Source organism: Parasteatoda tepidariorum, chromosome 12 (genome assembly GCF_982258835.1).
Source record: "Parasteatoda tepidariorum strain Cologne lab strain chromosome 12, Ptep-v5.0, whole genome shotgun sequence".
Taxonomy (NCBI): Eukaryota; Metazoa; Arthropoda; class Arachnida; order Araneae; family Theridiidae; genus Parasteatoda; species Parasteatoda tepidariorum.
The window spans coordinates 13,545,287-13,607,782 of NC_141766.1; the positions used below are offsets into that span (position 1 = coordinate 13,545,287).

General features: G+C 27.8%; 2 protein-coding genes across 2 annotated transcripts in view; one reads left to right on the top strand and one right to left on the bottom strand.

The window, feature by feature from the left end:
- The first annotated feature begins 277 nt into the window (after positions 1 to 277).
- On the top strand, positions 278 to 37,670 carry LOC107449513 (putative protein phosphatase 2C 6). The gene is made up of 12 exons (XM_087156158.1): positions 278 to 611; positions 7,098 to 7,167; positions 11,525 to 11,701; positions 13,380 to 13,535; positions 15,634 to 15,684; positions 16,094 to 16,140; positions 21,364 to 21,419; positions 21,761 to 21,812; positions 28,757 to 28,988; positions 30,072 to 30,198; positions 35,087 to 35,171; positions 36,009 to 37,670. The coding sequence occupies exons 1-12, from the start codon at positions 459 to 461 to the stop codon at positions 36,189 to 36,191; spliced, it is 1,389 nt and encodes a 462-aa protein (XP_087012284.1). The 5' UTR covers positions 278 to 458; the 3' UTR covers positions 36,192 to 37,670.
- An 18,322-nt stretch (positions 37,671 to 55,992) lies between these two features.
- The window catches only part of babo (TGF-beta receptor type-1 babo), a 25,909-nt gene continuing 19,405 nt past the window's right edge, over positions 55,993 to 62,496 (bottom strand). Inside the window, exons 6-9 of the mRNA XM_071188165.2 lie at positions 61,000 to 61,167; positions 60,149 to 60,430; positions 57,398 to 57,528; positions 55,993 to 56,170 (exon numbers count right to left, since the gene is read on the bottom strand). Of these exons, the coding sequence (XP_071044266.1) occupies positions 56,045 to 56,170; positions 57,398 to 57,528; positions 60,149 to 60,430; positions 61,000 to 61,167 (707 nt within the window). The 3' untranslated portion in view covers positions 55,993 to 56,044. The remainder of the gene's footprint in view (positions 56,171 to 57,397; positions 57,529 to 60,148; positions 60,431 to 60,999; positions 61,168 to 62,496) is intronic.

The window sequence follows — 62,496 nt, forward strand, 5'->3', positions numbered from 1 at the left end:
TTTATACCTCATTTATACCTCGATTTTTTCATAAGGGCTAGAAGTATAATTATGTTGGATGGTGCGCTTTTTCAAGCTTAGGTCTAGAAATCAATCGGAAGAAGTAACTTGGAAGCCTTACGATGAATTTTAACCTCTAGCACTATCTGTACTTAACTTTACATGGTCAAACATCCATACAACTGAGAAGAAGGGGAGTGGGAAGGGTCGAGACATGGAACCGGTTTTCTCCCCAGATGGCGATCGCGAAGAGCTAGATCCTATTTAGATTAGTTTGTGTGAAGTGGCGCTGTTGTCAATGTCGGCAAAATAACGGCGGGGATATTTTACCGGTTATCGGTGCAATAACCATAGCCTTTTTTTTTCATTACAAATCTTCGCGCGTGTGCAGGAGATTTGGTTTTGACAACTTGCCTGTCAAAGTTTTTTCTTCCGATTATTAATTATATTAGTTGTTTATGTATGCGATATTTGCTAAATTTATTAACATGGGCGCACATCTTTCACCTTACGGTTTAAAACCTGTTCTTGAATGCTCTGGTGAAGAAGGTGCCGGCAAAGGTTTGCGATATGGGGCCACTGCTATGCAAGGTTGGCGCAAAAATCAAGAGGTATAAATTTAAATTTAGTTTATCTTTTAAACGATTTTAATTTTTCAAGTCAAAGAGCAAAATAATATTCATGGTCGTTAGTATGACATTGGATTTCGAGGAGTTGAATTGTCAGTGTAATTTTTAAAACTATTCCATGATCAAAGTTTCTTGAGCATGCATATTTTTTTAATAAAAATTTTATACTTTTAATGTGAACAGCTTTTCTTAAAATAAAGTTTGATTCCATCCAATCAAAATGCAGCACACGAACGGATTTTCAGAACAGATTTTTTTCGTTGAACTGAACGTTTGTTACAATCCTTATTCTAAGGTGACAAATTGGTATATATATTATTATTGAACCTTATTTGTCACTTTATTTTTTAGCAATTGTTTTAAATTGAAAAATTATGCAAATAACTGTGTTTAAATAAAAATATATTATATACCCAATATTTTCTTCAGTTTCAAATAATGATTCATACATTCTTTTTCTTCATGATTTTTTATTTATTGTGGTTTTATACTTATTTCTGCAAGGTAATTTTTAAAAAAAAATTGATTTGAAAATTAACAAAGTTTTAATTTTTCAAGTTCAAATGATTAATTGGTAACATACAATATAAATTGTTTATTTACTCCAAAACAAATTAGAAATTTAATGAAAAGGAGATGCGGTGCACATTTTCAAACCTATACGTTTGCTGTAAGAAATAACCCTGGTAGTAGCTTTCGCTGAATTGAATTACGTTACAGAGAAAAAATCTTCAACGTTCTGAATAAATGAAGTCAGTTTTCAACTCAAAACTCTAGGTGAATTGTAAAATCAGAAAACATTTTTTAAAATAAATTATTCTTGGATTAGTTTTTATTTTTTATGTATAAGTAGATACACTAGCTGCATATTTAATAAACAGTGGCGTTAATAACACCTCAGCAACTCCTATGTTGCGAGAGAGTGCACAAGGACTTCCATAGTTAATCCAAGTGACTTTTTGATCTGAGGTTATTATCAGATTTCCATGTATTTTTTAAAATCCTGATCTTTTTAATACAGTGTAACGACTCACAGTTTAGAACTGTGCGAAAGGTAATCACTTTTGACTTGCTTTATTTGTATCAATATTATCATACTATTTTCTAAGTACTCTTGTTGTCTAAGTGCATTTATCTTAGTTTAACTCCTAACCATAGGCCCAATTTTTCAGGGGGCACAAGGTTTTTGAGGATATATATTTCTATAAGCACAATGAAATTTACACATAATATCTATACACAACATGAAATAATGTATAATAATCTCCCACTATTACGAATATTTTTTGCATAAAATAGTTTTGAACATATTCTAATGAAACATGTAAAAAAAACTTACATTTAGGGTGACCTGGGGTAATTCCTGATCAAAAAATGCAAACATCTATTTTGTAAAAAAACTATTCAAGATAAAATTTTAATATTTATTGGAAGTTTGGGGCTATATGAGATGAGTCCTATGCCACCTTCTTTTGTTTGAAAATCTAATTAGAATTTAAAAGATTTTAAGTTTTTAGCAGGGTTGAGTTTTTGACGTCAAAAAGTGGTTTTTGACATGACAAGGGTATAATACTGGTTTAAACCGTCAAAAATGTCAAAAACTAAAGTTTGCCAAAAAAATATATAAACTTCAAAACTACCAACAGTTGCCATGCATTATATTGAAATTTAATTATACTATAGGTAATCAGCAGGTTTTAAAATATTTTTTAATTAAAATTAAGGTAAAATAACAGATTTAAAATCTCAGAAATTTATATTCAAATGCATGTGCAGAAAAATTTTGCACAAAATTTTTTTAAATATTTATACAGTGCCCGCCGTTTATTAAAATCACTTTCGTTTTATGTTCTTTTGATTTTATTAAGTGGCTGATTTTATTAAGAGGCGATTCAACATTTGAAAAAAAAAATAAAAAATCTAATTTTTTGCATTCTAAATGCACACACTTTAAAAGCTGAAATAATGACAACGTTAATGTTTCATTTTAACTAATTTAATTATTTTAATAAAGTAAAACCCTACATAAGATTAAATTGCAAATAGTAACCGATCAATGGTTGCTTGAGTTGCAGTACTTAAAATTAACTTTTCAACATCATTTGAGAGTTTATAGTTTTCGATATTTCCTCCTCTTTGTTCTAAGCTTGCCGCAATACATTAAGTGTTTTTCTGACTTCCATTGAAGATGGCACTGATGAGTTTATTTCATCTTCTGAGTTTGATTCCTCCATTTCTTGATTGAAAATAACTTTGAAATTTTTGATATCGGTAACAATTTCAGAATCAGATTTTTCTCCTGATGATTGCAGGTTATCGTCAATAGCTACGGAACATGCGCACAGTTTTTGGAAATCTATTCATATTCTCTGTTAAGATAGATAACAAAAGAAACTTCTCTCCCTTCTATGGTTCATTCAATAAAAATTAAGATAAGAATTCGACCCCCTGTTGAATGAGATAGGTTTCTCCAAACTTCATTCAAGTCAAGGAATTGACATTGATTTCTATGAACTCGCCGCTTACCACCCACACTTTTCCTTAACTCTTACACTATGAATATCGCAGGAAAATGATAACCACACCAGTTTCACAGTAACTTGTGAGTAACTGTTGCTTCTTCTAAAAAAGTCTTTAAACTAAACTAACTTTAAACTAAAATAAAATTTTATAAATAAGAACAAAAAAAGCTGAAATATTGCACTTTTGATTTATTATGTAGTCAAAATTTTGATTTTAAAAAGCGGCGGCATTGATTTTATTAAAGGATGCTTTTAACATGTATTAATATTGTAACGATTCGGTTCTTGCCGATTTTACTTTATAAAGCGGCTGATTTTATTATCCAGTGATTTTATTAGCGGCGGGCACTGTATTTTGAAAAAAAAAATTTTTTTTTTGATACTTAAGAAAATTAAAAGTTTATTACTATGCATTTTTGACATATAAGGAACATATAACTAATATTTATAAGGAACTTACAAGTTATGTTGTATAAATACAAACTTGATACAAGTGTATGAAAAATTTTTTTAATGTTATACCGAATATCTTTATTATCCAGTATGTTAATTTGAATTTAACAGTAGTTATATTTGTTAATAATGATAAATATAATTCATATTGTTTATTATATATATTTATAATTATTACACTTATCATTTTAAAACAATTTTTATCTCTTAATTTTTTTTTCTCCACTTGTATTAAGAATACAAATAATGCATATCTTGAAAGCAAGAAGTAATTATTCAACAGCTGAATATTTAGATATTCAACAAAGCTATATCATATTCAGCAAAATGAAATTCACAAGTATTTGGATAAACTAAATTTTCAGCATAGTAAATGAATAGGCTGAATATACTGTAAACCGACACTAATTACTCTGTGTATTTAACAGAAAGCACTTAAATTTGTATTGTCTTATGTTAAAAAGATTAAGAAGATTTAAAAGAATATTAAAAAGATTTTTCTTTAAAAGATGTCTAATGTACAAAACTGCTAATGTTTATCTTTAAAAATGTCTAATTTTTAGTATAATCTATACTATACACTAAATTTGGTTATAAATAAATTTCTTAATAATATCACTGCAGATTTTCAATAACACATGAAAATGAATACATAATATTACAAAAGATGTGAGCTTTCAAAAGTACAAGATTTTGGTTACTATTCAAAATATGAGTGTTTCTTCAAAATTTTAAATTTATTTTTTCTAGAACATATTTAGAAACACTATCCTTTATAAAAAATATATAAATTTTATGTATTAATTAAATTTCACATATGAATATAGGTTTTTGACATTTTTGACGTGACGGTTTAAACCATGGTTTAAACCAGTGTTTCCCAAAGTGTGGTACGCGTACCCCCGGGGGGACGGGAACAGTTTAGAGGGGGTACGCGTTCTTATGCGAAATATCTTGGAAGAAACAAAAATTTAAAAAAATTTTATTCAAAAACAAAGCTAGCCATGAAGATTTACGATTACGTATTTTTCTATTGGCTATTTTTTTGCAGAGTTGTGGTGTCAACAGCCAGTTGTAATTTTTAACTTTTGTGCAATTTTTTTATTGTTAAAAAATACATTCATTTTTTTATCAGTGGTACACAGCGTTACGAAAAATTTAAAAGGGGTACACTAAAGTCATAAGTTTGGGAAACACTGGTTTAAACTGTCAAAAACTGTCACATGTCAAAAACCTGCCAACCCTGGTTTTTAGTGATCAGGAATTACCCCTGGTCTTGATCATTTCTGGGGTAATTACTGATCACTTCTGGGGTAATTACTGATCACCAGCTTTTATTGTAAAGGGGCTGTTTAAAAATAATTATATAATGGTAATTAACAAATAAGACATCAAGATCAAACAAATAAACAAAAAAGATATGTTTAAGCAGCTAATAAAACAATTTATTTAAAAGCAAGAAAGATAAACACTTTAAATTTTCCAAAAATCTTTGCATCGTGCCATACATTGTAGGCAATCAGCCAACTCATTCTCATGTTCTGCAGAAATATAAGAGAGTTCCCACATGGGTTACTTTTGCTGGATTTTTTAACTTCATTAAGTGAAAGTGTAAAGTTAAGTAAGGTATGTCAACTCAATAGCTCTGGCAGCAGCTTTCACACTGAAATTTTCCTTTTCAATCATTAAAAGAAATTCACTGATTTTGCTTTCTAGAAGCTTAGTATCCTTTTCAAGTCAATAATTTCTCACCATATTTATACTAGGCTAATTTATAAACTTAAAAATTATTCTAACAATGTACGGACATAAAATTAAGATAGAAGCATGGTAAAGCAAACCAGAGATGGTGCAAATCAGAATACAGTCTTGTATACAGTTAAAAACAAATTTTGTGATGACAGTTAAAATATATTTCATAGTTGTTCCACTTAATAAATATGAACTGTTATTTAAGAAAATACAATTAGCTACTTATTAGCTATCTTATACACTATTTTTTAAGAAGAAATGACAATGATCAGGAATTACCCCAGTGATCAATAATTACCCCATCTGTAGGGGGCAACATTTGATATTGTTTCCTATAATCAATTATAATGTTTACAGTAGATATGAAACAATTAAACAAAAGCTAATTCTACTTTTATATCAAAGAAAAAGAAAATAACTCAAAATATTTATTATTAAGAGAAGGAAGGGGATCTTTGCAGAAATGTGCACATTTTGAAACCCATCTTTGAAATGGAAAATACAGAAAGCAGTTTAAAAGATACTTATTTTGTTAGATTAAACAAAAAACTATTATTAAGTAAATGTAGTTATACTTTAGTAAAGTGTACAAGATTTCTTGTCCATGTCTCAAATTTAAAAAAAAATTTTTTTTTTAAAAATAAAACTTAGGTGATCATTATTTACCCCAGAAACAGAGTGATCGTGAATTACCCCGGGTCACCCTAAATTAAATAGTGAAAAAATGATATTTCGTTAGAAATTGATTTTATTGGTAACAATTATAAAAATATTGAAATAATCTCTGTTTACGTAATCATTTCTGTTTAAAATGAATCATAATATAAACTTTGTGCTTAAAACATGCTTTAGTTGTTTGCTGCTATAAAACAAAACTTTCTTTATATTAAAAAGTTGTGAGAGCCTCTTGCACTTCTGTTTTGGATAAGAAACTTGAAATCATGAAAGTGTTTGTTGAAAATTGTTCAGAGATTACCATGAAATAAAAGCATTTATAATTAGTCTGAGACTTATAAACTGCTTAACATGTAGCGAAAAATTTCATGCACGTCACTTTGCAGGCTGGGGAAATCTTTTAGTGAATCTGTAAATTACTTCTTTTTAAAAACTAATTCCTATTCTTCTATATTGAATTCCATGGGATATTGCACTTTAAAAATTAGCTCAAAATTTCTTGTAAGTCCTTGAATTTGGAATAAAGGTCATGAAAAATTTAGTGACTGGTAGATAGTGTAACTCAGTGAAGTGTTTTTTTTATCCCTAATTTATCTGTAATATTTATTTTTCTTACTCTATTCTGCTATTTTTACGCTTTTGATTTTCATTCTTTTCTAAATCAAGAGTTTAAATCTAAGAGTTCTATGATATTACCTCATTAAGCTGCATTTTAGAATGAACTTATTTAAATCTGTGTCTAAATTTATTTACCCTTAAATGTTTGGTGCAACAAACTGTTTCTGTTAACTCTAAATTAACTGTTAACTGTACAAAAAGTAGCCGATCAAAAAATACGTATTCTATTCATGGCTAGCTTTGTTTTTAGATAAAATTTCTTGAAATTTTCGTTTGTTGCAAGATGTTTTGCATAAGATCGCATATCCCTGCTAAACTACCAGCCCAGGGGTACGCGTACCACACTTTGGGAAACACTGATCTACATCATCAGGATAATTGTTATGTAGTCATAATTAGATATTTTGAGATAACCAATAAATTTTTAACACATAAATGTTTTTTGTAGGACGCATACAAATGTGAAGTAGATCTTGTTGATGACTTCAATTATTTTGGTGTGTTTGATGGGCATGGTGGTAAGTAATTTCTATCTTCAAATTTATTATAATAAGTTTGCTTAAGTAAACATATTTTTCTTAATTACACTTTTTAGCATTATATACATTTTACTATTAAAATATAAAATGTATTAATTCTAAAGTGATAAGTTACTTCTGTGGTCAGCCCAGGAACCCTGTGGCAGAATTTTTTTCTCTGCGACAAACCTCTAGCTCTAATGTCTTTCGGCAAAATACTTTTAATAATAACCAATATATGGGTTACTAATTTTAAGTAATAAAAACGCTGTGTTAATACAAAAACTATTTGGATAAATTAAGACTGAATTTTTTTTTAATTGAAAATGTGATATTTTTTTAAATTCTAATTATGCGCGATATTTTTACACTTTGTAGGGGGAGAAATGTACAAAATATTTCTTTTTCGCATTTTGTAAATCATCACATTAAAAAAACTAATAGAAAATGTTGAAATTCATAGCAGTAACTACCGAAAAAAAAATCTGTGAAATCACACAAATCTGAATATCTAAAAAGGGGTTATTCAAATGCGTGTTTTGTTTTGAGATTCGGTTGTTAAAATAAATATTATACTGAACACATCAGATTATAAAAATATATGGCAATTAACAGCAATAAGTGTTTAGAAAAATCGATGGAATCTTTGCCTTAAAAGGTAAATTTACCTTTTAAGGCAATGATTATTGTTGTGCATTGAGTTATTCATATTTATACTCAAATGCACTATTTGAATTTCCCATACTGTTTGAAATATATTGGTATACTTGAAAACTACATGAAAGTCAATATGAATAACTGTCCAAAAATACATTGAAACACTGAGAGGATTTACGATAATATTGACCTAAATTATGATCTGCATTAAAAAGTGATTATTTAAATGCGTGATTAAAATTTTACGTGTAGAAACAATATCAACGGAAAAATAACTAGAATTTTAAAAACTCTGTGAAAATCGGTAGCAAACTACCTAATAACTGCCGAAAAGTTAAAAAAACGAGGAAATCGTACCAAAAAGTAAATCAAAGAAGTGATTAAGTTTTGCGTTTTATAAATTTGTATTAAAAAAAACATAGGGATTTTTTAATTTGAAATTTTGTTCCAATAAATGTCACTAGATTGATTGAAACATCGCATGGATTAACGATGATATTGGTGCAAACAGAGTGTGTCAAAGAGTGATTTCTTGAATCTGCAATTCATACTTTGCATGCTGTAATAATGTAGGTATTTTTAAAAAATAACAAGAATATTAAAAATATTAATATAGAGATATCCAGGTTTAATATAAAGTAAAAATTCCTAGTAATAATTGCTGGACAAATGATCAAAACACTAAATATTTTTGCGATGGAATCAGCACAAGTTGTGGGTGATAAAATGAAGACTGAAACTTTTGATTTAAAACTTTCCATATTGTTTTAAAAATATCAGATTGATTTTATTTTAATCAATTTAAAAAAAATAGGGAATTGTGCCACATAGATTAATTAATTCTTTTGCTACAAAATCTCAATGTGTAATAAAATCCCCACTCAGTCATATTTTATTTAAATGTAAAATATGGTGTTCTTTAAAAAAATGAAAGAAAGAACATGAATTTTAGAATAAATAAAAGAGCATGATTAAAAATATTGAAAAATATTCAAATTGCATTTAAAATTCAATCAATGTATATTATTTTAATTAATTCAGCATTATAAAATAGCTGCCAACTGTTCAGAATATTTCAGATTCGTTCCTAATTTTTAAGTGAAAACCGAAAATCCAATATTTTTATAAAAAAATCTAAATTTTTGTAAAATTGCAGTATTTTTGCTTTTAAACCAATCCCTTGCTCTGATTGCCGCAAGCGCGCTTCCTGTGATCATTGTGAAGTAATATTTAGTAGCTTTTTATTGGAAAACACTATTCCAATAGTTGCTTAAACTACTACTGAGGTAGGTTATTATTTTTAAAAAAAGGTATTGTAGTATTTAAACACTACAAAAGAGCTTGCGTTAGAAATATTTGTTTATAATGCAGATTATTATTTACCTCTGTTTTATAATTTGGAGAATAATAATTATATATTAATAGGTGAAGGTGGTTTTTTTAATTTTTTTTTTTAACTATTATACCCATATACCTAATTATAAAATATTGCTAATATAAATTTCCCACAAAAGATAATGTTTATACTAGTTTTGTTTTACTAATTTGCATAAGGTATTTATATATATTTTTTATTAATTTTATTAGTTAATAGTTAAATTTTTGTCCTACTCTTGCAATTGGTGCGTATAATTTTGTCTCATATAGTATTCCTAATTTTTGATTCCTACGGTTGGCAGGCATGTTATAAGCATATTCATTAGCTTAAAGTTTGTGTTAAAAAGAAGAAAAAAAGTATTCTATTCCTTATTTTTTACCATTAAATCATTAGTAGTAAAACATACCTTTACTATTTTATATACGCATATGTATCCAGCCAATTTGATGTTTTTAGTCCGTTTCATCATTCCAGTATTTTCAAATATTTTTGAATTGAATGATATATTACCTTAAATTTTTCATGTTCTCCTTAAGCTTGTATTAATCATTTTATTACATTTATTCAAATGTTGTAAATTGAATATAGTTAATTAATGACATTAAATTATTCTAAACAGGGTTGGGTTTTTGACGTCAAAAAGTGGTTTTTGACATGACAAGGGTATAATACTGGTTTAAACCGTCAAAAACCCGTCAAAAATGTCAAAAACTGAAGTTTGCCAAGTAAATATATAAACTTCAAAACTACCAACAGTTGCCATGCATTATATTGAAATTTAATTATACTATAGGTAATCAGCAGGTTTTAAAATATTTTTTAATTAAAATTAAGGTAAAATAACAGATTTAAAATCTCAGAAATTTATATTCAAATGCATGTGCAGAAAAATTTTGCACAAAAATTGTTTAAATATTTATATTTAAAAAAAAAAATTTCTTCTTTTTGATACTTAAGAAAATTAAAAGTTTATTATTATGCATTTTTGACATATAAGGAACATATAACTAATATTTATAAGGAACTTACAAGTTATGTTGTATAAATACAAACTTGATACAAGTGTATAAAAATTTTTTTTTAATGTTATACCGAATATCTTTATTATCAAGTATGTTAATTTGAATTTAAAAGTAGTTATATTTATGAATAATGATAAATATAATTCATATTGTTTATTATATTTATTTATAATTATTACACTTATCATATTAAAACAATTTTTACCTCTTAATTTTTTCCCCCCACTTGTATTAAGAATACAAATAATGCATATCTTGAAAGCAAGAAGTAATTATTCAACAGCTGAATATTTAGATAATTAACAAAACTATATCGTATTCAGCAAAATGAAATTCACAAGTATTTGGATAAACTAAATTTTCAGTATAGTAAATGAATAGGCTGAATATACTGTAAATCGACACTAACTACTCTGTGTATTTATCAGAAAGCACTTAAATTTGTATTGTCTTATATTAAAAAGATTATTAAGAAGATTTAAAAGAATATTAAAAAGATTTTTCTTTAAAAGAAGATGTCTAATGTACAAAACTGCTAATGTTTATCTTTAAAAATGTCTAATTTTTAGTATAATCTATACTATACACTAACTTTGGTTATAAATAAATTTCTTAATAATATCACTGCAGATTTTCAATAACACATGAAAATGAATATACATAATATTACAAAAGATGTGAGTTTTCAAAAGTACAAGATTTTGGTTACTATTCAAAATATAAGTGTTTCTTCAAAATTTAAAATTTATTTTTTCTAGAACATATTTAGAAACACTATCCTTTAAAAAAAATATAAGTTTTATGTATTAATTAAATTTCACATATGAATATAGGTTTTTGACATTTTCTACATTTTTGACAGTGAGGTTTTTGACGTGACGGTTTAAACCATGGTTTAAACTGTCAAAAAGTGTCACATGTCAAAAACCTGCCAACCCTGATTCTAAAGTGTATTTTTGATGTATACGTACTGATAAAAGGGAACTCATTTTTTTTACGCATTACTAATATAGCATTTTAATATTAAATTTTTATTTGCATGTTAGGATGAAATGTAAAATAATGTATAAGGATGTTCAGAATCTGCAACTATTTTTATTTATTATGTTAGCATGTCTTGGAAGTAAAAAATGTATTTTTACTAATTGTTTATTGATAATACTAATTAATGTCGAAAAATTCTCAAGATTATGTCTTATGTAATAAAAGTACTTAGCTTAAATACTTTTATTTAGAGCATAAATTGTTTAACTTTTTATTTTAAATAAACCAAAAAAAAAATTTTCTCTCTCTTTTTTAGGATCTGAAGTGGCAAAATATTTACAAAAGAAATTACATAAAGATGTAGAAGACTTTTTAGGTCAACAAAAAGACCCTGAGCTTGCTCTTCAGTTAGCATTTTTAGCTTGTGATGCAAGTTTAAGAGATCCAATTGGTCTTCAGGAATTAAATGAAATGGTTGAAGCTGATAATAAGGGTATGTAAGGGTAGAATATCTTCATTTAGAATTTTTTTTATTTAATCTAGTGTATCTCATTGCATTGGAAATTTTTTTTCTGTTGTTGCTAATCTCAGAATCGTCTAGCAGTGCTAGACGATTCTGAATCCGAACTTCCATGAATCCGAACACCTCCAAAAAGTTCATAAAAAGACTGGAGTCTCACAGGACCTCATCTTTACCGAACCCCAAACAAATCAGAATATGTGCAGGGAAGGCCATGCCTGTTGATCACCAATGACATTCAGGATAAGTTTTTTGGTCCCGTTTGAAAGTAAGGGATCTAGTGTGGCTACTCAAGAAGCGTGAAAAGGCAGTTTCATGATATTGTTTCTTCTTAATGAATGTGCAACCTTGAACTTTGACTTCAGAATTTTTATTTTTTATTTTATCAATTTAAAATTCTAGCTGAAGTAAGCCAGTCATTGACGAATTTTTATTATTCTGAAATGAGAACACAAAAATCAGGAGTATTTCTTTCCTTTCCAATGAACAAGAAAAATATCTTTAGAATATAATTCTGCTGAAAAAAAGGAAGAAAAAACATTTGCTTTGGTATTTTTTTAAGTTATTTTATTGCTTCAGCTCTTTCTTTCCTCTGTTTTTTAAATTTAAAATCTATAAATATGAAGATGCACTGTATAACAGTTTTGGTTATACCTATCATTTCAATTAATGTTATGTTTTTGTTTTTTTAAATTTATTGCTGTGTTTTTGTATAACTTCGTTAAGTCATGAAAAATTCTTGGAATTAGTCATTGATTTGAAAATTTTACGTAAAACTAATGACTTTTAAAAAAAAAAAATGTTACATTTTAAACTTTCTGTTACTATAGTAAATTTAAGTTGTTTGGGTTATTCTTATAATACTTAATGTTAAACAATTGTATTGGTCATTTTTAGTTTCTTCCATTTTGTACAGTTTCTTTCATTGTTCTGGAAGAAATTGGTTTCTTCCGAACAAAATACCAACGCTGTTTAACACAGATATTTTTTTTGATAAGCTATTTCTATTTTGATGTAAACATTTAAAAATTGCAGATTTGTTTATTGGAAATAAAAAGAGTTCCCATTAGGAATGAAACTTAAAATTGTAAGGAAACTTTCTACTTTTTCATTCTGTTACAATCAAACTGAAAGTATTAATATAAATAATGGTAAATTTATAATTATATGTAAAGTTTTTTTTACAAAAAAGTTATATATAAAGTTTTTTTTTTCTTTTTCATCATTTGGTTTAAACCAGCCTACCCTGGGCACAAGTGTCCATTTTTTTTTTCAATAGGCATGATAAATTTGAAGTCATCCATAAAAAAAAGTTTAAATCTTTGGATCTACTCTCTGCTAATAAATAAGAATGTTTTGGTTCTATTTGTAGCTTTTTACTGGACAATTCAATTAACTACTTCTAATTAAGTAATAATGACATGAATTAAACACCTAAATAATTCTGAACAATATTATTAAATTACAAATAAAACAGAAGTTTGAAATGTATATATCATGTTTTATTACTTTGATAAAACTAATAAATTTATATCTTGATTGTTTCTGTAGAAATTCTGGAAAACTTCTAAAATAAAAGAAAGTTTAGTAAATTTTACTTATTTACCATTATTTATAGTTTGTTTCATACTAATTTTTTTTTTTTTTGTAGCTACGATTGCCAATATTGAAAAGAACAGAAAAGCAGTTTTTAATATGGCAGTAATTAACAATGATGGTGCTGGATGTAGCAAAGATGTTTTAGATTGTAGTTTAAATTTTAACAGCCTCAAAGGTGATATTGCCACCAGTAGTGATAATCAAGACGGTAAGTTTATACCTCGTAACGTAGCTGCTGCTACAATTATTCAGTTCCAATTCACTAGCATATAAGACATGTTAGCTCGATTTTATCTGGAGGTATCTTTAGACGGTTGACATTATGGGTAGCCTAGCCCCACATAAGTGACTTTCGAATGCGGTTCAAACACGCCTACCTTGATAGAAATGCTCCACTTTGATATGAACGCTCCTACTTTGTTGGATGGAGCACAAAAACTACACTTAGAAAACTATATCTCTCTCTACCGAAAGCAGATCATAACTAATTATAAACAATGAAACACCCACTTCCTCTAAGCTGTGACACAACAGGAAGTGACACTGCAAAGGGTAAAACTCTGTCCATCTATTTGTTTACACTTTGGACTTTCCAACATTTCCCATCATTAAACATATTATAGAGATTATTTAAAAGCATGATTCTAAATACAGATTGTAATAGTATTAGCATATCAGAATCGAAATCTTGAAAACTATATGGAAATCCTAAACATGTATCCATATAGACATTAAAATTTCCACTAATCCAGTGCCTCAAAAAGTGATTTCTTCCAATGTGGGATTCAAATATATCAATCTAAAACAATGTTGTATTAAAAAAATCATCAAGATTTTAAATACATTGTGAAAATCCATGGCAGTAACGAAAATGTGACCAATAAAATCGCATGGTTTTGCGTCTATAATCTAGTGCGTAAGAATGTGATAATGTAGCTATCAAAAATTGCTAAAATCTGACGCAACAGCTGACAAAAATGTGATCATAAATCCTCATGTGAGTATGGGTGAATCTTCAGTAATTAGGCGCGTAAACAAAGTGTTTTCTGAAATGCATGATTCAAACTTTGCCGACTGAAATAATATTGTATTAAAACATTAAAATTTTAAAATCCATATGAAAATGTAAGAAAACAATCAGGTATACCACACGAATTCACGGTTGAATCCAAATTAATTGAGTGAGTCGAGAAGTAATTAAATGAAATGCTTGATTCAGAATTTGTGGTTTGTTGTAATGGCATATTAAAATATTGAGATTTTAAAAACCAGGGGCAAATCTTCAACATTAGCTGCCAAAATTGGGATTAGTTATACAAGATTGATTTATACATCGTTGAATGAAACTGACGTTAATTATTGTTTAATTTGTATTAAAGTTTTGATGTTTGTTTACCTTAAATATATTATTTGGAAAAATCTATTTTCCAGACTTACTGAAGTCCCGTCAATTCCAGATATAGGACTTTCCATATATTTTTTTTTTAATCTATTTATTATGGAATGATAGTACAAATATTTATTAAAAAGTTTCTTATGTCTGTGAATTGACTTTTTTTCTATAATTAAAACTGGCAAGAGTTAAGAAATTGCTAACCCAGGTTTAGTGGTTTTTAAAATTGATGTTTTAAATTATTTCTAATCTTCATTAAAACTGTTAAAATATAGAAGTAAAAAGGTGGAGAATGGTGTATACAAACTACTGTTCTTGAAAGGTCAATATGCAGCCCCATTTTCCAACTTAAATAGTTGGGAAATAACTATGTAATAAATTTTATAATAGTTTTTTAAACTGACTTTATTACATTTTTTAAAAAAAGTCCTCAAAAATTTTAACATTAAAATTTTAAAATAGAGGTGTATAAATAGTTTTGCAGAGTTTTAATCATCTTACATTTAAATTTTTTTTAAATAAATTTTTTTTTTGAAGCATGTTCAAAACTAATGTAGATGGGAATTTATTTAAAAATTAAAGACTTAAATATCTTCCAGAATGTTAAACAAAGGTACTTTTTTTTCTTTTTTTTACTGAGAATAGTTCAACTAATTTTGTTTTCACTTTGAAATTTGTGCTTTTAAAAACTCGATTGTTTAAAGTGATAATGAAATTTGTATAACTTACAAAAAAAAAAAATTGTGACTATTTCAACTTCTAAAATAAATAATAAAAAATTTCTTCAAGTATTTTGTTGTATTAATCTGGTACTGTTGGCAGATTTCTGTCACTCCTTTTTTGCTAGTTTTGGATGAGGATATTATTTTAATTATTTTTGTTTCAACTCATTGCTTTTAAATCTTGTTTGTAGATGTTGAAACTATGAGTGTTGATGAATCAGAAGCAAATCCATCTACTGAAGGTGAGAATTAAATTATTCACTTATGATGATAAGAAAATGTTTTAATTTTGGATTAACTTTTTATTTTGGACATGGCTAGGTATTTAAGGTAATGGAAATAGTTCAAAATGCCTGTTTAAGAAAATGTAGTTAACATTTTCTTAAATGTGCATTTTGAACTATTTCCATTACCTTAAAATGCTTATTTAAAAAAATGAACGTAGCTATGTAAAGGACATAGCCATTCATACTATGAGTACTTTACATAGACATTGATATTAATGTATAATAAACAAACATAGTATTCAATTCCATTTTTTAAATTACTCATATGAGTGTTTTTTTTTTTTTAAGAATTATTTAAACAATCCAAAAATTTGATCCATCCATTTGACGTCATCCTGATGTCTAATTCTATTTTACTTTACAGATAATGCTGATTGTCAAATGGATACTTTAAAGTATTTGCTTAAAGATGTAAGTTGAATGTTTAGTTTTTATAGTAATTTTAGTTATTTTGAAATCATTTATTATTTTTTGATAGTTTTTATGCCAACAGAAATTATTATACAGTGTAACATCCCTTATCTGGACGTCCCTTTTCTGGTAGGGTTGATTTCCCGGACACTTTTTAAGAATCAAAATAAACAAACATCTTCATCTTCCCCTCTCTTAAAAAAAAAGAGGTCTTTTGACAAGTTTTTTCCCTTTTCTAGCTTCTAGTGATTTATGCATTGAACCCATAAATCACCAGAAAGAGGAAGAGAAGATCTACCAACCGTCAAGTGACCGATAGTGACGCTCCTCCTTTGGAATGCAGATTTGTTTTCAAAAGAGCACAACTGAGTCCCCTCCCCCTTCTTTCCTTTGCAGCTGGCTAGTAAAAGAGGCATTTCCTGCAAACTTTTTATTAGAGTGTTAGGGAAAGAAGAAATACTGTGAAAAAGGGTAAACGCAGCAAACGTTAACGTGGAGGGGGAGTCACTTTCTGTCACACAAGAAAAAATAAAGAGAACCCAATCAGCATGCCACGCCTTTATGCTTGATTGATAGCCAATGATCAGATAGAAAATAAGACTTTGTCACTTCCCCTAGCTCAACTTGAATGACAAATAAGGAAGAAATTAATTTTTCTCCTCCGCCTACCCACCCTTATGAATGATGGAAATTTCCCCTTCTTGCTTGAATCGTTCTAGCTCAAAATGGCAGAGAGAAAAATTAATATTTTCATAACTGTCAAATATTTTTCGTTTTCTATATTTTAAGCAATAATTATTTTTTTCTAATATTTTGTTTTTGATTGATTGGACATAATTCTAGTACTAAAACATTGCCCGAAAAATAATGTTCATTTATTTTTTGCTTCTTAGATTCTGATCGTTTTAAGCTTTGTTTACCCTGGGGGTCTATTATACGGAAAAATCTAATATCCGGACTTCCAGAAGTCCCATCAATTCCGGATAAGCGACTTTCCACTGTAGTAGAGTCCCTATAATCTGAGTTAATTGGAATTAGGGAGATTCTATATCAAGGAATTTAAATTTTACAATGGAATTTTTATTTATTATATGAATATAATGAACTGTATTAAAATGTTTTAGGCACAGGTATATATTTACTAGATTTTCAATTCAGTGATTCGATTCACTGAATAGATTTCCTTATTTGAATCATCAACTTGCAACACTGATTCAAATTAGGATTGATCAAATCTGTTGATTCTATCTAAATAGATTTAAATTTCAGTTTTGTTTCGCAGTGATGCTGTGTCATATATAGTTAAAAATTTCTTGTAGAACCTTAGAAACTCTTACGCATTTATTATTAAGGACTTAAGAGTTTTCATGCAAAGAATTCAGGTAAAATATAAATGAAAAAAATAGTAATTCATTTTTTTTTCTAGTTTCTTAAAAATTATGACATTTAAAAGTATTTATGGCATTTAACAACATATACAATATAATGATACGAAAGATATAATGGAATAGATATAATTTATTTAAATAATATATATTTACTTGAAAGAATTCATTAACAAGAAGAAAAAAAAACATTTTTTTTTCCATCTTCGTTTTGGTAATGGGAAAAAGATTGCAAGGTAAGTTCAACTCTACTTTGAATCTAAGCTGAATAATGTTTTAAAGCTTTTGATTCAAATCAGTGATCTGAATCACTTCGAATAATGATCTAAGTTGCATAATTTGAATCACTGATCTGAATCATTTCATAAGAAAATTATCCGAAACACATAATTTGAATAAGCAGTTGCAATAGAGGTGACTGAATCGCAATGATTCCAATCACTGTCGCCTTTGATGCACTGAGTGATTTAGTGATAAAAAGAAATGCACTGTTGTCATTCGTATTCCCGTGGGCTTAAAATCCAATGTCGCGGTTCGTATTCACCCATTTTTGAAATCCAATATTGACGTTCGTAATCACACAGTTGATTTTCGTATTTATACGTGATCTAAAAATTATGCAACGTGATTATTATTTACGCTATTTGAAAATTAAATTAAATTTGATTTTTTAAAATCTAATATACCGATTCATATTCATGAAATTTTAAAATCCAACTGAACTATTCGTTTTCACGTTTTTTTTAAAATCCAATATCTCGATTCTTGAAAGGAGTAAGATTTTTCTTGAAACAGTTACTACAAAGATGTGATACTCTTCATTAGTAAGTGTTTTAAAACTGTTTGCTCTAAAAGTTGTTAGCTATGAAATGTGTATGGTTTATAAATATATAGATATTTTGATATCGATATTTTGATTTATGATATTTTGTTTTATGATATTTTGTTTTTAACTTTGTGTCATAATCACCTCTGATTGGCTTATTATGCTTTGTGCTCCTACTTTTGTTTTTAACAAGTTAGCAGCTATGAGTAAGATGAATATATTTTAACAACTGTAGTCAATTTGAAAGGCGAACACAAAATGCATACGATCGATGCAGGTGAAAAAATAAATGCAAGTTTGATAAAATAAAAATATTCTGGCAGAGTTAAAATATGTTTTTATATATCTTATTGATCTAACAGTATTATATAGAATACTCCCTTCCCCCCACCCTGTGACTGCATTGTAAAAGTTCAACTTTTTTTATTTTCGTCCACTTTCATGCCTGATTTATAATTCTACGGTTGATTCCCTCTATGCATCAAAGGGCCTGCGAAAATGTAACACTGCTTGGCAGTGTGTTTCAGCAGTGCTTCAGAATGAAAAGAGTTAAATCATGAGTAATATTGCAATTAGCAAACTGTACCTCAAATTGGCAAATTAGGTTTGTCTCCAAAAAATTGGTTATATTGCCGCCTTTTTTACTTCTAAACTTACGTTATCTTGAAGAATTTAATTGCCATTTGTACTTTCCTCCATGTTAAATATGAAGTCCAATCAGATAATAATAGTTATATTTAAATTGTGTCCTATGTGGGTTAGGTTGAATAAATACAAATTGACAACACCATTATATTTAATGTTTACAACTGTCTTCTACAAGTTAATATAGAGTTATCAGACGTGCCAACCCTCAATATCAGACACTTCAAATCTGAGTTTGTTGTTATGATTTCTTCTGTCTTGTTAGTTTTTTTTTTGTGAAAATATATAATGGCAGGAAAAGAACTTAATAAGAAATATTTAACTTCTTTCAACCAAGCTTATTCGGAAGAATTTCTTGAAATTATTGTTTCTGAAAGAGGATTGAATTGTGCCTTCTGCACATTTTAATTTCTTAAAAATTTTGATCATCAATCTAAAGTATTTTTTATTAAAAATGAAATTTCTAATTTTCCATTTAAAGAAAGTTATTGATTTAGTCACCTAAACTTTTATTTATTATATTTTTTAAAAATAACATAGTTTAGCCCATTTATTTATTTATTTTTAAATAAAAGATCACTATCTTGAATCAATTTATGAATTAGCTAAATAAATTTACTTACTGTTGTTGCTATTCAGTATTATAGATATTAATATTGACAGTTGTTTAATTTTGATATATAATTTTAACATTATGTACAATTACTTAAATTATTCTTTATGTACTGAATAAAGTCTCCTTTAAGACTAAAGTGTTGTTATTTACAAATCTTTTTCTTAAAAACTTTTGTCTTATTTTGCATGTTTCACTGTTGCGTGATCATTTCTCTCTTCCTTTTGAAAGCCTGCTGTTTTTTCGTTTTCCCAGGTTGGCACGTCTGTAGTTATGTTCATAATTTAAGTTACAAAATACTTCATTAACAAGAAAAAATCTATACATTCACTATCTTCTTTATCATAATTGTAAATAAAGTTAAGTTCTAGCAATAAGCAGTTTCTATTCACGAGTAAAAAATAAAATAATAATGCAAATTATTTTTATTGAGCTTGTGACCCAAAACTTTTCGCTTTCTTTAATAAGAAGGAATGGATTAGTTTGCACAAGATTTAGAGGTAATTCGTGAACATAATTCCTTTTCAAACATTAAAATTGTGATAAGAATTCATGTGAATGAGAATATTATAAAGTTGATTGAAAAATCACACTGCATGTTTACGTTCTTTTTAATTAATTTAATGAAATTTTTAGATGTGAAGAAAGGTTCCTAAATCCATCATTAGAATAACTAATCCTGAACTGAATTTGCTTTTATAATTGATTTATAGCTTTTTGACACAATATTGTGTCCCACTTATATCTTATAGATTTTGCATTTTCTGTACTATATTGCAACTTATGTAAGTCAATATGCTTATAAAATTTAATTTATTTTTTTTTTTTTTTTTTTTTTTTGATCTGGTAAATTCTCCTCTTTTCCTTCTAGTAACACATATTGTTGGAGTCATTACACATCAGGCCTAGCTTTGATTATCAGAACTTGACTTAAATATACTTAAAATGTAAGATTACACCCTTATTTTTGTCTGAATGATATTTTAAGCCCAGTCTATAATCAAGTTTAAATTTTTCATTTATAATTTTCACAGTGTTAATTTTAATTGTTAAGGTTGCAGAGCAAAACCATTTTATTTTCACCGAGGGTATCACCTGGAGTGTTTCAAAAGTAAAATTATTATAGTATTTGCGTTTTTACAAATTGTATCCTGCTGGAAATCGAGTGGAATCTTCTGAACTTCTACATTTTTTTAATAAGTTATTCTTTGTGGAAGTGATTTTTTTTAAAAATCTAAATGTTATAACTTCTAATAACTCTCTTGATTGACTTTAAATTCAGGTAACTTTTCTAAATCAAAAAAAAAAAAAAAATTGTGAATTATAGAAATGCTGATAGAATAAAAAATAAAATCTACAGATCTAAAATCTTTTACAATTAATATGCAAAACATCAAGGAATTCTAGATGCTTTGGAATGATAACAAGTAAGAGTGCACCTTTAATGAGGAAGGAAGAAAGAGCAAGTTTATTGTGAAAATTAGTATTCGAGTAAATGAATTTAGTTAAAGCTAGTATTAATCACCTATGATTGCATGATTGACTTACTTCATTAAGGCCCTTGCAAGACTCAGATTTATGATTCTGTAACTGTTAGACAATAGTTCCCATTAAGGAAAGAGTTGTGATAAATATTTTTTCTCTTTTTATTTTTAAACATCAGGTATGATTTTCTTATTTGCAACCAAAAGTTTGTTTTTGTCTTTTTCCAGTATGTTTATTATTCTTTTAAAATTAAATATTTGTTTTATTAGGATTTAGAAACTTCTGACCCAGAAGATGATGATTTTGATGTTGAAGATGAAGAATCGTAAGTTAACATTGTTTATAAATTTAGGCTTCTTTGTTAACCCTATAAAGAACAATTAACTACAACATTGGATCTAATACAAAAATCTTATTTCATATATGCCTACATAATAGACATGTTACATAATAAAGGCATTTGTTTTATTATATTGTTATTAAGGCTAATATTTGTTACGCTACTTCACATATCTGTAATGCCATCCCAAAACATGCAATTTCCTAAAACTTGGTCCTGTATTCTAGAAATTTTGCATTTTTATAGCTCTATGATTATAGATTTATCCACATTTATAGTTTTTGAATTCAATTTTGAATATAGAAAGTATATTTTCCCTTTAACAGAAGTAGTGAAAGTGGAGATGAAGAAACATTTGAAGATATGGAGAACTTAGAGGTATTTTGTTTTATTTATGATAATTGTAGATATTTTTTTTAAATAAAATCTACAATTATCCATTATAAGTAAAGTAAATAATTTTATACTGTGTAAAATTAGCCAATTAGATAACCAGCACTGTTTCTTTTCAATAATAGGCAGACTTTGAAAATTTTTATTATTTTTTTTTAAATGAAACTGTTTCAACTTTTTAGGAAAACAGATGCAAACCTGAAAACTTGTACGGTTTCACAGAACAGTGTACTGTATTTTACTCAATCATATGGACTAGCTTTAAAATGATACTGTACAAGGATGAGATTCTTCCGCGGATTCGCAGATTTCTGCTTTTTTTTTCTTCCAATTTTCCCGTTAATTTCCACTGAAATTTTTTTTTTGCACAAGTTAAAATATTTTATGAGGAATTTAATTTTTCATGGAGCAAAATTATTGAAGTCTTTATTCCCCCTTCTGAAGTTTCTCTAAAAATTATTTCCTTGGGATAAAACTGGTTGACCTTTATACAGGGATGAGATTTTTTTTGTCTCTCGTATTTCAACCATTCTATCAAAAACTCAGATTCTCTAAAAGTTTCGTTTTTTTTTTTTTTTTTCAATAAATATCCCGCTTTTTTTTGTTGAAATTCAGTCGTTGAAGTAAAATAATTATACTTATTTACGATTTTCAAAGATAAACAGAAAATTCAAACTACGTCCTAGCTGCTAACCCTTCCGCATTTTAACTTATATTAGTTATTTTCTCCAATTTCACGCACAGAAAATAAGATTTTCCGTATTTTTTATCCGACGGCGGGATAGCTCGTATTTGTTGGAAAATGTAAACAAATAGATGGGCAGTATTTTCCTCTTGGCTGGGTCACTTCCTGTTATCTCAGCTAGAAGGAAGTGGGTTTTTCTGTTTTTAGTCAGTTATATCTCAGCTTTGGATAGAAGATGTTTCTTCTCTTATGTTATGTTTAGAGAGAGCTATGTGATGTTAAAGAGTTCTGTTTAGTTTAATTGAATGTAGTTTTTCTTACTTTATATTTAAAGACTTATATTCAATAAATATAGTTGTACAGTTTCTTAGTTGTACAGTTTCTTTAAGTGAATTCTTGAGTAGTAGTAGATGTCTTCAATATCTTATACTTAGTAAGCTGGCCCCTATTTTTCAACAGTATTTTCCTAATTCAGATGTCGCTGCTTCTTGTATTCTGGCGTGAAAACAAATAGAAAAAAAATAGAGGTGGATTTGCGGTGAAAATATTTATTTGCTCATTCAATTAATCTTGTAAATTTTTATTTATTATGTCTGAACAGAAACAATACAAACAAGCCTTTTAGAAATCCCAAGTCCAGACTCTGCAAATAACTCGATTTTTATTCACGCGATTTTAATATCAATCATCGATTTTCGTATTTACCTGATTTAAAAGTTGAACGTTGCGATTCTTATTCAGGCGATTTAAATATTGTACATTATGATTCTTATTTACGAGATTTAAAAATCCAATATCGTGTTTTGTATTTATGAATTTTTAAAATTGAGATTTTATTATCAAACATTGATTTTCGTATTTACCTGATTTTAAAAGTTGAACATTGCGATTCTTATTCAGGCGATTTAAATATTGTACATTACGATTCTTATTTACGAGATTTAAAAAACCAATATAGCGATTTGTATTTACGAGCTTTTAAAACCCTATGTAGCAATTCGTATTCACGCGAGCTTAAAATCCAATGTCGTGATTCGTTTTTGCGGTTGTAATATTGCGCGATCTAAAAACTATGCATCGGGATTTGTATTTTCGCGTTTTTTAAATTTCGATGTAGAGTTTCAAATTAACGTGATTTAAAAGCCTCATATTGGGATTTATACTCACATGTTTTACAAGTTTAAAAATCGCACATTTTTGTCAAATTTTTGTTTATATATATATATATATATATATATATATATATATATATATATATATATATATATATATATATATATATATATATATATATATATATATATTTATATATATAATTTTTTTATTTTATTTATTTATTAATTCCCTTGGATTTCCTCTCTTTTACTTTCTGACTACTCTCATCCCTGACTGTAGTGTATTTATTTACAGTTCTGAAGTTGTATTTTTAAGGAGGAAAAAAAATTGACAATATGCTTATTTAAATTGCGAATTCAAATGATTACAAACTTTTAAATCTTCACTAAAAAAGAAAAGAAAACTTGTCCCAGAGAAGTTGTAATCGGATTGCGGTTGGTTTTGGGAGCTAATCACGTGAAACGCAAACAATCTGTAACCAATTAGAGAAAATATGCACTTCGGCAAAATCAGCCAGTTAGACCTCTGATGTATGAGATCACATGACCTGCAATATCAATGGATAAGCATTGCTAACTCATTTTACCCCTAGATTACGGAGTTTCTTGATTAAAAGTGCTTTTAGGCAACATCAATGTTATTTGAGTTTGCCATTTGGTGCACTTGGATTGTGGCATGATTTTGTTTTAAAATTTGTAATGTCTCTTAAAGTTTACTATCAGATATTTTAAGATTCTTATTCTAAAAGCATTCCTTGCATATTTTAGTCCAACAAATCGCAGTACTATGCGTTTTGTACTGTTTGCAGACAAGATTTTAAAATAGCACATGGGGATAGCAGATTTTAAAATGCACAAAGAGACATAAGGATTTGGCGGATTTGGTTAATAAAAACAAAAACATTATCAAGTATAGTACGGCTTTCAGGAGAACAGCTCCAGACACCTGTCTCGCGTATTGGCGGGAACTATAGATACGAGGGTAGGTCACTTCTAATAGGGGTGTGGAGTGAAAGTGACAAGTTATGTAATGATCTTGGCTTTGGCACAAGTTGGAGAATCTTTACTCTCCTTCCCTAGTATTAGTGGCAGACCTAGAGAACTAGTCTTTCTTTCTTAGTGTTTAAAAGATTTTTTTTTCGTGATTATTTTAATCGTTAATCGTTGTTAGTTTTAAGCTTGTTTAGAGTTTTTTTTCTTCTTTTAATCGTTGTTAATTTTATCTTGTTTGCTTTTATTTTTGTCTCATTAATTTTTTTTAATATTCTTTAACTCTTTTTTTAACTTTTCAAAATTCTTAGTTTTTTAACAAAATTAAATATTTTTTAAAAAGACTAAAACATTATAACTAAGAAGTTTCTTTTTTATTTACTTATTTATTTATTTATTTTAAATCTACAATATTAAAAAAGTTAAAGTAAGAATCACTAAGTATTATAAAATTTAAAATAAGAACAAAATATTTGAAGCAAAAAGTTGCTTTTCGAGTCGCATAAGACATTATTCTTGTAGATATGTTTTGAACGAGTTTTTAACTTTTAAATTGATTAATTTAATTAATTTTTAAATTTTGATTTCTTTTTCTCAGTTAGATATTTTTTAAAGTTTTAGTCCTTAAAATTTCAAAGATAAAAAAAATGTCAGAAATAATGTTAATGAATTTTCTGTATGAAGTGTAAATGCTTTATCCGATCATTTAATAAATTGTATTAAGAAGCTGTATGAAAATAAGATTCTTTTTTATACAAACAAAAATTATAATGCAAAAAATTAAATACAAATTTGAAATTACTTTTTTTAAAAACAAACGGCAAACTAATAATTATATAATAATGTTAATTTAATTATAAGTTTTGATATCAAAATCATACATAAAATTTTAGTTTTTTATTTATCTTTGGAATAGTAATAAAATTTAATAGATTTTAAACATCATTTCCGTAGAGTCATATTTTTACAATTATGTCAAGTCTTAGACAAGAATGAAATGACATGATGTATTCAGTTTATGAAATGCTTATTCCAGTTTTATGTATTTAACAACAAATAATAAATTAATCGCATGAAAAAAGAGAAACTGCGTATAAGAAACCTAAATCAAATCAAATGCCTTTTGAATGTAGCGATTAAAGGAAGGATAAATATTTTTCTTTATCAGAGAAAAAATTTTTGACCGAAACAGAGAAATAATCTCAAAAGTTTTTTCATGAGACAAAAGAGGTTGATTACAAAAATGTTTTAACCACCATTAAAAAAAATTATTTCCAATAAATAAATAACAGGTGAATTCCAAATAAATTAACGCATATCCAGTGTAGTTGCTTAAAAATGTTGAGGAGCTGATGAACTATTTGTAAGTGGCAGGATATTATTTGCTGGATATATCTTAATTGTTCAGTCCTGTTGCAGCCATTCTTTCAGGGTAGATGTATCTTTATTCCTCAGAATTTTCTACCAAAAATCTTTTTCCTCCACCTCTTCTAGCCGCTAGTCCAGTCCTCTCCCTCTCTTCCTCACCTCTCTCCTGCCCCTCTTCACAGGTTTTCAACCCTTACACAGAAATTGGCAGACCAAAACTGCTTAATTTATTTACAGAGAGGCTATCTAAAACTGTCAGACAGTTAGGGCAGAAATAGGCTCACTGATTGTCATAAAAAGGAAAGAGAGTTGTAGCAACACTACACCAGTAAAAGTATAAATGAAAATATGGTTTCGTTTAAAGCCTATATTATTTTTTCTTCCTGAGAGAAAGCAAAAGATTGTTGAAATATTAATTTGAATAGGTTTCTTGGAAGCGGATAAAGCAGCCAATCTGGTAGACCAACGACTCCTTCATTTCTCCATTACACCCCCATTAGAAATGTTACCTCTTTCGTTACCATAGCAGCAGACAGCCCCAGACTTTTTGTTGGGAGCTGTTCCCCTCAAAGCCGCACTATATTTTGCCCCTGGAAGTGATGACAATGTAATAGGGGCCGAAGTGTATTCTACGTCGTTCATTGTAGAACACAATCTACCTATTAGTGTCGCAGATCATGCGGGCCCATTTTTAAGGAGAATATTCCCAAAAAACAATGTTGCAAAAAAAATATGGTGCAGGATGAACAAAAACTGCTGCTATTGTATCAAAAATTGTGGATGTTAAAAATGTTTCAATTGTTGAATCTCTTCAGAAACAAATGGATGCTGCAGCTACTGATGGCAGCAACAGTACAGATGCGTAACTCTACCCTATAGTTGTGTGTAACTTCGATACAAAAGCGGGCAGAATCAAAGTATCGCTGCTTGCAGTGCCGACTTTAGACTAAAGCTCTGCAGGACAGAGCATTGGAAATTTAGTGTTAAATACTTAATTTTAGTGTTGAATACTTAAATTGAAAAATATTCCTTTGGAAAATTGTTTGGCACTTAGGTGGGATATGGGTGCAAGTCTTCCGTCCTTCGAAAATGTCCGCGGACGGAAACAAGACTGACTCGAAGACGAAAATCGGAATTTTTTTTCTGTCCTTAAAAATATTTTTTAGGTCTACGTTATTGGTCTACTTTCTTATGTCCTGTTGTTATTTTATCAAAAGACAGATGAATAACTTTAGAACTTTTTACGTCTTTTAACTTTCCGTTGGTTCTTGAAGTTCATGAATAAAAAATGAGAGTGATTTAAATCTCTGTAATCAGCCTTGATAATTTAAAAATGCAAACTTAGTATCATAATAAATGCGAAGCACTTGGAATGGAAGTTTTATTAATAAGACCAAGATAATAATTTCATGTAAATAAAAAAAATATTTGAAACAGGCTAATTAGGAGCCCTAATGTTTTATAAAGTACAGGTACTTCATCATATTTAAAGGCACATTAGTATGTTCTTGAAGCAAATTGAATTAATTTCAGTTTATACATCAGGTTAATTTATCTTTGATTATTTGAAAGTCTTGTTCTAAGGATAATTATTTTGCATTTGAAGCAAAACCGATTGATCTAGTTCAATAAATTTTGGAAAAACTTCTTGGAAACCCAAGGGCAGCATCTATTCCATGTTTTACTTAGTGGCGCTATACCTAACAACACCTAGGTTTTTGACAGATAGTTAAAACTTTCATAAGCAAAGATCTAGTTACTTCAAATAATCCAGATTTTACTTTACATAATAATTTAGATTGATTGTATGTAACTTTTTGTTACTTGGCAAACTCAAAAGCGTCACTCTACTAATGTTACTTATCAGATAAGGGATTTCGTTTAAATTCTTTTGTTTACATTTATTTAGTGATTGTAAAGCAAATCACCTAAGGCAGATTTGTTGCTTTGTATATCATGAAGGAGAAATAGCATTTATTTTTATTAAGTGAATTTTAATACTTATTTTTATGTGTTAGTAGTTGACATTTACGTAATACAAATAAGATTGCGGTTAAAAGCCAAGTAACTCTCTCTTCCTTAGCTTTTGGTATTATATTGTTACTTTGCATAAGTCCTGTTGGCGTGATATTCTACTGAGATTAAAATTTTTGTTCACCATATTGCTCTCTACTAATATGAATTAAGTATTAACAACAACAAAAAAGACATTGTTAGATAGAATTTGTTGAAATATGATAGCCCGCTGTTCTCTGTCTTGAGTAATGACTCCAAGTGCTTAAAATTCCAGGAATCTGATATTTGTGCTAGTAATACAAAACTTCAGATCTGCCAGTTTAACATAGTTAATTGATTCCACGGGCTACTAGTTATATTCTTATGAACCTCAACTCTTCTACTGCTGTAGAAGTGTAATTCTGTGCTGTTTCCTGATGCTGATCGAGTTAACTCTTGTACTACTTTTGGATGTTTCTACTCTCCAATAAACCTTGTTTACTTATTTCTCCCGATTCCTAAGTTTTCAATAATGTGTTATATCACAAATATAGGTTAGTTGTTAAGCATGAAAGGATTGAGTACTAAATTTATACTGTATTTTACAATGCTTAGATTTTATTAAATTTAATAATTTATAAAGTGGACCAAATTATGATTTTCATGTTTTTCAATTTTATGCTGCTTATGGTCTTTTTTTTTCCCAAAGAGATATAAAAATATAAGTGAAAAAATACTAGGAAGGTTTATTACTTTCATTATGATAATTTTTATAGCCTGGAGTACATAGTGGTTCTACTGGTACTGTGCTTTTGATTGGAAGTAAACACTATTATTGTGCCAATGTTGGAGACTCAAGGTGTGTATTGTCCAGAGGTGGAGAAGCAATTGATTTGTCTATTGATCACAAACCCGATGATCCTGAAGAAATGAAAAGGATAAATGCTACTGGATCAGTTGTTTCTGAGGGACGTATTAATAAAAGCCTTAACCTTTCTAGAGCATTCGGTAAATTTTTTTTTTTTTTTTTAAAAAAAAGATTAAAAATTCATGCCTAGCTGCCTTTAGCAACGAATTAGTTGAATATTGAAAATTAAAAAAGTTAATTTGGATAAATTTTGTGAAAAGAACATAGCTAGAAAAAATTTGATGGAAATTTTCATATGATTTTTAGCAGCTTATTATTTCAATATTCTTTTCTGGTTAACTTAAAATACTAATGTATAAGTATTGTTTTAAGTTAACGAGAAATTTATGATTTCTGCTTTATGAAAATTATGTTTCATAAAATTTCTGAAATCTTTTCAAGCCTTCTTGTAAATTTTTATTCATTCAAGCAGAAAATATTTTTTATTCAATATGAGTAAGGGTGAAAAAAAAATTAATGTTAAAAACTTTTAATATTTAAGCATATAATTTTTTAAAGCAGTATAATAAAGAAATAACAAAGTGTTGCAGTATAAGTTTTGACTGTTGAAACGGCTGTAATTTATCACTGTTATAACGGCTTTTATTAAAAAAAAAACTTAGCTCGTAATTTGACCAATAGGTTGATTTTACATAGAGATGCACGTTTTCAGATAGTGTGCCTCAAAAACTGAAAATACAATGCTCAGGGCCAATATTAAAATAAAACTTCTATCATAGAAGTGCATGAAGGATATAATACCAACTTATTATGACTATTTTTTTTACATCAGTGTAGATAACAAAAATAAAGAAAATATCTAATGAAAATCTAAATAAATATACTTACATGATAACAAATCAAATTATTGTGAAAAGTGTATAAAAATGCATAGTAAAAAATTTGAAATTAAAATAGTCATTTACTGCAAATGTGAACTTTTCATAAAATTTTTGAATTACTTCAGGGGCCAAGTTTAAATGAATTTTACGGACTAATTCCGGCAGATGATCCTTTGGTTGTGCAACCTTTGATGTAGAAATTAGATTTAGTTTTTATGTATTTATTAATTTTTTGACTTTGAAGTTACAACACAGGCTTACCAAAAATTGAGAAAAACTAAAGAAATGAACAATATTATTTACAAAAGCGAAATTTTGTATATCATATTGCTTTCCTTCCAGGTGACTTTTATTATAAGGATGCTTCTTTAGCTCCTTTTGAGCAGTGTGTTACTGTTGAACCTTCCATAACAACTCTTGCTGTTGAAGAAAAAGATGAATTCATTATTGTTGCCTCTGATGGTATTTGGTAGGTTTTTTCTTTCGTATTTATTATTATTTGAAATGTTTTTAGTTATTGGAAAATGCATTTATTATACATTCGTGTGTTTCAACTCTCTATAGTAAAAAAATAATAATAATTTCAGCTAACATACCGTGCAATGTTGTCATTTGACCTAAATGTTTTATAAGATTTTAATCTTCTTGAAAAATATTAAGTGACAGGTGGATGCATTTAAATGTTTAAAAATAAGTGATATATTACATATTTATACTTTTCCCAAGATTTCGAGCAAATTTGAAGGCTATTGCTACGCAATAATTATAATTATATTGCTACATGAAAATTATAAAGTTTATCATTTTTTAGACATTAAAACTTACCAAATTTTTTTTTCAATGTACTTCATTGTGTAAATTGAAGCAGTTGCTATTTTCACACTTTGTTCATCATAGTCATTTACTACTTTTAATTTGTGAAGCATATAAAATAGTTAATTTTTTTATTGTTGAGTGATCTTTAGTTGCATAAAAATCACAAAAGGAGGAATTCATATTCAAGAATACTTTATTATTCAAACCAAGGGTGATTGTATTTCAGGTGTTTCCCGGAATTCCACGTTTTTCGTATCATTCTTCCGAGTCTAATAACAAGAAGAAAGACATGTCATTTTTCCTCAAAAATCGAGATTATCGTATCTTTATTCACCCATCATAAAAATTGTACTAGTTTTAAAGTTTAGTTCTATGCTGGTTAATACGTTCGCTGCTGGTCAGGTGAGGATATGATGATAATTATTGCCCCACTGTAGATGAGGGTTTTTCCCAGAAGCAGATTTACTTTTTATAACAAATATATTGAAAAGTTGTAATAAAGCATAATTATGTGCGTCATACTGATTACTGAGTAATATGCAGGCCTTTCCTGATAGAATATTTTGACCACACGCCAGCGCATGATAAGCATTAGAGGTAAAATTATTTTCTAAATGCCACATTTCGCGCTAGCGTGTGATGCGTAAAAATCAAACAACATAATGAAAATAAGTTTCAAAATGCATTATTTTTGTATGATTCTTTATTACTAACAAATATTTAATATAAATGAAATATTATAAGTTGGTTACAATGATATTATTACTGAAAATAATATTTTTTAACATTCATTTGTGGGTAATCTTCGCACAATCCAAGCAATAACCGGGAGATCCATCACAAACTTTGCAGATATAAATGGTATCTTTATGTTTCCCTTGGGAATAGCAACTTTTGAATTGCTTTCTTAGAATCTTTCCAGCTTTTGTCTCTTTCCGCATACTCAGCACATTTTCAGATTTAGACTGATCACACACAGGAGCACAAAGAACAGGTGGCTGTTTCAGTAAACTTCGTATCACGGATAAACAAAAGTCATGCAGTGGTGTATTTTCATTGGAATACTTATTATAGATAACGTTCATCATTATTTCAGGCATGTGATTCTTCCGTGGATTCGCAGATTTCCGCCTTTTTTCAGATTTTTCCATTTTTCGTGCTAATTTCCGCAAAAATTTGTTTTTTGCACAAGTTGAAATATTTTATGAGGGATTTAATTTTCCACGGAGCAAAAGTATTGAGGTCCTCATTCCTCCCTCTGAAGTTTCTCTGAAAATCATTTCCTTGGGATAAAACTGGTTGACCTTTACACAGGGATGAGATTTTTCCTCTTTTTAGCAGATTTCCACTTTTTCGCTTTTTTCTCTTGAATTTCAGCCTTTTTATCAAAAACTCCGATTCTTTAAAAGTTTCTTTTTTTTAAAAATGAATATCCCGCTTTTTTTAAAAAATTTAGTCGTTGAAATAAAATATATTTATTTACGGTTTTCGAAGATAAACAGAAAATTCAAACTACGTCCTAGCTGCTAACCCTTCTGCATTTTTACTTATTTTAGCTATTCTCTACGATTTTACTTACAGAAATAAGATTTTCCGTATTTTTATCCGTCTGCCGGATAACTCGTATTTTCGCAATTCAGATGTCACTGCTTCCTGTTTTCTGGCGTGAGAGCAAACGGGGAAAAAAATGGAGGTGGATTTGCGGTGAAAAATTTTTTTTTGCTCATTCAATTAATCTTGTAAATTTTTATTTATTATGTCTAAACAAAAACAATACAAACAAGCCTTTTAGAAATCCCAAGTCCAGACTCTGCATATATCTCTATTCTTATTCACGCGATTTTAATACCGATCATCAATTTTCGTATTTACCTGATTTAAAAGTTGCGCATTGCGAATCCTATTTACGCTATTTAAACATTCTACATTATGATTCTTATTTACAGGATTTAAAAATCCAATATCGCGTTTTGTATTTATGCATATTTAAAATTACGATTTTATTATCAAACATTGATTTTCCTATTTACCTGATTTAAAAGTTCAACATTGCGATTCTTATTCAGGCGAATTAAATATCATACATTGCGAGTCTTATTTACGAGATTTAAAAATCCCATGTTGTGATTTGTATTGACATGCTTTTAAAACCCTATGTAGCGATTTGTATTTACGCGAGCTTAAAATCCAATTCGTGATTCGTTTTTAGGGTTGTAATATCAAACATCGATTTTCGTATTCATACTTGCTTTAAAAATTAGACATTGGGATTTACATTCGAGCGATTTAAAAATTGTGCATCGTTATTCGTATTTACGTGATCTGAAAATTACGCATCATGATTTGTATTTTCGAATTTTTTAAATTCGATGTATTCGATGATCATATTCACGTGATTTAAAAACTCATATCAGGATTCATATTCTCTCAATTTAAAATCATGCATTTAATTCATATTCATATATTCATACAATTTTAAAATTATTCATCAGGATTTATAATCACATGGTTTACAAATTTGAAAATTGCACTTTTTTGTCAAATTTTTTGGATATATATATATATATATATATATTCATTCTTGGATTTCCTCTTTTTTTACTTTCTGACTACTCGCATCCCTGTTATTTGCAAAATATGCACAAATATTTTTGTGGGTCACCTAATTGTTTTTCTCCCACAAGGCCATAAATTTATTGTATTGAATTACAGGTAGAGGTTTGGTATAACTTCACCTCTTTTGTTTTTCCACCATATAATTTTATATTCATTGGAAGTGTAAGTGACATCCCTCTTATCTTGCCACTTTGCAATCATCACACCATTAGCATACTTTGCTACAGTTTGCCCTTTCTTCAGTTTTTTTTCATTTACATCTTTCGGAAATGTCTTCCTGTTCTTTCTGATTGTCCCAGTGCAATGAGCTTTTCTATCTGCAAGACATTTTGTAAGATCATAGCTGTTATAATAAATATCCATAAATACGCTAGGTCCTACATCCAGCATTCCCTCAAGTAAATTCATAACAACTTTTTGTGTCTGTCCTGTTCCACCTGAATCATCCAACATACCTGTGTATACCATAAATTTCAGAACTATGCCATGAGGGGTTGTTATGCACAATTTGATGCCATATTTGTGACGTTTATTTGGTATATACTGTCTGAATATAAGCCGTCCAGTAGCATTGATTCCTCTAAACTAATCTCACGCCCTGGATAGTATATTTCAGATACTCTCACTTTGAACAAATTCACCATATTTCTTATTTTATACAGTCGTTCCTTTGGAGGTTCTGTATTCTGCTCTGGGATTTTTGCAAAGTGCAATGCCCTCAGTAACAACAAAAACCGATTCCTGCTCATATTTTCTGAAAATGCAAGTAAACCAAACAGTGAACCTGTTTTCCAATAATCTTGTATACGGTTCATTTGTATAGTTCCCATATGTAAAATCAATCCCACGAATACCAAGAGTACCTCTTTTGTGGTGTCCTTCCAGGAATAGATTCGAGAATGTTTCTTTTTTTCACGGTGAAAAAGTACGTTATGAGCATAATCACTAGTTTCAGCGACTATTTCCTCCAAGATATCGTCGGTGAAAAAATGGCAAAAGAAATCTATAGGATTATTACCTGAAACGGTTGGAGCAAACACTCGGATTTTATGGAAGGAAATTTCTTCATTGATGTTGAATCGTTTTCCGAAATTAGCTTTTGCACCATGGCTGAATCATTCTGCTAGCTTGCAGCCTCTTGCACGATTCGCTCTTCTTCATCGTCATCATCAGAATCTGAAATACCATGGGCATTAGTGGGAGGTACAAATTCGTTGTCACTGTTATAACTAAAGTCACTCGGGTACTCATCCGATAGCTCAGCCAACTAATTTGCTATTTCTTCAATCGTTAGGACCTTTTTATTTTGAACTTTTCTTTTTTTTGGGCGTGAAGGCCCTGCAGTATCATCTATATAACTCATATCACAAGATTATTTTTTCAATAAAAAATAAAATATTAATTTCGAAACCTTAATTATATATATATATAGTTTATAATCATCACTCCATGCCAATACCAGCAGAAATACTGATCCAATGCTAAATGAACAGGAGAATGAATAATCAGTAAAAGATTTTCCCTCGCCAACACGTGACTGGCTACTGAGACATCACCACACGCTGCCGTGTGATCGGCAGTGAACGTTTTGAGTACTAAATATTGTACAGCATTGCAGAACAGACTACACTATTCATCACATGCATTTTTTCTTTACTAACATAGTAACATAGAAACCTAATTTCAAATAAATTATCAAATGTTGTTTGATTTTCTTTTAGGTTTCGAAGGCAAAATAAACTCTTATATAAAAAGTAACTTTTATTACAAATTCAATTTTAAAAAAAGTTCTCTTTACTGAACAGTATATTTTTGTTGCAAAGTTGTCAAATATTACAGAAATAAATAGAAAGTGCAAAGTATGAGTGTGACTTTCTTCGAATCTCCTGTTTCAATAATTTTATAGTGAAAATTTTGTGTTTTAGGAATTCAATGTCAAGTCAAGAAGTAGTTGATTTCATTACTATGAGACTTAAAGAAGAAGAAAATTTGAGGATAATTTCTGAAGAAGTTAGTATCTCCATTTCGGAAATGTTTATTATTTTCTTTCTTTTGTTGTGTGCAAAGAGCATGGAAATAAATCTTGACGCAGATGGTGTAGTGCATTGCTAATTGATCACCTTCCTCCAAGTCTTTAATCTCTTTAGAGTTGATAAAGCACTCTCAAGTAACTTGAAACAGTAACAGAGAGTTCAGGGTTAAAGAAGCCACTTATCTTGGAAATTCCCTAAAAAAATTTATGGAATGAGTATAAATTTCAGACTAAAAGATAGGTATTGCTTAGGTTTTAGTAACCAAATATTTTAAAAATTTGACCCGGTAGTTAAATATTTTAATAAATTTGCTGAACATATTTTGGAAAAAGTTTAATTAAAAATATTCCTATATATATTTCAAAAATTTACTAAATTTTTGTAAAGTATTGTCATTATTCAGGGTTTTCTTCACAGAAAAAAATGAAAAATTACTCCCTTTCCCAAGAACAGGGTGAAATTCTTAAAATTAAGTGAAATATCTAAAAAAAAAAAAATAGCTCAACTACTGAAAAAAAGCATCGTTAAATATTAGCAAGACTTTCTTTACTTTTTTTATTAAAAAGAAATTGGAAATTTATTATTAAAAAACTAATGAATGTGCATCTGCAAAATCATAAATCATTTAATAAAAAGTCACTACTCTTTCTGTATTTAACAACTTTTAAAAGTTTAAGTAAAAAAAAAGCTTTTAAATTAAAAAATATATATAACTATCATCTTTTTTGCACTTTTTATTTAGTGTGGTTATAAATATTTATTTCATAAATCATTGCAAAATTTATATTTTATAATTACAAGTACTTTCTTCCAGTTGTTTAGGCTCATTATATCCCCGGACACTAGTGGTGATGGAACTGGCTGTGATAATATGACATGCATTCTTATCAAATTAAATCCTTCAGAATTTAACCATAGTAATGCTTCTGAAAGTCAGCTGACTGGAAATAGTCATATCTCTAACAGTGTTCAGTTAGAACAAGTTGTTGAAAAGTGACTTCATAAGATAAAAACATATGCATCAAAAAACAATTAACCATTTAAGAAACTGTGTAATGGTAAACTATTCTGAATAATATAAGTCAATTGAAATTTAAATTAAAAATTTCATATGTTAAAATTTATGCATTTGTTCTCTGGGCCATAGGTACACCAATACAACAAATATGTTTCTGAAACTTTACTATATCACCTTGAATGGCATGTAAACGAAAGTGTTAAGAAAATATGTGATTAGAATTCTGAAATTCTCTTGAATAAAACAATATTTTTGTAACAAATATTTTTATATTCAATGACTTAATCTGTATTGTTTGGTTTAAATGAATTGATAAGTTTAGATATTTCTTCTCATTTTAAATGCATTTTTTAAATTAATAACTGATTAGTTTATGCACATTTTCTCATTATGAATGAATTTTTAAATAAGAAAACTTTGTTTATTAGTTAAATGTATATCATGTCAATGTAGGTATTAAATTTTTTTAGCCTTTTTAATTTTTTTCAAAAATTTATATTTTTATTTCTTAATCCTTCTTTTGGGGTATAAATAAGTTTGTTAATTATTGTTAAATTTTACGCAATGAGGGAATCTAAGTTCTATTAAGCCAAATCTGTGATATCTAATGTTAATATTAAAAAATATTTGGCTTGGAAGGAAATCCACAAAAAATAAAATCGATGAAATAAAGTAAACCTAATAATGTATTGTCTTGTTATAGAAAATTAATGTAATGTGTGTAATATAAAATTGATCTTTTTATTTATTTGACAGTTATATGTGATAAATATCCCAATAAAATTTTCTCTCAAATATCTTATTTTATCAGTTCTAAAATTCTATTTTAATGTTGATTGTATTAACAAAGGGAAAAAATAATTGTAACTTCCTTAAAAATTTATTGTGAAGCTATTTACATTGTTTTTTCAATTGCACAGCAGTAATATGGTTATATGATAGTCGATGAAAAGAGAAAGATTAAAAAATGTATATATTTAATATTCTGCTTTGTTAAAACCTTTAATAATAATTTTTTCTGAGTTTACATTAAATAGAAGCTAACGATTAAGAGATAGAACTCGACATCTACTCATTAAGGAATGTGGAACACAAATTTATCAACGAATTTATTCACTAAAAAAATATTAAAAATTCAAAATGAATAGAGATTTCAGAAATGAAATTAAGGAGTTAGGAAATCTGTAATGCCTACAGTGGCATGACAATGTATATTCTCATTGTTTTAATAATTTTTTCTGAAAGCTGTTAAAATCATAATACTGAGCAATTTTCCGGGAGCCACAATCTGATGTTCCACAAATAATCAATCGTTAAAAGAGGTAGTATTGTCACGATATTACCAAAATAATTTACATAAATATATTAAACATTTTGCATGAATAAGATTGATGTGTTAATGTTTATGTTATTGCTTAGTGTATAAGTAGTACTATATATACGTTAAGAGTTTTTAAACATTTTTTAAAGGAAAAAAAATGTAGACTATTATATTTTTACTTTTTCATACAATATTACTCTCTTGTTTATTTTGTATGTCTGAAATTTTTTTTGATTAGGTTTTATGGATGTTCTTATATGAATGAATTTTTGAATCAAATAATTTTGTAATTTGTAAAATGTATGTTAATTTTTTTCCTTGTAATTTATTTTTAAAACTATAAAGAGATAATACAGTGAAACTTTCTGGGAGTCAACATATGTTCTACAAAAATCTTATCATTAAAAGAGGTAACAAATTATCAGGGTTTGGATTATTATTAAAATTTACACAAAAATATTTACAAACTAAATTGCATTTCGTTTTAATACACTGAAATCAATAGGTGTAATTTAAAAGTTACTACATGTTAGTTTTTTTTAAAAAAAAAAGATTAACCTTTGTTTCATTTTTTTTTTAAATTTAAGTTTCTTAACTATGAAACAGTTAAGGTGTTTTAATTCTTTTTTTAAAATTGAAAGCAATAGCATTTATTTAAATATTCTTGCTTTCTAAATGTGATATGATAAAATGTCTGCTAGGCTGTTCATCATATCTGCTTGCTGATCAGACTGATTCTGAATTAATGTCAGAAGTAAAAAAAAATATTTCTGTTATTTATCTAAGGGGCATATTTGCTGAGTAAAAGCAAAATTTTTAAATGCATTTTGGAAAAACCAAATTTTGAATCTGCACTTTTAATCTGTTGTTTTTATAGGATTATTTAGTTTTACATGACTTTTTATTTTTTAGTTGATAAAATAAAAAATTTACGCCTTAAAAAAGTGGACATTGGAAGCCCGTAAAAGAGTTTCACTGTGTATTAAATTCAAAATATTTTTTCGCATGATCTGTTAAGTCTAGTCTGTCCATTACAATATGAACTCTTAACAGCAAACCTACCGAATGCTCATCTTGCAATGGTCTGACTGTATATATAAAAATAAATTAAGCATTTATTCTTTCAAATATGCTAGTTTATTTGCTTGAAATCTAAAAGCACTATTTTATCGATGTGTAAATCATTCATCTATAAAGCTGACTCCTGATTTTTATGCTTAAAAATAGCTATTAAATGTAAGATTAGTTTTTATAAATTATCTTTTTCCCTCATTTAAAGAAATTAAATTTTCATTTCTGAAGAAGGAAGAAAAATTTGTCAAAAACTGAGTATTAAAAATGTTCCAGAAGAAAATTTCTATTTATTTTTCCATTTATTGGTCAATAGTTTGAATTATTACACTGGAAGAATGATGCTAAAAACTTTTTTTGTGTTAATTTTTTTAAAAATATGTTGGTAATTTAAATTTTACTTTGGATTATTTCATTTTTTAAGTATTTTTTGTAAGTCTATACTTTGCATCACCTTAACTTAGCAATGTGTTGTAACCTACAATGTATGAAAGAGTCATTTATGGGGGACATATCAAAATTGGTAGTTTTTATTTGCAATTATACTGAAAAGTGAAAGATAAACTCATCAATACATATAATCATTCTGAAAGAAAATTTCTCTACTCAATTGTTTGAAAGAAATATTGCAGTTGTTTAATATTGTTGAATTAAACATCATTTAATGACTATGGAATTAAAAAATCAAATAAAATTGTACCAACCATCTAAAAATTGGTTTATTTTCTTAAAATTTTTCTACATGTGTATGAAATTCTTTTACACTTTAAAGTTTTACAACTTAGAAATGTTTAACTTGATTATGCAAAATTGGTTTCATCTATAAGCTATGTAAAAAAAGTTACTTGAATATTTTTACATTGCTAAAATAATTCCCACCGTAACTTTATTATGTCTGATTTCGCAATTAGGTTTGCTTTTGTAAAAAAATAAATTCTCATTTTAGATTATTTTTATAATTAAGGGAAATATAATTTTATAAAAGCAACGAGTAGTTAGCTGTTTTTAAATATTTATTAGAAAAATTTTTGAATTTTACTTCTTCAATTTCAAAATTTACTTTTTTACTCAAAATTTTCTTTTGTGATAATCATTATCATTAATCATTACATTGGGTACTGTAGCTTTTACAACACTGTCAAGTTAACTTGACACAATGTATAGTTTAACAAAGATTATAGACTATTAGAATTTTAAATAATTTATGTGAAATACTTAAAGCGTAATGATTGTTCTTCAAATAATAAATAAATAAATCCTGTTTTGTGTATCCTGTGTCAAAGTTTGTATCTAGAAATTTTGCTAGTATCTAAATTTCTGATCAAGTATATAATTATCTTTGTTAGAAACATGAATATGAGTTTAGTTATATTTTGGAAAAAACTATTTTATTGTTATCTTCATGAAGTTTGTTTTTTCTTCAACTTTTTCTAGTGGTGCCATACCAGGAGAAAAACTTTTCATCTCAAATTCTTTTTAAATGTCAAATGATTAAACGTTTAGATCAGTGGTGGAGAAACTTTTTTTAAGACGGGCCATTTGTAATAACTAGACAATCGTAGCGGGCCAAAGAATAATGCTTAATCGTTAAAAAATTTATGTGTTCTATAAACATATACAAGAACGCATTCAAGCATTCTCACGACGGCACTCTTAAACGGGCCGTAGTTTCCCCATCACTGGTTTAGATACTGAGAAAGGTTCCTTTGAACCTAGAATTAATAAATATACTGAAATACTGAGAATCAATTTTTTTAAATATCCAACTAAAAATAAATTATGAAAAGATAACTTGTGAAGCAATGATGTTTCCTTCCAATAATTTATTTTGCATTTTGATATTTTTTTTCTTTAATTAAACCTTCATGGCTTACTCTAGGATTGCCTGAACTTACTTTTTTTCTTTTAAATTAGTATTGGAAGTGAATTTGTGACTAAGTTTCTTCCGTGGTATGATGCCCTCTTACGTTTTTATTTCAACTTTATCAACCACATGTTTTATTCAAATATTTTATAATGTGCTCTTTTAAAATAAGTATATGAACATATGTTTATTATCAAAAAGGTGATAATCAATTTTTGTCTTTGTTTCATTTTCTCATTAGCTTTCTCTCATCTTGAGTATATTTTTTGTTGCTTTTTCAACAATTTGTGTTGTATTGTTAGTTATTCATTAAAATAACTTTTAAAAAATCAGGTTTTCTTTTAATGTTGATAAAATGCTGCAAATAGATATGGATCTGCCAATTAAGAATATTTTTGTAAATATTTTATATTGAATTAATTCCACGTTGATTGCAGAATTCTAGCGCAAAGACCGTGGCGCCGTATGTAATAGAAATTGCTGCAATACATCACATAATTATGTATTAAACAGTGTGCCAATTAATAGTGACTAATTTTAAAACTGCTTTCTTTATTTTATAAATAGTTGTGACATAGATACTTCTCAACTAAAAGAATTCTTTTACATATTTGACATAAAGACTTTTGGAGACCAACATTAAAAGAATTTATTTAATGTGTCTGAACTATAAAAATTTTTGTAGGATAGCTTATTATTATAAAAATATGAATTTGCTTAAGTTTAAGGAAAGTTTATATACAGAATACAGAACCTCTCAACTAACAGTTTATATACAGAACCTCTCAACTAACATACCAGAATATACAGTGCGCAAAAAAATAAAGGAACCACCCTGAATGGCTTTTGATCTAATTGGATCTTCCCATTCTAGGACACAATCGTTCCAGGGGGTGGCATCAAATATGCTAATTAATTAGTTTAGTGCAGATATAAGTTGCGAAATCAGACACAAAAACGTACTTTCTATGAATCGTGCCTTTTTTTTCCAGGCGGATTTGGATTTGCAATCTGATCTTGGAAATATAGTCATTAGTTTGGTCAGGTCAGTTCAAGGTTTAGACCCCTTAAAGTTAATTTTGCATATTTTGTCATATAACGAACTTTTTAAAGGTACTAAAAAATGTTTGCACACGATTATAAAATTCATATATTCGAAGATAATTCCATGCAAAAAATAAAAGGTAGTAAAATTTTTTTATTTTATTTAATACAAATTTTTTATAGTAAGATATGCAATTTTTTCATAATTTTAAAGAATGCAATTTTACATGGAAAAATACTAACTTGATAGAAATCGTTTGAATAGTTCCTAAGAAATTGAAATATCTGACTTTTTAAAATTTTGATTTCTCAAGAACTATTCAACCGATTTTGCTCAAACTTTGTATATTGCCAAGTAAATTTGCATTCTTTAAAATGATGCAAAAAATTTTATACCTTATAATTTGAAATGTTTTAGACTATTATTCAATAAAATATAATTAATATCACAGGCCTGCGATGAAAAAAATACAAGGGGTCTGATAGCTGAACTTAATGTATTTTTTGGTGCTGAAATGGAAAATAATAATGAAAAATGTCCATCTCGTCTCGTTTTTTATAAAAATTCAATTTTACTGGAATTTTTATGAACATTTACCATAAAAAAAATTTCATTTTTGAATTTCTTCCCTTTTTGATAGACCAGCATTCTACTTTGGTCAAATCTACCCCTCTATCACTACTTCCTGTCACCGTCCCTCTCTCTGTAACAATCTTTCTCTACCAATAGCGTCGCGAGTATCCTTATCTAGGTCCGCTGACCTCTCAGAAACACTAGCAAGCGTTATAGGGAGTCATTTTAAAGTTTGCTTTTTTCTGTGCGTTTCGTGAAACATGACTTTGAGTTCAAGACATTTCCCAGATGACTTTTGTTATACATGCGGCGAATATAGTGTAGTTAAAAATCGCATGAGGAGCATTACAAACTATGTAAGACAACTTTACCTCGCATATTTTGACATGAAACTCTGAGATCAGGACAAATCTTGGGCACCTCATAAAGTTTGTGTGCAGTGTCTCAATGATCTACTCTTATGGCCTCAAGGAAAGAAGACTGCTTTTCGATTTGGAATTCCTATGACGTGGAAAGAGCCCCAAAACCACTTTGATGATTGTTATTTTTGTTCCTGGGTATAACCGAAAAAATCAAAGACTAGTATCTAAACCTGGCTCTCGTCCTGAACAAAATAAAATATATCGACCACAGATGGACCATTTGCGGTGATTTGAAAGTTATCTCCATGCTTTTTGGTTAACAAGGGGGATTTATAAAGTACCCATGTTTCATTTGTGAGTGGGAAAGCCGTGACAAGACTTAACATTGCGTCAAAAAAGAATGGCCGAAAAGACAAAATCTTGACCCAGGCACCAAGAACGGTATTCGAAACAGCTTAATTGATCCGAAAAAAGTATTGTTACTTCCGCTACATGTAAAATAAGGTGCAATGAAGCAGTCTGTCAAGGCTGTTCCAAAAGATGGCAATTGTTTTAAATACCTGTGCAAAAAGTTTCCAGATTTATCCCAAGCTAAGTTGAAAGAAGGAATATTTGTTGGTCCAGATATTCGCAAACTCATGAAGGATAAAAAATTTGAGACTAACATGACAGAAACGGAAAAAGAAGCTTGGGTTGCTATCAAAGATGTCAGTAATTTCTGGGTGATTACAAGGATCCTGACTATAAGGAAATTGTAATGAAAATGCTGGACAAATTTAAAACGTTGGGTTGCTCCATGAGTGCAAAAATGCATTTCCTTCACTCACATGTGGACTTTTTCCCTGAAAATTTAGGAGCAGTTAGCAAAGAACAAGGGGAAAGGTTCCATCAAGATATCAGAGATATTTAGCGTAAATATCAAGGAAGATGGGACAAGAACATGTTCACTGACTACTGTTGGATGGTAACTCGGGATAAACCTGAGATTAAGCATGAAAGAAGATCATCAAAAATAAGTTTCAGAGGAAAACGAGTATATACTTAAATAGAAACATTTCTCTTTTGTTTTTTGCTCGTTTTGTTTTTTGTTTCAAACTTTCATATACACATACACAATATTTGTTATTCTTGGTTAATCGTCAATTTTACGTAAGTTATCAAAATAAAAAGAAATTAAAATGGTTTGTTGGTGATTTTCTTCTAGAAACTGATGTAGAAAGTTTGAACACGAAGAACTTATTGTTTTTCTCTTGACCAGAGGTGACTTCTGCTATCTGGTAACAGTATTTTTTATTCATTTTAATCTATAAAAAATCAGTTGATAGCTCAAAAATCAATTTTCTTTCACAAGATTAAATTTCACATAGAGATCAAAATGAATGAAGTTACCAGATAGTACATGCAAAATTATTTGAGAGAATTCCTTTTCAAATAGGATTTTAGTAAAAACATTAATATCGATTTTATAAAAAATCCTGATGTGATTGGGGAAAATGAAGGTCATTTTCAAAATCAGCACATCAAATAACATATAAATCAACAATAACTTCGCTTGTATTTTTCGAAAAGTTCAATTTTGCAGGCTTGTGTATTTAGTTAAAATTATGTTTTGCATGGAACTATCTCTGAATGAATGAATTTTATAACGGTGTGCAAAAATTTCTCAATTAACTTAAAAAGATCTTGTGATATGGTAATAATACGCAAAAAGTAAAATTGACATGAAGGGTCGAAACTTGGGACCTCTCTCCTGATTGAAACTACCCGCTATGTTTTAAGGGTCTGAAATGCGAATCTGTCCAAGGAAAAAAAATTAATGTTTATTCAGAGAGTTTTTTGGTGTCTGATTTCGTAACTTAAAATATTGTCTGCACTTATTAATTTGATCTGAGGTCATCTCAAAGCATTGAGTCCTAGAACATGAAGATCCGGTCCTTAGATCAAAAATTACTCAGGGTGGTGCCTTTAATTTTTGCGACTGTACATCGAAAATTAGAATGTTCCTTTCAAATAAAATAACATCAATGTTTCATGAGTGCACATTCGGATTTGAAGATTTAGTCAAAGTAATAAATTACGTATTAATGGCTAGTTAAAATATTAGTAATACTTAATTCCTATTAACACTATAACATGCGTCCTCAGGGAATTTATTTAGCTGGAATGCCATTAACTTGGAGATTGAGTAAGCAAAAATGTGTAGCATTTAGTTTAATGGAGTCTGAATTTATATCATTAATAGATTCAATTGAAGACAAAACAAATAGACATAAAATATCAGTTTATTAGAAATATGCTAGAAGAAAATTTGTTTTAAGTATGTCAGTAGCAACCACAGAAAACTTGCTTACAAAACCTTAGATTAAAGGAAAATTACAGTATTTTATCGATACAGTTTATAATGGAGCTGTATGAGACAAATAGCTTAAATTTTAAGTTGTAAACTTTAATCTTTCACAGATAAGAAAGTTATCAGAAAGATTAATCCAGTGGGAAAAAAGAAGCCAGTAAGAGATATGACGTCAATGTCTCAAGCATTATAAAAAGATGCATTTTTTCCAGATCAGAGAGTGTAGCAGGCAGTCACTCTGAATCTCTGGTATGAGAGATCTTGAAGATGTGTCATATACTGCAACGACCTTGTAAATATGTTAAAATTTATAGTAATGATTTTAGCATTTAGTTTCATTTAAAAGTTAAATAAATGTTAGTTCAAATCATGGCCTTAATTTCAATACGCAACTTTGCTATGCAGTATAAAATCTATAGTTTTGTTACTTCTAGCATGCTAATTCTTACTACTGCTCTTAGTTTACTTCATAGTTCTCTTACATTTTAAAGGAAACTTGTTAAATTTGAGATTTCTCCAGTTTAAAAATGTTTTGAGAAATATATGCTTAAAATGTCTAAAAACTGCTCGTAGTTACAGATATGTTTTATTTGGTGAGTTACACATAAATATTTTTACCACATTCTGCATCCTTAGGTGAGCCACACACTGAGAGAATGGGCAGAAAGCAAGAGGCAGTGAATTCCCATTTGTTACAGGGTGCGTAGCCAGTTTTTCAATCAAAAAACCTTTTAAGTACTTTTCAAGCACTCAAAAAATACTTTTAATCACATTCCAAAAAAAAAAAATCATAATTAGGATCTGTGCAGGAATAAAAAATATTTTTTCTATTGTTTAAAGTACTTAATTTATAAACATAAAATCAATAACATTATTTTAAAAACTTGACATAATCATGATGATATAACTAGTTTCTGATAAATATTGCAGAGAAAATTGTGAAAAAAACGAATTTTTTGTAATTTAGAATAACAATCGATAAGACAAAAAAAATCTCTTTTTAAAAGATAGAAAATTAAGCACTTTTTACAAACACCGAATAAAAAAAAGCACCTTTAAGGGCTTTTAAAAAACGCAAATCAAAATTAAGCAGTGCATATTACCTCTGCGCATCCGACCAGTATAGAGACTCACCAGCTTCCCGCTTGCCTTACAGCTATTATACAGTGATAAAATTTTCCGACCTGAGAATAAAGCCTTAGAAAAAAGATCTGTGTTCTATTTTTCCTATAGCAACGAACAATTTATATTTAACTACAAAAGAGTAAAATTAAGAAACACAAACATGAAAAAATGAGTTTATTCCCTTTTTTGTTGAAAAATAACAAATCGATTTTAACAGGTCCTGAGCTATACAAAAAGAGGAAAATAGCACAAAATAATTATATATTTTAGCAGTACAACAGAATAATGTCATGATTATTTTAATTTTTTTCAACTAAAACATTAATAAAGTTTAGAAATAAACATTTATCATTGTTGAAACATTAAACACAATTGTACTATTAGTTTAGTTAACAAATAATTGCAGTAACTTTCTATTTTTTATTACAGGGTTTGATCAGAACTTTTTAAACTGTACAGTATTATTCAACAAGAAATATCAAAAACTGAAATTTGTAATAAACATTGACAATAATTTTTCTAAATTAGAATTCGCAAAACTTATTTTTGCATAATATGTGTTAAAGAATTTTTTAACAAATATACTATTTAACAATTAGGTATTTTAGTTGTTTAGTATAAAATTGATATTATACCACTTTTGTTATATTCTGAAATTGGTGGTATGAATCAAAATAGTTTTTCATGAAATCAACATGGGTAAAATTTTTTTAGGTCTATGACATTTTAAATGTCACATAGTATCGATAAAACTTACATTTTTAAAACTTATGATGAAGATAAGGATTTAAATCAAGAAAATGGAACAAGTAATTTAAAGTTTGTTTTTGAGTTATATGAATTTAAGATATCACATCAATTAGGTATGGTATATAATCTTTTTTTTTTTCTTCAGAAAATGCAGAAGAAGTTTAAACATTTTTATGAACACCTCTGCATTTTTAAACATGTAAATCTCGCATTTTCTGAGAACTCTTAAGCTTAAAAACAAAAATTAGGTTTTTTAATTTTAGCCAATTCAATATTCAATAAATATTCTAACATAAAAAATAGCAATTTTTCTTTTGCATCAACCTAACAGAATTAACAAAACATGATTTAAGTGATACTTTCTGTAAAATTTAAAATAAGAACAAACTTATTTAACTAGCACAGCACCATTTGTACATCTATATTTAAAGATATAAATATATTGGTCAAAGACACATAATATATGCATGTGTAAGAATATAGATACACATATATAAATAAAAGAACTATAGAATTTCATGTTACACAAAAGCAAATACAATTTCAGTTTGATTTAAAATCTATACATTTGAAAATCTTCAGAATTCTCAACAACTTGATTATGAAAGGTAACATATAACTAATACATAATAAGGAAATAATTATACCAAATTAAATAAACTTAGCTGCATTAGAAATATCTCTGCTTTCAATCTATTTGAGATATACTTCCCAAAAACATCAATGGGGGGAAAAAATACCCAACAAAAAAATTTATCTTTCTGTACTAGAACATATTTTACCCTGAAATTTCTTTTAGTAGTATAAGAATTTATTATTTTTAAATTTAAAAAATTGAGTTTTTGGTAACTTAAAATAATTTGCATAATCAAGTTTTAAGTGTATCCAACTTGCTTAATTTAAAACATGAAATTTTTCTGAGATGTGGGGGGGGGAATGTGTTAAAAATCAGCCCTACTTATATAAAATTAATCACTATTTTGTCTTCTTTTTAATCTTTTTTGCTGTGTAATCTTTTTAATTCATAAAATTGTTTATATACAAATATAAAATAGCCCAATCTTTCATGCAGTAGTCTGGCGATCAATTAACTCAATTTCTACTCATTGTTCTATAAAAATTTACAAGAGTAACTGGTATTTAAAAGTAAGCAATGCATACGTTTTTAACAAAGACATGAAAGCTAAGCAGATGAAAAGTTTAAGGGTCATCTAACTACTTTATCTCCACAAATTAAAAAAAAACATTAATCCATGGCATGAATGGTCAACACATAAGTTTTTTATGCAAGGATAAATTTATAAAAAGGGGGGAATAATAATGTTGTCATCAGCAACTCAGTCAAAATTTGTACCAGCAAGAGCTGTCAGATATTGCTGTAGTTTTCATTATGAGCATATTAAAATAAAATATCATTCAGAACTAACTTATATGCACCTAAAACACACAATTCTCATAATATTTAAGAACTAATCTTAATATGGATGACTAAGTGAAAAAAAAAAGGTCATGTTTATTGGTTGTTTTAAAACTTGGCATTGAGTGTTTCAAGTTTTAATTTTATACACAACCTGGCTTATTGAACCCTTAAAAATATTTATTGACAATAAAACAAATTTATATATATATTTTTTATCAATCAAATTCTTTTTAAATTTCCACTACTGAAACTTACGCGAAAAATATGCGCTATTTACATAAAAATCCTATTATCTGCTTAAAAATAACATGTTATCACTTTTTCATATTTTTTAGCACGTTAAAATAAATGTTATTTAAAACAGTTTTTGCAAGTTTAAAAACAAACATGAAAGTCAATTCTGGCTCCTTTTAGCCTTTATTACTTAAATTATGGTCAACTAAAATATTAAATCATTTTCAAAATAAACCTGTAATTAAATTGTTTTAGCTTTATTTGTACAGTATTTTTTTATAACTTTTACACGAACTATCTTTAGTAACCCCCCACAACTGAAATTGCAAAAAATAACTTGCACTATACCTATATATTAATTTTCTATCGAAAAAAAAACTTGATCATTTTTTACTAGTTTTTCCGAAAAAAAATTTCGTGCTTTAAGGGGTAATTAAGATGTGCCAGAATAAGGAGAAGTAAAAGTGATATTTGACAATGAAAATATATTAAAAAAAATATCAGAGCATTATCTGATTCTATAATAGCTACTATGCTAGAATCTGTTAAAAATTTATTACATTATTTTTATCTACTGAATATGTAAATGAAATAACACATTCGAAAAATCTACACATTTTAACTACTAAGTATGTAAAATAACTATGAATCAGTAGAGATATTTCAACTTCAAGCATAAACAACATTATAATTGTTAAATATCTTGAATTAAAAAATAGAAACTGTAACACAGAAGTTTACAAGATCGTTATTATTTTTTAATAGTTATTGCAGTAAAAGGCCACATCATTAGGCTCCACCAGATAATATCAGAAGTTGATAAAAGTTTTGAATTAAGAAAACTTCAAAAATTTTTTTGCTTACAGTGAAATAAAATGATAAAACAAAAAAGGCATTTTTTTTAGCCTTTAACAGTTACCCATGGGTCAAAATGACCTGAATACACAATAACATTAGGTAGATAGCAATCAAGGATTAAAAATAACATTTATAATTTTAACAAGAGGTTCATATTCACCAATATGTGTGTCTTTAACAAGCGCAATTACAAATATTGAAGAACTAGAAAATAATATGTAGCCTAATTCATACAATTTTTTTTAACACGAGAGGGCAAGAATATATTAATAGGACCAGAGGAGAGAAAAAAAGTAAAGTCATACTTGTGACTAGACTGTCACCCAAACACAGAGAACTTATCCTTTTCTTTGCTAGTCATACTTATAAACTTTTTCACATATATATGATTTTTAAGAAAAAATAACACTTTGGTAGTATTTAAAAACATTTTTTAATTATAAAGAATTTTAATAAAGAATTACAAATTGATAGAATTCCAATTTATGGAAAGATAAATCTTTCAACAGATAACAGATTCTTTGACACCGAATGCATATTTTTCTACTTTCAGTTCATTATAGAATTACAATTTGACTATTTTGGAAAGAAAAATCAGAATATTGATGAGGAGGGAAAAAAAACTGTCATGATAAAAATGAAATCCTACTTTTATGACAGAAATAAGATTTAAAGAAAAAAAGTTCAAATTGAATTTTTCAAAATAAATTGTCATAACCATTATAAATTTGTTCTAAGAATTTTTTTCGTATGTTTGTTAAGGCCCACACAAGGCATATGATTTATAATGTGTGTAATATGCATTCTTGTTTTTTGTAAAAAATAAAACAGCTTCAGTTAAAATATATCCCTGTGGAGAAACAATAAATTTTTAAATGTGAAAAGAAAGTTTTCAATAAATATGTCACAATGTTCTCCCCCTTTAATATTGTGGTGAAATAAATAAGTAACAATTTAAAAAATGAATCAATTGATTAGATCTTACTATATCATAATCTAAGGAATAATTTTTAATATTCTGCAAACACAATTTTTATGAATAGTTACCAACCCACCAAGAGTATAAAAATGTTAAAGAATATTATCAAAAATTTTTTTTATTTACAAGAAATATAAATATAATTTCAAAATTATAATTCAAAATTAGTTTATAATTTAATAACTATAATAATTTCAAAATTAGTACTTCCTCAGTTTTTACAATAATGTGACTATTATAGATATTTTATATCATAATTTAATCAAAGAATTGTTGATGTAAAAAGTAAGTGATAAACACAAATCTTTAACCAACGCATCTTCGAAATAAATAAATATTCAGTTGTCATGTCTAGTCAAGTATTTGTAAAATAAAATAAAAAAAATCTAAAATTAATAAAACTTAACACAATATTTTCACTTGTATCACATAAATTAAAAAATAACTTTTATTTCTAGTAGAGTCTACATCTGGAACAATGGTCACCAATGATTTTTTTCAATACATGTTATTTGATATGCAGTAACAGGCTAACTTTCCAGAAGTTTGGAAATTTTCGAAAAATATTTTTTATTTTTTCCCCTCGAAAAAATCTATTGGTACATTCCAAAATAAAAAATTTTGTTCATTCATAATAACAGCTGAAATGTTCAAAATTCATTTAACCTCCTTTAGCCAATTTTCTTTTAAAGCAAAACTTTAGCCAAATTTCATTTAAAAAATTTTCAAAATAAAATAAAATTATAAATTTTCTTCAGCTGAAATGAAGTAAGTTTTGTTTGCTATAAAACTGTAATTACTCGTAATCAATATGCAAGCTTTTTTCAGGGGGCTTTGGTCATAAAGGTTATTTTATAGTTTGAGATTTGAAAACTTTTTGGACAATTGTGACAATTCTGAAAATCTGTACATACATGAAAGGAGTCGTGTTTTTATTTTCAGTAAATAAAATTGAGTCTATGAAATATTAAAGATGTTGTATAATCTGAACCATGTTTCATTTCAGTTTAGGCATTTTTTATAAAATTAAAGTTTTTTTACAATGTTTTATAATGATTTCGATTAAAAAGAAAGTCAGAGAAATTCTAGAAACAACAATAGTGTTTTAATAAAATTGCAGAGTGGAAGAGAAAAAAGGCGTGAAGAAGGATTTTTTAAATTCCCATGCATTGGAGGTATTGAAAGTTATACTGTATTTTTGTAATAGAAAATACAAAACTGATTGCATTTGCGGGTTTATAAAATATTGTTCTAAACATTTTTGAGTGGAATTTCAGATTGAAATCACTGACCAAGGTAAATAAGTAACAAAAACATCAGCTGACAACCAAAATGATTCTAGGAGCTCATTTTCTGTTCATATTTATTTGTCAATCTACGCTCAGCACCAATTTCAATGTTGCAAGTAAATTGACAAGAGTATTTGGCAGTTATTAACTGCTTTAGTTTTAATACTGTTTGATCAGTTAAAGATTACATGAAAAAGACAATGCATGCATAGCTTAATCTTTTTTTTAAACATCTATTTTTCTAAGAAGAAGAAATAATTTTTTGTTTTATATTAATCCTTTCACCATGTTTAAAGAAAAATCCAAGAAACAGGTGACTAGAACAGACAGCGGTGAGGTATAACTTTTGGACCACAATAGGACAAAATGTTTATACATGAGTAATATTTGATATACCAAAAAATTCTGTTCCTATGTAAAGTGAAAGAGAATAACATAATTCTCATTTCATACCTTTGATAATATTTATTGTATAGTATAATTGAGTAGCTCTGATCCAAAACTTTATAACTCCAGTTTTACAGAAACTTGGGAAAATTGATAATAAACTTTATTACAAATGCATGTCAAATAGAATTTAAAAAAAAAAAATATTAAGACTTTGAAAATAAAAAATTAAAAAAAAGAGTGTGAAATAACTTGCTTGAAATGATGATATATTTAACTTTTTATTGTTTTTAGTTAAAATTGTGGTAAGATTTTAAAACTTAAACTCAATTTCTGTCATTTTTTCAAACTAGCTGACTAACTGTCCAGAAAATTTCAAGCATATAAATTAAACACAATGCACTTTTTGAATTTAACTTTTTATTTCACTCACATATAAATTTTTCTAGAAATGACATTTTAATGAATAAATTAGAATAAGAAATGTAAATTTAATATGGAAAATTTACATTTGATTAAAGCATTAAAATTCCTGATGTTGGAAAACATCAAACTCTCTCTCTCTCCCTCTTTTTTTTTTTGTTGAAAATATAAGAAAAATACTTTATTAAATTAAACTAGAGTTCAAAATATATTTTAATAAATAAATGCAATAATTTACTACTCCTACAATGAACTAAGATTGCTAATTTATGCATGAAAACTTCATGTTCTTAGCAATTACTTTGAATTATCAATCATAAAAAGCTGCATAATATTATGTTTTGAAAAATCATTTATATATTGTAATAAAAACAAAAAGGTAAAACGACATAGTTTTAGAGCTCTTATCGGTCTTAGACAAAAGCTATTGAATTTACATCACTTTGAATTTTTATTATGGCTAATTTTTATTATAGCTAAGAAATTTGACTTCTGTAAGCAGCAAATATTTTTTTCTATATATATTTTATATCAATTATAATAATCACATGAATATTTTTTATATAAGAGTTTCATATTAATAGCTTCCAATGATGATTGAGTAAATATTTTGTTCAACTAGAAAAATAAATACTTCACTCCAATAACATCATTATCGAAATTTAATTTTCAGAAAAACTTGTACACATTTAAATTTTTCGATGTATATTTTGTAATATGTTTTTTTTCTTCCACTAATTATAATTAATTCACATGTAACAAAACATCTTTTTTCTACTATGACTTATCTCAAAATTGCAGATATAATAGATGCAAAATGCAAATTAATTTTAGGAGTTTAATGCATTGTCATGTAATTCTTTAAACATTTTTAAATGTTTTTTATCTTTAAAAAGGTGATAGCAAAACAGAAAACATGAGTGAGAAAAAAAAAATCAAGGTCATACGAATTGAGATTACTCTAGTCTTTCAAAGATGTGTGATTTTCAGTATGTTTACAAAATTCAGTAATTGAGGACATAATGGTTTAAAATGTGCACACAAATACAAATTGCCAAGCTATTTCAGTATTTTTTTGGCACTCTTCTTCTTCATGAGCATGCCACTCTTCTTTTTATTTCTTGGAAACATCTCATTTAAACTTTTTTGATGAAGATTCTACCAAAAAAGGTTGTTTCAACTGATGATCCGCTGTTTCAATCCTGGCATGCTTTGCACCAACAATGCTCTATGCAGTTACACAAAAAGTGCTTTTAGGCACAAAAATTTGTAAGATTATCTTCTTTTCTTAAAAAAATTAAATTTGTTTGATTGGAAATGATAGTCCATTTCTAAGATATCTGGAACTTACGAGTATGACCTTTGCCAATATCATAGTGATTTATAAATATCATTTATGAAAAATATTTTGCTCTACTAGTACAGAACTCAAGTAGTGAATGGCTAACTCCTGCTGCAGTGGTGAATTTATTTCTCTTAAAAATTTGTAAGACGAGAAACAAGTGATAGTTTGAGGGTGCTAGGTAACCCACTTTTTACCACCTGCTATCTAATACAAGAAGGGTCTATTTTTAACTTTAGTTGCTCAAAATGAATTTATCATGCAATTTATTTTATCTAACTACCGAAGTGCACCCATCTAAAATATTTATATTCTATTCCCAGTTTCCAAATTCAGTCTGAAATGGTTTGTTGAACTTAGTTAAGCTTTCACACAATCTCTAAAGTTAAAAACTTTAAATTGGACAGAACTTTTTGATAGACACAATATTTATTTCTTCTTGAAAATAATTTCATTCAATATAATGAAAATAAACTGCATATTAAAATGTTAATAAAAGTAATTCTTTATTAAAATAAAAACTAGAGATATATTACTCCTTTACCTATCATACTGTACTCTAAATGTTGAAAATATTAACCAGAAAACTAGTATTTGTCATCTTCCTCTCATCACAAATGATATGAAACATTAATTCAACAAGTAAAAGTTTCAATTTTCTATATAATATTTAACATAGAAAATAAAGTTATACAGATAAAATGAATTAATTAATTCCAGTTAGTTCAATTCATAAAGATAGATTTTAAAATAATTTTATTAACTATAGTTAAACTGATGATTAAATGAATCTGAATATTATGCATATTAAGCAAAAATAGAAATGCATCAATAAAAAATAAATTATATTAATTCAACAAATATCTACACTCCAAAATGAAATTAAATTTGCAGATAATAGTTAAATTAATTAATAGTTAATATCAAAATACAATAAAAAAAAGTTGAAACAAACAATAAATAAATAAAAAGAATTCTTCCCTACTGATGAATTTATGACTTTGAACTTGGAAGGTAAAACTATATTTTTGAAATAATATCTAAAACACATGTGCATTTAAGTAAATAAAAAAAATTTGTACAATTTCTAAAGGGCATAAGGCAATGAAAATTATAAAAAACTATTTAAATCCAACAACAAATTTGAAACTAACAGTTAAAGCTAGTATTAAAAAATGTTAAATGAGTATCTTCATAAATGGGCACATTCTTTTCTTGTAAAGGTGATACTTACAAATGCACAAGTTGAAGTTATTAATTTTATGCCTATTTAAATTTATCATAGTTTGGTTATTTATATAATTCATAATTGATTAAGGAACAATTTAAGCTTAATTCTATTTCCAAATGCATTTAACATAGATTTTATTTAAAAGTATAATTTTTCATGCAGGTATAAGCTGCTTCAATTTAAAAAGTTCAACATTAAAAAAAATATTTCTTTTGAATTGATAGAATAAGTGAATATTAAGAAAAGAGACTGTCAGAAACTTATTTACATATTTACACTCAGAAATTCAATAAAAATTATTAGAAATTATAGGCTTACATCAGATATGCAATTTAAAAATCAATACATAAATATTTTCAGTTCATGTAATTTTGTAAGTATATAATACTTATATATTTGGAGGAAAAAAACTTCACATTTTGTCAATAATTTTCGCATTATTTACCAAATCATAGTTTTTTAATAAATAGTCAGAGCCACTTACAAATAAGTTGCTGTATAGATCATCATACATCGCATTTTTATATACATTAAAATTTTGCATTTAAATACAAAATTTTTATATTTTAGTATTAGCACAAAAAGAGTATAGCTTATTTAGCATGCCTCTTCGGACGGCTTATGCAAGATTATAGGGTGAGCACCAAATATATATTGAGAAATTCTCATGACATCATATAAAACACAATTAGTTGTATTTGCACAGAAAAACATTAATCAAATTATATCACACAAAATAAAAATGTACAACTTAGTCTAATTTTCATAAACAAATATAAAATTCATAAACAAATACAAAAATGTACATGAAGACCAACTAAAATATACCCAGAAATAGGGTGTTTCTAAAATGCAAAACAGTTTGAAAAATGTTTCTAAAAACATTTTTCAAATTAATGACTTAAAATGATTCTGATTTTGATAAATAATTTATATTTCCCCATTCATATCAAAATCAGTCTTGTGAATAATATCTACAGAATAACAGCATGAGATGTCTACTAATTATGATGAGATTAATTCCAGAAAACATATGAGACTATGTATAATTCATGCTTAATCCTATTAAAAATAGAATAAAATCAAATTTAATTAAGAATCATGAATAGATAAAGTCTAATAAACATAATTACGCACCAGATTTTATCTATATCAATTTTTCTTTTTTTTCTTCGTTTAAATCTTGAATTTAAAAAGACAAAAAGAAATTATATTTTCACTTCTTCTTGAGCATCAAGATTAGCCAATGTCTTTTTAATGCGAAGAGCTGTTAAACGAGCAGCAGAATTGTGATACCAACATTCTTTCATGACTTTAGAAATTACTCGCAAGGCCTAAAATAATGAAAATAACATTGTATTCATTAAAAGAATAGTTATTATTAAATGACAAAAAAAAAATTAGAAGTAGTGTCTAAAACATTTGAATTAATTCACCTCTTTTAAAGCAAGATTTCTTTTTAGGATATATAAAGAGCTGTGTTTTTTTCTAATGTGTTTATTAGAATGCATTAAGTTGTTGATGTGAAGTTCTAACTTAATTTCTGATAAGTTGCTGTTTCATGTTTTCATCTATTTATAGCAAAAATATTTTTCTATTTGCCCAGCTTTGTCAAAATAATGAATCATTTCTCACCACAGACATGACAATTTACTTTTTAGAAGTGATGGGAGCAATGTTATATGGCATTAGTATGAATTGTGTGAATCTGTATTCATCAAAATTAATTGCATTTGAGTTACTCTTTTTTTTACTCATGAATACTGTATCATATTAGTAATTTTTTTGGTTGATGTCTTTAGTTTAAAATTATGTAAGTTTAAAACATCTTATTTCAATTTCAAATAAAATTTTTGTTGAAGGAATACCGCACAGTGAAATTTTCTAAAAATCTATTTATTTATTTCAAGAAAATCAGGTTGTAAGCTCATACTAGAACATTGTCTTAACTCACATTGTTGGATTTCAAATTCGAAGAAATTTTGATATTTGACTAAAGACTATTTTTTTATTTTGGAATTTAATAACCTATTGGCTTAGATATTTCTCCCTAAAATTACATACTATTAAGAGTTATGCATGATATTATAAGAATTTGTCATGTAATTTCTTTTTATGTACATTTTTAACAAAGAACAATCTAAAAATTAGCTGTCCAAAACAACCTGGTAAGCTGGTTACTTCCCAGACAACCTAAAACTGGGTGGGCTTCAAACTGAAGCTGAGGATTGAACCACAGTTCCTCACAATGACGGCTGAATGACTTAACCACTATGCTATCACAGCTCAATGTTTTATTCTTGTTTTAATAAATTAGATTTAAAGGAATTTTGACTTAAACAATTTAGAGATACTTACAATGAGTAATCAATTGAAAAATGTGTATAGTGAAAGGGGAATTTTTACAAAAATTGCCCATAAACATTCTATATTCAGTATGAGTTACAGACTTTAACTTCAAAATGTATAATATGGTAGGATATTTACAGTATTGGAGTGTAGCAGGATATCCATGTAATTGTATTGTACATAATTTTATTGTGGTGCTTAAAAAGGTTTACCTCACATGACATCCATCTATTTGGTATTGGTGGTCTTAATTTGTCATAGCATACAATTTTCCTCATTTCATCAATGCTAGGATCAGATGGTACCATATCATAGTAGGGTAGCTGATACTCATCATGTATACCTAAATAAAAAGAAATAATAAGTTAATAAGTACAGTAAGTGTAGTGAAAATAGTAAAAGTCATACCGAATTATTTTATATTGTCTTTTGCAAAACAGTTATATCACTCTAATGAGTCTAAAAATATGTTGAAATAAGTTCTAATTTTTAAGATACTTTTAAAAAACATAAACATGCCATTATGTAATTAAAAATAATCATTGAAATGTACTATGATATTTTCTGCTTATTTAGGGAAAATTTAATTACTAAATTTTTAATTTCATTAGGTATAATTCATTTAGTAAAAGCATAATAACTTTCATAGACTAGGCACATCATATAGAGTACATTTTTCTGTTGTGACCAAAACAATAACCCAAAAAAACAATATTGTCTTAAAAAAAACTTTTAAAAAGAAAATTTAATCATAAAAATGTATACAAAAAAGAGAAAAAAACAACCTCTATGGACAATTCTGATGAAGATAGAAGAAATACTTCTCGAAAAGAAAAACTGGAGAAAGCCTGTTAAAAAGCTTTGCGTATTGAATTTTTACTGAACAAAACAAGAGCTGTAGATGAGTAAGTATGTAAGTATGAGACGAACTGGTTATCGATTTCGCACTTAAAAGTTATGAAGGAGATTAGTATCTTGCACACAAAAGAGAAGAAGTGCAAATCTTCGATAGAGCAAGAAAAAAATGTTTTCACAGGAGCTACACCCCAAAAGAGAAGGTGCTTCTTCTACTACTGGATATTTAGTCTAAAAGACATCATCACGCAGACTTGGGCGGTAAGGATACAGCAGCAGTAACATTTTTGAAGAGACAGTAATCAAAATCTTGTTTCAGCCTTCCAAAAAGATACCTTGATGAAGAACAAGATAGCAGAAGGCATGGGACAGTCTGGCCGGTAGGGCGCTCGGCCCATATCCAAGAGTTCGTGGGTTCGATCCCCGCCGGCCGCAGACTCCCCATGTAGTAAATGGTGATTGATGCAAGTTAAATCTGTCGAGTCGCTAAGTCCTGCATATTCCCATAACAAATCAATACCTCTGGGGGTACTGATTAAGGAGTTTCCTTGCCTTGGTTCAAAATTACAAGGCTACGAAGTTGAATTTTAGTAGTCGTATACCCAAAAATTGGGTCGGCTGTTCAACGACGGATATAAAACAAGCCAGCAGCTCGATTGTGATGACTAAAAAGAAATACCATCAAGTTATGGAGAAGGTGATAAATTTCACAAGATATCAAATGTATATTATTGTGAATGAGGTTTTCTGCGTTTCAAAAAAAAAGAAAAAGATTATCTTGAAGGCAAACATTGTGGAAAATAAAGAACCCAGTATAAGAGCATAAATTACTATACTCCAATTTGTTTCAATTGAATAAAATTTTACATTATTATATTGTAGAGTCTTAATCTATTTCAATACAGTACGACCTCGAAAATCCGGACTTCTGAAATCCGGAAATCTCTAAAATCCGGACTCATACGTCCAGTTCATCAGAAAAAATTTTCAAAAGAAAAATTTTTAAAAAAATCGCTTAAAATAAAAATTTTAATGCAAAACCACAACTATTCTCCAACAATGAAGAAGTAGATGAAGAGGTAGAGGTGGGGTGTGAATGACAGCTCATAGCTGATAAGAGAATTCCAGTCATTCTTATCAGCTCTGTATGGATAACAAAGAATATAAAGGGGAATCCCCCTCCTCCTGAAGGGGAATCACCTTAGAAGGAGGATTTCTTCCATCTCCTTGTTTTTCCCCCTTGTGATGAAAGAAAACTGGTTCTTTCTTAACCTTGAAGCTTAGGAAGCGGGGACAAGTTCTTTCATCCCCCAACAAAAAAAGGATTAGTATCAGCTGGTGCAGTCTAGTCTAGAAGCATCTGTTTCGGTTATAAGTTGAAATTCAGCTCGCGTTTTAAGCCTATATTTTTAGTTTTAATTGCTAATGTTATGTTATCTAAACGATCGATTGCGGGGGAAAATGACGAAAGTTTGATTTTTAATGTCTTTTATTTATTATTTAAAGAGTATATTTATGTTAAAATTGACGTCGGAGGTCTACACACACGTGATTAATCGCGAAATCGGCCTAGCGAATTCGAAACTTCGATAATTCTATCAATTCAAGTAAGGTATCTAAAATCCGGAAATCCGGACCTTCCAAACCCCCCAGCAGTCCGGATTTTCGAGGTTGCACTGTCTAGTGTTTTCTCATTTTTAGGGTGCTATTTTTAATTAATTCAAAACATTAAATGGAAGTAAAGTTTACTGTTCATAATTTACCATTATATATAAACATATATTTTTTTTCTTTACAAATAAAATTTAAAACAAAAAAAATCTCTCTATATATAATCTTTATCATTTGGTTCAGAATGAAAAAAAAAATGATGGATTTATTTACTTTCTAGTTATAAACTATTCCTTACTGGAATCAAAATGGCGAGACAAAAAATATTTTAAAATTTTCCGCATGGTTAAAATATAATTACAAAAAAACTTAAAATTTTAACAATTAAAAGCAATAAAATTTTTACAATTAAAAGCAATAAAATTTTTACAATTAAATTTAGTCAATGCAAGCATTTCAATCATAGTATAAAAATCAATTTAGCTCAATTTGCTTACCTCCAATATCACAGCGACGTCCAATTTCCCAAAGTACTAAACCAAATGCATAAATATCAGCTCTTTTAAAGGAATCAAAATGGTTTGTATTTATTGTTTCATCTAATACCTCTGGAGCTAAATAGCGCTTTGTACCAACTCTCGGATTCGGTGGAATGTCAACAGAGTTTGAGACGGAATCAAATCTTACTGCTAAGCCTAAATCCGCAATAGCACAAGAACCTTTATTTTTTACAAGTATATTTTTACTTTTCAGGTCACGATGAGCAATGGCTGGCTTTCCTGTAATGTAAAAAATAAACAAACTATTGAAGCACAAAAAGTGATAAATTATAAGAGAGTTATTAAAATTATAACATTTTATTTTATTTAGGGTGGGAGTGCTCAACCTGCAGCCCTACAACTGTGAAATGCGTGCCTGCAGGAGCTTCTGAACACAATGAAAAAATGTTTCCTGATAAACAAAAAAACAAAAAAATTTGAATTGCAGGAGCTTCTGAACACAATGAAAAAATGTTTCCTGATAAACAAAAAAAATTTTGAATTGCGTATTAGACTTATCACTTGGTCACATACTCTATTTGCACAGATTCTACTAAAATCTATGCTGTTTCTCAATCACTTTTTCTGCGGTAATTGCTTTGGAATTCCGCAGAATTTTTAAAAATCCAATTCTTTAATGTGATCATTGACAAGTTTGAGTTTAAGATATAGGGACACAGAAAATTCTATAGCAGAAAGTATTGTGCAAAATCTTTGCTTTATCATAATTTAAATAATGCTGAACAGGTGAATAAAGTTAATAAAATGAACAAACGTATAAATAAATTTAACAGAAATCTTTCATTTACCTTGAGTACCAAGAATTTCCATATGTAGATGTGCCAATCCATTTGCAATGGAATAAGCCATTTTGCACATTCCTGCAGTATCCACAGTAGTTTTATTGAGGTAATCATACAGAGACCCATTTTCATGATAATCAGTTATTAACCATAATTGGGTCCAAGTGCCATTATCTACAACACAAATTTGAAAATTATATAATCATAATATTTCCTTTTAAAGGTTTCAATAACTTTTCAATAACTTTGCACAGCTTTCAATAACTTTTTAAAACGTTACAATACAAATTATATTGTACTTCTTCAATTATGAATATTGCAATGCCACAAATGTTTGACAATCAATTCTGGATTTTAACAATATTGAATACTATAATATCCTCTACAATAATAAAATTTTGGGATTTGGGAGAATTTATATACAATCTAAGATTAATCTATCTTTAATGCAACAATATTCTGAACAGTAATAAGCCCCTGTAGTATAGATATATATATATTTTTAACCCAAGCTATTTTTTTTTTTGCATTGTATAAATATTTCTTAATCACAAAAATGTAGAAAATAAAGACTTTTTTTTCTAAATTTATTATTTCTTGCTGCTTTTGTCTTCTTACTGACAAGAGAATGCTCATTCAGAAACACTTTATTGATTTTTGAACTCATCTCTTTTTTTTCTTTTGGCTCAATAAGGACTAAGATTTAATTTCTAATACAGCCTGATCTTTCAAAAACAAAAAGCTACCTACAGTATTTTGCTTAGCGTTAATGGATTTAAAAATTTAATAGTTTTTTTGAAGGTAACAAATGTTTCATTCCTGTTTGCTTTTTTGCTGTTCATTCTAATGATGACTAATGACTATCATAGACAATATTAGCAACATCGGATATGCAATAAAACTAATTTAATCTGTAACTAAAATTTCTAATTTCTGTATTTTTTAATATCATTAACACTCTGTTAATGATTCTTTTACAATTAGTTAATGTTTCTTGGTATAGTAGGAAAACTATAACCGCCAAAATTACTTTACATATCATAAAAATATCCCTCTTCAATTTTACAATAACTTCTCTATAATAATATCGCAATCGAAAAAGCATCAAAGTCAGAGCAGTAAAAAATTTGGTCTTTATTGACCTTTTAATATAATTTTTCAAATATAAAATAAATGCATTTAATTTATTTTATTAATTATTTTATTAACTTTTCAATAAAAATAATATAAGTAAAATATGTAATTATATTATGCATCAGATGACAAACATAGGAGCAAAATGGAATATATTATAAGTTGAATAGCTATTTTAAAAGCTAGGGAGCTGAGTTATGGTAGTATTAGAAGATATTTTCATGCATATATATATTCGTTATTGTGATTACTATACAAGTCGAATTTTGAATCAAAAATCAAATATCCACCAACAAAAATGTAAAATTAAATGTTTACATATAGTTGGTTCTTAAAAAAAACCTTTTTTCAATTAAAATACCGTCATTC

Excerpts from the sequence above, each read along its gene's own strand:
- LOC107449513 (XM_087156158.1), top strand. The coding sequence starts at position 459 with ATGTATGCGATATTTGCTAAATTTATTAACATGGGCGCACATCTTTCA. Across the intron at positions 7,168-11,524 it reads TGTGTTTGATGGGCATGGTG|GATCTGAAGTGGCAAAATAT; the intron begins GTAAGTAATTTC and ends TCTCTTTTTTAG. Across the intron at positions 21,420-21,760 it reads GATGTTGAAGATGAAGAATC|AAGTAGTGAAAGTGGAGATG; the intron begins GTAAGTTAACAT and ends TCCCTTTAACAG.